Source organism: Dipteris shenzhenensis, chromosome 25, assembly GCF_047967505.1.
Source record: "Dipteris shenzhenensis isolate YYH24624 ecotype China chromosome 25, Dip_SZ_1.0, whole genome shotgun sequence".
NCBI classification, from domain to species: domain Eukaryota; kingdom Viridiplantae; phylum Streptophyta; class Polypodiopsida; order Gleicheniales; family Dipteridaceae; genus Dipteris; species Dipteris shenzhenensis.
Window position 1 is genome coordinate 48861695 of NC_141620.1, and position 72089 is coordinate 48933783.

Here is a 72089-nt window from a genome sequence, read left to right on the forward strand (position 1 = left end):
TGAAGTAATGCTCTGAAAGAGTCTACCCGAAGCTGCAAGGAATTGATACGTTGCTACTGTGTGAGCGTTCCAAAATCGTGACAAGGGAGGTGGTTGATGACCGAGGTTTTTCCTATCGACACCAAGAAGGCGAACAAGGATAGCTCAAGTAGAGATGTGCTAGAGAAAATTTTGAGTGCTAGGGGTCGTTCAATAAAGCTAGAAAAGACAAAGAGGGGAGAGGGAGGAAAAGGGGGATTGATTGGCGCTTTGAAGCCTACCGGGTAGTGCTAACAAATATGGGTTCAAGCTTTCAATTGAGCTGCAATAATTTACATTCTAGAAGAAAGAACAAGCCTACACGCAGAAAGAAAATTCTAGAATATCTCACCCGCCTACGAGAATCTCTCTGGCTTGGCAAAAAAACCATGCTTCTTTCCATCTTTGTCTTTTTGCTCGTTAAATGGTAGATACTTTGTTGCATGGGTTATTTATTGATGCAAGTTCACAATTGGGTGTCTCCTTACACTTTTTTTCAAAAGTGTCCCCTCTACTCCTGAAAATTGTGTGTGTGTGTGTGTGTGTGTGTGTGTGTGTGTGTGTGTGTGTGTATGTGTGTGTGTGTGTGTGTGTGTGTTTTTCTTATCTCGAGGTGAGCTTGTTTTTTCTTCTAGATTGCAAACTATTGCAAGTCAATTGAAAGCTTGAACCCATATTTGTTAGCACTATCCTGTAGGCACACTTTTTTTCAAAAGTGTCCCCTCTAGTTATTTTAGGCCACGTTTTGCCACTCATACTCCTTTCTATTCTCTCTCTCTCTCTCTCTCTCTCTCTCTCTCTCTCTCTCTTTCCAAATCAACTCATGAGCAGCTTGCTGAATAGAATATCAACGCTTCATAAGAATTTGAAATGAGGAAGGTGCAAACATTGACAATTAAACACGACAAGCAAGCAATCAAAGAATGTTAATGGCACTCTCTTCTTATATTTCTTCATTGTTGGCATGATCATATTGCCTGCATGATCATATTTCTCACATAGCACAAATAGGGCCCCGCAACAAGAAAAACTTGCTTATTAATTAATTTGTGGGGGGGCCGCGATGGTCGATTAATGTGATTAAGGTAATCGCAATGTGCAAGAGGGTCGTGGCTTCTTCGAGAAGCCTTTGACTTTGAGAAGCTTCCTGTCTTGGATATAAAAGGAGGGGGGGGTAGACGCAGGGGCTTGTGAAGGCCTTTCCAATCCAAGGAGGACGAGAAGGGGGAGAGAGGAGTGGGAAGGAGGAAGGAGGGAGGGGAGGAGGAAGGAGGAGGCAGGAAGGAGGGAGCAGAGGAAGGAGGATGAAGGAGGTGAAAAGAAGTGAGCGGGAGGAAGCGAGACGAGGGAAGGAGTGAGCAGGAGGCAACGGAGGAGGAAGGAGGCAGTGGAGGAGCAAGCAGAGGCAAGGGAGGCAACGTGACAAGGGGAGGAGGGGGAGAGATGAGATATATTAAGGGGATGAGATACGGGAGGGGAGAGGAGGGGAAATTAATAAAAGGGAAAAGGGAGTGTTTCGATAAACAAAGAAAAGAAGAATGAGGGTTTACATGAATAATTAAGAAACAGAGGTATATTAAGGGGTAAACCTAAATAAGAGAAGAATAAGTAAAGAAGGGGGATAACATGAGAAGAAAAAAGAATAAAAAGGGAAGGGTTAGAAGTGGAGATTAAGAAAAAGGACTAAAATTAAGAGAATTAAGAGATGAGAATGAAAAAAAGGAAAATTAAAAGACTAATGTAAAAAATGACTAGCATAGGTGAGGCGAAAGAAAGAGGGGAGAGAAATGGAAAAAGGGGGGCCGGGGGGAGTGTTAAATCAAAAGGAAAAAATTAATCAAGAAAGGACTTGAGAGTCCATGGCGGCCGCGAAGTTCATGCGAAAGTACAAAAGACAAGAGCACCTTCAAAGGGGGAAGCCGTGTCGCCTGTGCGAATGCAATGCGAGGTGCCGACCAGAGCGGAGCAAACTAGAGAGAACGAGAGCTGTCACAATTAAGGTAAATAGAAGGTATGTTGATTGGGAGAATGATGGGCGGAGGTAGACAACAGCAGCAAAGCCGCGTCTGCCAACAGTGGAGAATTTCTGGGCGTTGAGGTGGAGAGTCTTGAAGCATTGAAGGCTAGAGGACTGGCAGAGCTGCAAGGAGATAGCGAGCGCAGGGTTTTAGACAAGCGAGAGCGTAAGGACAACACCGGAGTAGCTGGCAACAACAGGTCGTACATAGAGACCCCCCGAATGGTGGAGGCCGCACAAGCAAAGAGGAGGTGCAGGCTGTGTGCAACAGCACTGTTGCGGGTGAATTAAGGTGGCAAAGTAGGAGCAAGCGTAGCAAGGAGGGATGCGCAAGTACGATGAGTGTGAAGGGAGAGTCGGGTAGGTGAGAGGTCCAAGGGGTAGGGGGAGTGGAAGCGTGCAAAGCGAGGCATAGAGACCGCTGCAAGGAAGTGGGAGAGGCACAAAATGCGAGAAGATACGTGTGCAAAGCGATGTGTGCATGCGTACGTGCGTGCGTGCACGTGTGTGTGTGTGTGTGTGTTTGTGTGTGTGTGTGAGACATCTTCTAATGCTTGTAGAAGCACCCTTGCAACCACAACTGTTTGTAACAGGCCGAGGCATCTTATTATAATAGAAGTACTTGGTTTGCATATTGGCTTATTACTTGGTTTTCTCAAGATACTTGTATTTACTTGTGCTCACTAAATCACTCGTCTTCATATGGTTTCGCCCACGCCTGCACAAACCCATATTAGGATGTTCAATATCCTGCATCCAAGTATGGAATAGTTTCCTATATACCAAGTACACCTCGGAGTGCAAGAGGGCAACTTCCACACGCCAAGCACTAACTCTCAACAAGCACTACGCACATACCAAGCACTGGGTACCAGGTTCACTGGTCAACCGAGCGGTGAGAGGAAAAGGCTGTCAACAGAGCCATTCATGGTCACCCAACTGGACTTCAAAACCCATATATTGGGGGTTTTTTAGGACAATTGCTGCCCATGCATAGCGCATAGGGACGAACAAAGGCCAACAAGCAAGGCAACAATAGGCCTGAGAAGTGGTCAACTCAGTGGACCATCTCACATAGGTTGCCAAGCCCATGTTGATGGGCCCAAAGTGGATGAATGGACTAATGTGGAGATGACTCCACTTTAAGAGCACAGCAAGCCTGGCCAGAGCTGGCCATTTGATAGCCCACCTGCCGGTCTATTGGGATACCCATTGAGCTGCTATAAGGTTGCCACTTGGGGCTAGGCAGGGGATAATAATAGCTGCTGCCACTAAACTTCAAGCACCCCAGTGTTTTGAATTGCACGATAGTCACCGTCTTTGGGACTGCCTTCTATGCATTAGGGTTGAGTAATTTTTAGCCTTACTATGCTACTTTGGAACATCTCATTGTGATATCCATGTACACTTCCACATTAGGCCGCGTCTTGGTGATTTCTCACGACATTGTCACTATACGATTTCAATACCGTTTGACCTGACACTAATTTAAAACTCCTGCCGTTGGTCCAACCAATAGGAGCTGCAACTATTCCTCTCGTACTAATACCACAAAAATTCAATGTTAAATGAAATAAAAAGAGCTGGAACATGTGGCAATTAAGCTACTACTAATGCCAAAAGTGTTGAAAAATGCGTGCAAAAAAGAGAGAAGAGAGACACATTCAGGGCAAAGAGCTTTTGAACCTTTCAGAATAGCACATACAATCACAGATCATAAACATCTAGAATTCCATCTTCTGGCGACCAGGGAGGAAAACATTCAAAGAATAGTCCTCGTATCCACATAAATTACACAGAATGCTAGAGACAGATCGTGGTATCCAATTCTCTGTCCCTGGTTAAATCACGAACACCCGCTACAAATCTCCTTACATTCACAGGATGTGAACAGATTACACCAGATTGAGAGACGTATGTGCCTATGTCCTCATCGTGTACTATACACATCTTGATATCACTCCTTTAGAGCATGCACTCATTGAATCCTTTATTCAAGGCTTCCTTGTCCAAGTTTTTACCAATAAATATAAGCTTGTTTACTCTCTTCTCATCAGGTCCCCAGGGCCTGTCTGTACCACCCTCATACAAGGCATGCACAGCCTACACATCACGAGAAAATTGAGTGAATATATGTCAGGTATGCTCTCTCTCTCTCTCTCTCTCTCTCTCTCTCTAAAAAGAAAGAGAAATATCCCAACCTCTCAGGGCTATCTTACCTGGAAAACAAACCGTTCATCAATACCCTCAACCGACAACACACCTTTGCAGCGATAGATATCTTCATTGCGTTCAGCAAGCAGTGTACCCAACCAAAAATTTATCTACACAACAATAAAGCAAAAAAACAAGTGAGAATACTTTGTGCAAGTACAAATCATCAGAACTGAGTTCCATCTACAGCAAATGAACATACAAGGAATTCAACAGGGGCACAATTTTATTACAGGATTCGAGAGATTTGATTATGAATACAAGGCACACGTATACCTTTTCCAAATCTAAAGTCCCCTCACCAACAATGCTAACCGAGGACACACCAGGGTCATGAGTATGACTATGGACATGGCTATGTTCGCGTCCCCCGTGATGGCTGTGTTCATGTTCTATGTGATGGCCATGCTCTGCACAGCAAGCCCACAAATTTGAAATTCGTTTCTACTACCCCAAAACGGCGTAAAAACTGCTGTTACAAGATACGGACTAACCATCATGCTTGCAGTTTGAATCACACTCATGGTCGTGTTCGTGATGTTGATGCTTATGATCCTCGGCTGGCTTCTCTTCCATAATCTCCTTTTCAACCCTTCAATCAAAAATGTGCTGCAAGATTTTCAGCAATAGAAATACTTTTTATTGCTAACATCAGTACATAAAAACGTAAAAACAACCTAAGTTCTTTCCAAACTTAAGACTAACCTCTCTAGGTCAAAGCCTCCTATGCCAAGAACGTAGTCAATATCCACTGCACTATACTTAGAGTATTGAACCCTGGCCATCTGATTGATACTCTGCAAACAAGACCACAGTGTAAGCAAATTTAAAAAGGTGGTGTGAAAGTCTGTCTTCATATAGAACTCAGTAGCCAGAATATTCAAAATATATTAGATGTGATCATTACCAAAATTACTGTCATACCAATAGCTGACACGGCAAGAAAAGACCTGACTCACCTTAATGCGTTTACCTAGAGCTTCTAAGTCCTTTTCGCTGACAAGATCAACCTGAAACAGAAATGCAATGAGAAATCGGTCACATCAGATAGCACCTCCTTTCAAGAGCAAACAACTTGAAAGTTTTGAGGATCTCAAAACCCCACAAAGTTTTTTTCAGAAGCTACATGCAACCAAGCAACAGGAGAGGAATGCATTGTGGGGAGACACGATACAATTTGTTAAAGGCCTATACGAAAGAGAAGGGGAGGAAAAGGTTAGTCATGATTTCTATGTCAAGGAAGCACACAACGCAATAACGCAAGAAGATGTGGAGAGTGGGCTGAAAAAGCTAGCAAATGGAAAGGCTCCAGATACCCAAGGCTTGGTAGCTCAAATGCTTAAATGGGGTGGAGCAAAGACAAAGAGGATGCTTGCCTTGATCATGAACAAGGCCCTAGAAGAAGCACAGAATGGCAACTAAGTAGGATTGTGCCAATCCACAAGTAAAGGGATAGCAAGATGGCAAAACACCACACGACCATCATGGTGAGTAGCCTGATGGCCAAACTATACGGAACCATTCTTGCACAAAAAATCAGTAAGTGGGCAGAGGCACAAGGGGTTAGGGCACCATCACAAGCAGGTTTCCATCCCAAGCACTCGGCAGTAGATCATCTAATAACCATAAGAGCAGCAACTGAGGGAGCAAAGAACAGGAAAGGGGCCATTTATTGCTGCTTGTCAGACGTCAAGAAAGCATTTGCCACGAGAAGGTACTCGCTGAACTCGCACAGCCACTTGTAGACAGAACAAGTTCCAAAGAAAAGGTCATCATGAGCAGCGATTTGGGGGTCAAGCAGGGATCCCCCCTATCACCAACTTTCTTTGATCTCTTCATAGACGAGTTGGAAGATTGGGTAACAGAAAACGGCAAAGGAGTCCAGGTGGCTGGCTATGCACTATTATTGCTCATTTATGCGGATGGCATGGTCTTCTTTGCAAAAGATGCGTGATATGCAAGCACACTTGGATGCCTTATATAACTTCTGCACATATTCAAAAACGCAGTTGTACAAATCCACTGTACGAATTCGCCATATACTCACAACTCGCAGATTGTTCATTGTACATGGTGTTTGTCTCCTTCCGTATTTGCAAGCACATTCAATCAATACATTGGGGCATTTGGAATATTGTACCTTGGTGGCATTGCAGATTTTTGGACTTCTACAGCTTTCAAACGAATTCACAAAAATCTAGGGCTTTTATCAATTACAGGTATCTGTAAAATTTGGGGTTTTACCTCGAATCCGCTTTTTGCATATAATTAAGTTGACATTTCAAGAAATTCCATAAATTTAGAGTTTTGCAGGTTCTTTTACAGACACTTTGGGGGTTAAGTTACTGTTACAGACACTGCAGGACAAGCAGTTGGTGGTAGGAGAACTTTTTCTTGGTCGCCATGAAGCGTAAACGCGTGGAGGAGAGTAAGACTAACCACAAGAGTGGTGGGTGTGAATCCAAAAGCGAGGGCACACCACAACCCTCAAGAGTATATTAGGATAGGCATTAGAGTGGAACCGGTTCAGAGTGAACCGTGTTCACACTGTAACCTGTAATAAAAAAGTGTATATGAGGTGGCACAGGGCCTTAACCCCAACAACCTCCCACCTGAAGGCAATGTGCCTCAAAACAAAAAAGAAATTACAGCAAGTACATATAGAATGTACAAGGCCAAAACATGATATAGGGCCTATCCAACACCCATCAGTGTCCTGCAATGTGCAAACCGCTCTGCTGGCAAGGTCTTAGTGAAAAGATCCGCAGGGTTATCATCAGTATGGATTTTGACAAGTTCTAACAACTTGTCATGCAATACCTCACGAATAAAGTGGTACTTAACATCAATGTGCTTGGTCTTCTGATGAAAGACCGGATTCTTTGCCAACATAATAGCACTCTGGCTATCACAATGCAAAGAAGGAATATCCCCTGAAAAACCCAAGTCTCCCACCAGACATGAAAGCCATATGGCCTCCTTGCAAGCCTCAGTGGCTGCAATATACTCTGCCTCCGTGGTAGACAATGATGTGCATCTCTGTAACTTGGATATCCATGAAATAGCACCACCTGTGAAAGTAAACACGTAGCCCGTGGTGGACTTACGATTGTCTGCATGCCCTGCATAATTTGAATCTGTGTATCCATGCACTTGTGCATCTTGCTTGCCAAAACATATGCACACATCTTGAGACCCCTTAAGGTATCTCAATATACCCTTAATTGCCTCCCAATGCCTCTTACCGGGGTTAGCCATATATCTACTGACCACTCCCACTGCAAAAGCAATATCTGGTCTAGTAGCAACCATGGCATACATCAGACTGCCACATGCAGAAGCATAAGGAACCTTGGCCATATTAGCCCTTTCATCATTTGACTGAGGGCTGTCCTTTTGGCTGAGTTTCAAATATGGAGGCAAGGGTGTGCTCAAAGCCTTCCCCTTATCCATATTGAACCTCTCCAGAACTTTGCCAATGTACTCTTTTTGAGAAAGATAGAGTAAACCCTTTGACCTGTTCCTCACAATCCGCATACCAAGAATGTGATTTGCATCATCAAGATCCTTCATGTCGAAGGTTTTGTGCAGTTTTGCCTTCAAGGCATTCATGTAAATAGATGACTTCCCAGCAATAAGCATATCATCCACATAAAGAATGAGTATAAGAAGACTACCATCTCTTGTCTTCTTAGTGTAGAGACAATGATCATGATCAGACCGTCTGAATCCTTGTGCTTTCATGAAAGCATCAAACTTGTGATACCACTCTCTGGGTGCCTGCTTGAGCCCATAGAGACTCTTCTGCAATTTGCATACAAGCCCTTCTTTTCCCTTGACTTGATATCCCTCTGGTTGCTGCATATAAATATCCTCGTGAAGGTCTCCATGAAGGAAGGCCGTCTTCACGTCCATTTGGACAAGATCCATGTCCTGACAAGCAACCAAAGCTAAAACAGTCCTCAATGTAGTCATCTTGACTACAGGAGAAAACATTTCATCAAAGTCAACTCCCTTTTCCTGCTTGAACCCCTTAGCAACTAATCTTGCTTTGTACTTGGGCTTAGCATCCCCTGGAGTGATCTTCAACCTATAAACCCATTTGCATGGTAGGACTTTCTGGCCTGCAGGCAGCTGCACTAGATTCCATGTGTGATTCTTCTCAAGAGATTGCATTTCTGAAACCATGGCTTTCTACCAATTCTTTGCGTCCTCCCTCTTCATGGCTTCTTTAAAGCACGAGGGCTCACCACAATCTGTCACCATGATGTAATCATCGAGTGCATTCACCCCTGGAACAAACCTGTCAAGCATCCGGGACACCTGGTGCTCTGCCTAACCCAACCATCTTGATTAGGTGGCTAATTTACTTGCTGTTCCTGCATATTTTGGGGCTGTACAGCCTGCTCTAGAAGCACATCTTGCTGAATCTCAGGCTGAATTTGTGGTTCTTCCTATGGAGGATAATATGGAGCATTAAAAGCCGGAGGTGGCTGCTGATTTTGACCATTTTGGACAGCATTTTGATTGGCATTTTGTGGTTGTGCTGAAGGTCCTTCCTCCTCAAAAATGACTCTTCTCACTCCAATGGTATTGATAGGCTGTTTTTGCATCCTATCTTCTCGAAAAATCACATCATTGCTCCTCACAATCTTGTGAGATTCAGGGTCCCACAACCTGTAGCCCATCTCTCCATTGTCACCATACCCAAGAAAGATACACTTGCGTGACTTTGGGTCTAATTTGCTGCGTATTTCCCTTCTGATATGCATAAAGGCCTGGCAGCCAAACACCCTGAGATGTTTGTAAGAGGGTGGCTTTCCAGACCACACCTCCTCAGGTACCTTCAAATCCAAGGCCCGGTTGGGTGACCTATTGATGAGATGTACTGCTGTCTTAACAGCTTCTGCCCAAAAACCATGGGTCAATCCTGCTTGTGAGAGCATGCTAAGAGTCCTCTTTTGAATGGTCCTATTCGCCCTTTCAACCACGCCATTTTGTGGAGGATTGTAGGGAGCGGGCAACTCCCTCTTTATCCCCTTCTCATCACAAAATGTAGTAAATTCCCTTGAGAGGTATTCCCCTCCATTATCAGACCTGAGGCATTTGAGCTTCTTTCCTGTCTGATTCTCAACAAGTGCCAACCAAGTCTTGAAGACTTTGAACACATCACTCTTATGCTTGATGGGATAGACCCATATCTTCCTTGATGCATCATCAATAAAGGTGACAAAATACTTGGCACCGCCCAAAGAAACATTGGGCATTTCACATACATCTATATGTACCAAAGTTAGGACTTCTTGCTTAACATTTCCAGCCTTTTTATGGGCTGATTGCTTATGTTTGCCATAAATACAATGATCACATGCTGAAAAATCAGAAAAATTAAGTCTCGGCAAGTAACCCAAAGAAGACAATACTTTCATTCCTTTCTGGCTTATATGGCCCAACCGGCTATGCCACAATGAAGTGTGTGGCTGCTCGGTCACATGGATTACATTAGCATCAATACCCTCAACATACAATGTATACAAGGTGCCTAATTTGCAGCCCTTGGCCACAACCATATTTCCCTTAAGCACCTTCCACATAGAATGACCAAATTGGGTGAGATACCCTGCATCATCAAGCTGCCCAGTGGATATCAAGCTCTTCCTGAGCTGTGGCACATGTCTCACATTGTACAATACAAATTCAGAACCATTTGGGAATTTTAGATGCACATCCCCAATACCAACAACGTCACAGGCATAATCATTCCCAAGTTTCACGCATCCTTTCTTCCCTGCATCATACGAAGCAAACCACTGCTCATGAGGAGTAACATGATAGGATGCACCTGAGTCTAATAGCCAATCCTGTGCATATGAGCCATCATTGGCCACAAAAAAAGAACTATCACCAGAGGAGGCAACAAGTATGACATCGTCATTATCTTCATCACTGCTAATCACTGCATTGAGCTCCTCAAGTTTAGCCTTGCCCTTGGTGTCTTTGGCATCTCTTTTCGCATCTTTGTCCTCTTCTTTTCTTTCCTTATCCTTGCCTTTGTTTTTCAGCTGAAAACAGTCCCTTTTAATATGCCCCTTCTTATGGCAGTAGTGGCATTCAAGGTCCTTCCAAGGACGGGACTGACTGCGAGATTTCCCTTTATTTTGGTTTTCCCCTCTATTTTGCTGCCTACCTCTGCCCACAGCCAATGCACTTGCATTCTTTATTTTCACTGCTATTCTTACGCCTCACCTCTTCCTGCAGAAGAGCGCTTTCCACATCTTGGCATGACAATCCTGTGAAAGCATGGGCTGAATTGCTTATGGCTGTAGCAAAAGTATCCCAACTGTCAGGGAGGGTACTCAAGAGAAAAATGGCCTTCACCTCATCATCAAAATTCATTTTCTGATTTGTGAGTTGGCTGAATATAGAGTGAAACTCATTGAGGTGAAGTGAGAGGGCTGTCCCCTCTTTCATGCTTAGTTTCATAAGCCTCTTCAACCAAAACACTTTACTAGCTGCACTCTGACTCTCGAAAAGGGACTCAAGTTTTTTCCATATGCTGTAAGCGGTGGCTTCATTCTCTACATTGAAGTAGATCTTCTTTGAGATGGTCAAAAGAATGGTACTCTTGGCCTTCTCATTCATGGTTTCCCACTGAAGGTCACTAACTTCATCGGGCTTGATCCCTTTATACTTGATAGGCATATTTTGATCTTTCTGGACCAACACATTATATATTTGGTTCTTCCAATAAGAGAAATTTGCATTCCCCTCCAACTTCTCGATGTTCCAATAGTTGCCTTCGTTGCTTGAAGACATAATGATAAGCTGAAGTAGAAGCAAATAAATACACCTAAGGCACAGAGAGCCTCAAAGTCACGTGCTGTGACTTAATGCAATGTTGTCCACTCTCCAAAACTGTAAAAAAAACAGTTTAAAAAAAACTCCAAAAAAAAATCCCCAAATCTCTTCCAAAATTGGCCTGCACTTGTACAAAACTGTCACAAAGCTAAACTCAGAACTGAACTGAGTTATCACACTCTCCAAGAGTGTACAAATGTGCTGTCCACAATAAGAGGCATTTACCCCAAAAAAAAAAAAGGACCTCATTGCAAAATCTCGTCTTTTGTCACTGCATTTGACACATAGACATGTAAATCCCCTTCTAAAACTGTTTACAACGGCCAATAACACCAATTTGAGCAAAAGCCCTTTGTTTTGGTGTCTATTGAAGAGAAATTTCGTCAAATAGGCACCCACAAGTGCGTACAAGCACTCTAGCGTCAAAAGCCCCAAATTTCTTGCATGCAATTTCTCCAAATTCGGAGAATGCACCACGATGTGCACCCAATCCTCAAGTTTCTGCCCAGAATATCCAGTGGTTCTCCCAATTCCAGCTGACCAATGCCGGGCCAAAAGAAAGCGCGGGGTTCATCGAACCTCCGTCGAATGGGCCAGCCATGAGATAGTTTGTTCCATAGTTGAAGCGAGAGGAGCAATGCTGTAGACGTTCTCTTTAGACATGAGAGCCCAATCCAGCAGCGAATCCGATCCTGCTCCAGGAAGAGCAAGGATCTATTCACTCGTGTAGTAGCGACTGTAAACGGCAACGCTGTCAAAGGTAAGGTAGAACGTAAATGCGGGCAGGTCGAGGTCTGAGCCGTTGCAGGGCATCACAGGAAGCAACAGTGTGGTAACTTGCAAGGAGCAAGAGGGTAGGAGCAACTGAGGCAAAGCATGCGCAAAGCTTGCTTCATGGGGGTGCGCAAAGCCTGCTTCACAAGCTATAGGAGAAGACGAAAGACTCTCTCTGACTTTCTCCAGAATCCGCTTGCTTCATGAGAGTGCGCAAAGCTTGCTTCGAGCTATAGGACGAGAGACTCTCTGACTTTCTCCACAGTCTAAGCTTGCAAATGCTCTTCCAAGCACGATGGAATACTATACAGACTTCGCTACTGCAGCTGCTATTACGAGCCTGGCAGCAAAGGCTATGCTCCAAAGCAACGCATGCCGAAGCTCTACGTTCTGAGTAGGCAAAGACTATAGACACTCTCTCAACAAAGACCACACTCTCCGAATTTGCTATGATACCAGTTGAAGCGTAGACGCGTGGAGGAGAGTAAGACTAACCACAAGAGTGGTGGGTGTGAATCCAGAAGCGAGGGCACACCACAACCCTCAAGAGTATATTAGGATAGGCATTAGAGTGGAACCGGTTCAGAGTGAATCGTGTTCACACTGTAACCTGTAATAAAAAAGTGTATATGAGGTGGCACAGGGCCTTAACCCCAACAGGCCACTCCATGTGCGGCTGAGATTAGATATGTGGACGCCAATGTGACTGTCAGAATGTCCGCCATTGAGGATTGGTCAGAAGAGGAGTCAAGATCATTTGTGAAAGTGATTGACAATTACGAGTGCCTCGATTCATCTGGGTGCTTGGCTAGTGTTACTGAAGTAGAGGGGGAATCTTCAACAGGACCTGCGGACGGTGGCTGTGACTTAGACGGGGACAATAATAAACCACAGTTGGTGGAGCTTGACGGTCCAAGTAAACTGGATTTATCTGGGATATGATGTCTCAGTATGTTATTTGGGTGCAGACCTAGCCAGACGGAGGATGGATTGAAACAAACCCTAAGAGCTTGGTGCCTGGAGGACTTCAAGCTGTTCACCTATCATGAGGGGGACAGTTGAAGAATGCTGGTACTTGGAGAACGGTTCATAACTGAAGGTGGTGCTGCCATCAGGTGCTACCAAAGATGGACTTGTGTACTAGACCGGTGTGCGAAAGTAGAACCAGACCCGGTGGAGCAGGAGACACTGGTTGAAAATTCGGGAGAAGACTATGACGACGCCAAAGTGTTCCAGAGGATTATGACACGGGAGCTATTGGAGCATCTTCATCAACGGATTGGGATCAGGCCAATGTGGGTCGGTGAGAGGGTGTTGGAAGAGGACTCGTCACCTCCCCACTTCTGAGCCCCCATAAGAGGAGTGCATCGGGGGGGTGGACCATAGAGTAGTAGTAGGCATGGGGCTGCCACATGGGCAGCACATGAGCAGTCATGTGGGCAGCAAACAGAAAGGACAAGTTCCTGGCAAAGGAGACCCATCATGGTGATGGAAAGGTCACTCCCCATCTATGAGCCCCCAAATGAGGAGAGCATGGGGGGCGGAGACCTAGGGCAGGATATGCCCAAGGAAAAGAGAGGGAGGGGGCTGCCACATGAGCAGCACCTCACAATAACTATACATGACTATACGAAGCTAATGGAGCTGGCAGATATGGCACGGACATGGCAGGGGCAGCAAGAACCTAGTCGGCCACTGGAGGGAACTTGTAGGGCTGGTTGGAGCCAGCAAACTAGTCGAGCAATAGGGCAGACAAAGGGACTGGGCTCCCTGAATGAATGGATGTCTGAAGGCCTAGCTTTATAGAACCCAGGTTGAAAAGGCTAAACACAAAAAATTGTTTGATTGCAAAGTTACAAAAAAGGACCTTAATGAAGGGGATTGGGCACTCCTTTATAATACCGGGGCATGGGTCCTTACCACATAGTTTAGGTCAGTGGGGAGGCTGTAGGCCATTCTATGGGCTATCCATAGGTGCCACTTGTTCCTTGGTATGTGCCTTGTAGGACTAGTTACAATCAGTTAGGACTGTTGGTACAGTTAGTTCATGTACCACCTAGCTTAGTTAGGACACTTAGTCCAGTCAGGGCATTTAACCCTAGGGTTTTGTCATATTGGCTCCCTCTTGAGCCTCCATTCATTGTAGCAGCATTTTCAATACAACAGCTCGTTTTTGGCTTTCTCCCACTCATTTCTGAGCTTCCATTGCTTGCCATAGCCAACAATGGTATCACAGCAGGTCAGGGTTCCACCCCTCGGCCATTTCCAGCCACCCCGGTGCTGTTGGAGGCCTGTTTCTCTTTCATTTCGGCTCAATTTCCTGCTGGTCAGCTCATTTCCCAAGGCCCCTTCCACACATGTGATCATTCCGGGCTTCTACAGGCATTTCCATCGCAGGAAAACACTTTTTTGGAGCAGCTGCTGCACATGAGACTGTTTTGCCGTGCATTAAATGCTTTGCTGCTTCTGTACGGACCTGTTTCACCCAGACATGTGACTGTACAGAGCATTTACAGACTGTACAGACCTGTTTCACCCACACGTGTGACCTGTATGGCTGATTCCGGGGCTGTACGGACCGTTTATTGCTGCTGCCTTGCTGTACAGACCTGTCTCGAGATCTGTGCCAGCGTTCTGAAGCGTCTGCTGAGCTGACTTGCTCATTTGGTGACCTGCTGCTGCATTTTGGACTGCCTACATCCACCGACTTGAGGTTTGGAGTTTGTTTCTCTCATACAAGAACCTCTCGTGCAGCTCTCTTGCTCTCATTTGCTGGTTTTTCACTTCGGGTTGAGAGCTTCTTACCTCGGGTTGCTGCTGCACTCATTTTGAGGTCTTCTCCTTGTAGGAGCACATACTCTTGCTGTAATTCCATTTTCCAGCCGTTGTTTGGCATCCTTCATTGGCCATTTGCATCTCTCCTTTAAGGCAGATCATTTGTGCTCGCATTTAGAGCTCTTTCTTTGCTGCATTTTTGGGTCTACATCAATTGCAGGTACCCCTTGTGACAGCTACACATTTGCAATGAAAAGCTTTGAAGCTTGTGCAGAAATTTGGGAGAGTGCCCTTCTCTCATTTGCTTTGTCAGATTGGTGTCTTTGCCTTGCATTTTTGGCACTATGGCTAGCAACAATGATGATCTTTTTGGGATGCTCGGGGCTGATGACAAGCTTGATGGCACCAATTACCTCACGTGGTCATACATGATGGGGCATGTTTTGGTTGCCAAGAATCTATGCCACATTGTTTCAGGTTCTGAGGCCAGACCTACACGTAATGCAGCTACTACTGCTCCACCTTATGCCTTTGGTACTACTTCAGGTGATGGGTCTTCACATGATGGGTCTAATGCTTCTTCTAGAGCAACTGCATCTACTACTACAAGTACTTTGCCTCCTACACGAGCAAATTCAGTGGGATGGTCGTGATGCCAAAGCACATGCCTTGATTGCTCTTTCAATCAAAAGGGTTATTATCCCTCATATCCGGTCTTGGAAGACAGCTAAGCAAGCATGGGATCAGCTTGCATCCTTATATCAGGTGCGGAATGAGGCAAGGGTTTCCTATCTCCGCAAGCAGTTGAAGGACTTGAAGCTTGAAGAGGGTGGTAACATGGATGCCTACCTTACTAATGTGAAGGATTTGAAAGAGCAACTCGCCAATATTTATGAGATTATGCCTAATTCTCAGCTTGTTTCTAATACCCTTGATGGGTTGCTTGATTCTTATCAAGGCTTTGCTACTACATTGCGGTTGGTTACAAGTGGCAATGCCAACCATTATTCTTTTGACCAGCTGGTTGCTCTTCTCCTTCAGGAGGAGCAGAGTTGTGCCAATCGCAATGCTTCTATAGCTAGTGATCAAGCCTTAGCTACCCAACATAAACACTAAGGCAAAGGAAAGGTTTCAGCTGGTAAACCCCCTCATTCACATGTTGATCATTCTCATGGTGCCTCTTTGTTATGCTCTAGCCGAGATAGCATGACCTCGGAAAGATCGGTGGGCATTTTCCCTTAGATGACCAACTTTTGTAATATTTTTTGTGCATAAATAAAATGGTCAAGGGAAGTAAATGCCAAGGTCCTAGGTGAGGGTGTATTGGCATCGACTAGGTGGTTCTGAGTGCTAAGGCCTAGGTGCACCTAAATGTGTAAAAATGCCAAGGGGCAAATGTTTTAATTGTGCCCCAAGAGAGGGGTAAATGGTGTACCAAGCTAAAGGTCTGAAATGATGACATGTGGCAGGAGGGAGTCATCTAGGGAACTGAGGGCTTGTGGATAAGCATGAAGGAAATAAAGTTACGTATCTTTTGTACATGTGATCCATGAGATAGGCTGGGAGGATATTCAGTATGCCAATGCCTTTGAATTTGAGTCCGTGAATATTCACAACGAAGGAGAGATTAGTTACAGTCCGTTTCATTATGTTATGCTCTAGCCGAGATAGCATGACCTCGGAAAGATCGGTGGGCATTTTCCCTTAGATGACCGACTTTTGTAAAAATCCTACCCACCAAAGTAGGTGTTGTATGGGACATTTCTTGCGTAGATCGCGCTCTAGATTCACCAGGATTTACCCTGGAATGTTGTCCCTCTGTCTCCATTCTTTTAAAAGGGAAAATAGAAAATTTTTATTTATTTTATTTATTTTTTTTCCCAAACTTCTTTCCATACGTCAAAACCCCAAAAGTATATCACACTTCGAATTCCCCTTTTGCTATATAGGAATAATAGACTGCAACTAAAAAGTTGTATAGAAGGGAAAAAAAAATGCTCCCTGGTGCACCTGATAACATCCTTTCAAAGCCCGCAGCAACGGGGTATACGGCGATGAGCCCGAGTTGATTAAAATTAAAGGGCAAGTAGCCAATCATGATGTGATTGTGTTGTTTGACTCAGCGTCAACACACAATGTAATTAACTCGAAGCTTATTAAGAGGCTCAAGTTGAAAACTAGTCCGTCTAACTATGCTTATACGGTCAGGATGGCGGACAGAAGTTCAACTGAAGTATGGGACCAAAGGGTTACCCAGTTGGAACTTCGAATTCAGGACTATGTTGAGAAGCTTGAACTAACCAGACTTGCTCACGCAGATATAGCCCTAGGCATGGCTTGGCATTTTTGAAAAAATCCAGCCATTGATTGGAAAAAGCATATTTACCAGTTCAAGATGAACGGAGTAGAATATGTCTTGCGAGGTGAAAAGGATTTACCTCGAGGACCATTGATTTCAGCCATGGAAATTCGGAAGACTCCGAAAGAGTTTCTGTGTCTGTGTGTAGCATCAATAGAGTCGATTGATGATGCGTCGACTAGCACTGAGGCTACCCAAGATGGGGAAATGGCCGAGTTGGCTAAAGAGATATCGGAGAAGTTCTCTAATTGTTTTAGGAATAAGTTACCTTATGGGTTACCTCCAGAGCGGAATGTTCAACATAAAATTGAGCTTATCCCACGGGCAGAACCTGTAAATAGACCTCCCTATAGATTAAGCTTTACAGAAGAAGCTGAGGTGCGAAGACAACTGGAAGAATATCTCAAGCTGGGGCAGATTCAACCCAGTTTTTCACCTTTTGCTTCGCCAGTGATATTAAAGAGGAAGAAAGATGATACTTGTCACCTCTGTATAGATTACAGAGCATTGAATAATATCACTATTAAGCACAGGTATCCGATGGCTCGAATCGATGATTTGCTAGATGCATTACATGGGGCCGTAATTTTCAGTAAGATAGATCTTAAGTGTGGCTACCATCAGATCCGTATTAGAGCCGAGGATGTGCATAAAACCGCTTTTAGAAGCAGGTTTGGTCATTATGAGTTTTTGGTAATGCCCTTTGGACTTACCAATGCTCCAGCTACATTCGTCATGCTTATGAACGATTTACTACGTCCGTATTTCGGAAAGTTTGTAGTACATTTTATTGACGATATTCTAGTATTCAGTAAAAGTATTACTGAGCATCGTGAACACTTTTTTTTTTTTTGCGCAAAAAGTAGTGCTAGTTATATTACTTGAAAACGAGAGTACAAGAGGGCCTAAAGGCCAGCGGGCTGCAATCACAAAATGGATACAACCGGAGAAGCCAAAATACTAATTACAAGCCTCTCAGGGCATAATCTTCGGAGAGTGGACAAACAGCCACGATGGGGGGGAGTAATGCCACTGAAGACTCTGAGCAGAGTGCTGGAAGAACAGCTCTCGATGGTCCAAGTCGCAAAGGAAGCACCGTCTCTTCTCCTTCCCTGCTCGGGACTCCCCCTGAATCTGATCCCACTGACCCTTGAGCGTGTGAATGATCGTGCTCCAAATGTCTGCTAGGGTCTGGGTAGCAGAAGAAGCCTGATCTCCTAAGGTCTGCGCGCATCTGGAAGTCCAGATATGCCAGCCTGCAATGCTCCCTATGATCTCCCAAACTGGGTGCCGAGTCATCGCTCCTGCATCTGTCTCTTTCAGATGCCAAGGGAAGCTGTCCATGTATGCCCACGTGGCTTGCGTGATGAGGAAGACTGGATCCTGCCTAGAGAACTCATAAGCCAAGTGATGTCCCATCTCGGTGCTGCACCAGCAAACGGCTCCCCAAGTGACCGGTCCTAGCTCGGGTGCAGCCCTCGCTCCCATGACTCCCTTCCAAACTGTCTGAGCATGCGAGCAGCTCCAAAGGCAGTGCTTCAGGGACGACTCCTCCTGAAAACACATCTAGCAGTGCCCCTCCTGCCCCATCTGCCTCAGCCAGCTGCCAACTGGTAGCCCCTTGTGTGCCACCATCCAAAGAAAGTAAGAGATCTTCCTCGACCGCCAGCTTGCCCAAAGGGTCTTCCAGAATATGCGAAGAAAGACCAGAGATATCCCTTGGGCATACCAACTATGTGCCTGTGTGGGTAGCCCGCGCTGGAGAGCCCCAAGAGCACGCCTACCAGTACGCGCACTGTAAGAGAAGAAGGGGGTAGGGTTCTCTGAGGTCTCCAATGGTGGCCAGCGCCACTCCCCTGGGTCCCACTCCACTTCTGTCAAGGAACGGCCCTCCCATATCCAGAGTCTCCAGTCCTGGTCCTGCATAATCAGGGGGTCTATATGCCACGTTTTCCCTTGCAGCCCTATGATGCGAAGGCGCTGCCAAGGAAGCGGGGTCGATCACGGCCTCTCTGCTCTAGAGGCGGCTATCATCGGCGACGGAGAAGAAGTGGATCAAGGAGTTCGAGAAAAGGCCTGCAACCACGAAAGGAATGCCACGGGGTGTGAACTATCCTAGCCACCTCTCATCTCTCGGGAAGAGCTGTCTAATGATCATGGGAATCCTCAACCTGCAGGAATGGCAGCATCGATCTCCGCTCGCCGAGCCTGGATCCCACGTGCCGTACCTACTGTTGCTGCCAGCTCGCCTGGGCTCAATTGGCTGTAGACGTCCCTCCAAACCCGGAGCGAGCGCGCGGGCCCACGTGCCCAAAGCACCCAAGGGATATGGGATCTCTCTCCAAGCTGGCGACCTGTATCATCTGTCACCTGGCTGCTCCAGATCAGGGGTTGTCTGTCTATCTTCTCTCGGCAGCTAGGGGGAACCTAGGAGAGGCTGTGTCGCAACTTCCTCCAGACCGAGACGAGGCTACGGAGGAAGGGGGAACGGGGCTGAGTCAATGGGGCAGAAGTAACCCTCCTGGGGTCAGACCGCGGATGACTAACTTGCCAAGTAGTGCGCCTGACTCTGCAGTTCTGGATCTATGATGCCAAGGCCGCCCTCTGTCTGGGGGAGAATGACCGTCTGCCAGGCGACCCGGGCTCTGGTGGTGCCAGAACTCTCTGAGCCAGACCAAAGGAAGTTCCGCACCAGTCTTCTCAGCTGGGCTATACACGATCTCGAGAAACACCAGCAAGAGGCCACGTACCAAGCAGCGGCAAGGACCTGGTTGACCACAAGGGCCCTGCCTGCCAAGGATAGCCGAGCCGTGCTCCAGAAGACTAGCTTCCGTCATATGGAGGCTAGGACCGGTAAGAACTGCTGAGCCGGCGTGATGTCCAGGCCTACCTGGAATCCCAGGTAACGTGTCGTCTGTCCTCTAGGGATCCAGCGAAACCCCAGAAAAATACCCCACTGTGAGCTGGCTCCCGGATCCGTAAGAAAACCAACTGACTTATGCCAATTGATTTTCGCCCCAGCGGCTAGGCAAAAAACCTCTAAGGACAGTCTCACTCGCTCCAGTGACTCGATATCATCCTGCACATATAGGGATGTGTCGTCTGCATACTCGAAATCCAAAAGTTCTGCATCGTCTCGAATAGGGAGGCGCATCCCGTGAAGACCAGTGGTACGGGCTCGTAGGAAGTGAGTCATGGCCTCCGCAAAAAATAGGAAGAGGTAGGGCGCAAGCGGGCAGCCCTGACGCACCGAGCGCTCGAGGGTGAATCTCTCCTCCATCCTGCCGCTGATGATAACCCGGCTCGAGGCCGACCTGTAGAGGCTAGCAATACCTCTGATCCACTCGTTCGGAAAACCGAACCGAGAGAGTGTACCTTCCAAGAAGGACCAGTCTACCCTGTCGTACGCCTTCTCAAAGTCAAGAAGGAGTATGGCAAGGTGCTTGCCACTGTGCTGGGCCCACTCCGTCGCCTCTGAGAAAGTGAAAATGTTGTCCAAAATGCTGCGATCTTGGACAAAACCAGTCTGGGTGTCATGGATCAAGTCATGTAGCAGGGGGCGGATGCGGCTACTGATCATCTTGGCGAGGATTTTGTAGACAATCGGGAGAAGGGTGATAGGCCGCCACTGTCTGATCTCCTGACGGTCCCCCCCTTTGGGAATGAGGCAAATCAAGCCTGTCGCAAGGCTCTCTGGCATCTGTCCGCTGGAGAAGATATGCTGGAAGGCTGCGAGCAAGGGCTAGTGGACCTGCTCCCAAAAGGTGGTGAAGAAAGCTCTAGAGAGCCCATTCTCACCTCGACATTTCTGCCCATCAATAGCGCTCACCGCATCCTGCATCTCTGCCACGGTGAAAGGGACGAGAAGGGAATCACTCATGCTAGGCTGCACGAGCAACGGTGTATACCTCCACACCTCCTCCCTGCATAGGCGGCCACGAGGCTCTGGGGGCTCCTGCTGGAACAGGGATCTGTAGAAATCTATCGCCAAGTCCCGAACCTCGTATGGATCTGTCTTGACACTACCATCCTGCGCTCTAAGAGATCGGAGCTGTTCCCCTGCTGCTGACCTCTGGCCATGAGTCCTGAAGAACTCTCTGCACATCCTGTCGCCTTTCCTAGCCCAATAGGACTTGGAAGCATGAAACGAGAACTCGAGCGTCGCTGGGTGATCTCCTCTATCATGGCTTGGGCTCGAACCTCCTGCCGTCTGAGCTCCTCAGAGCCTGGAGAAGACTGTTGCATCCGCTGTATCGAGGCGAGATCTCGTCTGAGACCCCTCTCCTTCACCCACCATTGCTGCCTGACCTGAATCGCCTCCTGCTGACAGATGAGACTAGACTCGGCAAGCGCCTGAGCTACCTGTGCTGCCATATCCCCCATGGGGTCCCAATCCTAATCCCACAGGTCCACTATCCTGCTGCGAACCGCTGCTCTTGAGTAGATGGAGTCTGGGATCCGGCATGAGCATGGAGGTGAGGAGTGAGAGGCTGAGTCCAGGAGTGGATGACTGGGGCATGGTCAAAGAGTGTCGTCCTTGGAACCACTCCTGACTCTCCACCTCTGCCAAGCGCCCAATCGCTGACATAGAAACGGTCCAGCCACTCCAGAAAGTCTGCCTCCCTCCCTCCTGTAACCCCAAGAGAAGTTCAAACTCCCTATCCATCTGCGAAGGGAAGGCTCTCTCCAGCTTTCTCAACCTCCCACTGCGAACAAGAAGGAGTCCCAATCTGCCTGCTCCGCCTGAGCTATACCGAGGAACTATGGGCCCCGTCCCTGCTGATCCTCTAAGGTCTCAAGGTTATTGAAGTCCCCTTCTACAATCCAAGAATCCACCTCTGGCAATAAGTCTGTCAAAGAGCTTCAAAAAGCGGCTCTCCGTCTGAGGTCGGTCGGGACATAGATATTGAGGATGCCGATACGAGATTCCTCAATATTCAAGCCTACCCAAAGCGCTCGTCCTGGGATCAGGGTGCCAAAACCACACACATACTGAACTAGAGAAGCGTCGATGGAGGTACAGACACCCCCGCTCCTCCCCTGGTCGCCAATCGAAGGTTTCCAGTAGGTGTGGGAGCGTCTTGTGAGGACCTTCCCACAATTACTGGTCTGAGAAGCCGAAAGCTTGTGTTCCTGCAATAGGAGCACATCTACCCTTCCCACCAAGGCTGGCTGGAGCTCCTGTCTGAGCACCATCTTCCTGGGGCTGCGGGTTCCTGATGAGTGGAACCCGTTGACGTTCCAAGAAATAATGTGTATACTCATGAAGAGGGGAGATGGGCCACAAACAGCTGTCTGCTTGCGGTCGATGTCAAGGTGGTCGGAGGATGTCCAGTGTGCAGACGAAGGCACTTATGTGAGGGTTTCGAAGGAAAGGCCGGATCATCGGACCCATCCTCTAAAACCTTCAACAGAGGGGAGAGGCCCTTCGTCCCATGGTGGTAAGCTCTCTCTAACCAGCTCGACGCCTCTGCTAGGGAAATACTGTAGAAGTTCGCTACCTCTGAGATCCTCCACAGGCGGAGCCCTTCTGCGTAGACCCACTCCAGAGGCGGCCGAATAATGACCAAAAGGCAGAATCGTTTGGCGCTGTGGCGCCATCTCAGACGAACGTCACCCTCCTTCCACTGCTGCTCAAGAAGCTCCGCTGCTCTGCTACCGATCTAGTCTTACACCTGCTCCTGGGACTGATCTCGAATCGTCTCCCAAACATTTTCATTCATCCATTGCTCATTCCCGTCACTGGTGATAGTGAAGGAATAGCTAGGACCATCGTGGGGGGCAAGGACGGACACCTTACCCTCTGCCCCCTTACGGAGGAAGAAGATGCTGATGTCTAGGCATGCAAGGAAGGAGCCAATACCCACTGCATCCAAATAATCCCAAGGTCCCGCTCGGTAAAACTCCAAAGGTAGAGCTCTAGGAGCAGCCCTTGGGTGTGGGGACGAGGATGAGGAGTCTGAACCAGAGAGAGGGGTGCTGGCTGTCGAACAAGCTGGAGGGATACTCGCCTTCTGCCGGGCCAGGAGGGATAGGCGCGCGGGAGGTCTGTGATGGCTTCGGGGCTGCAGGTGGCGCAGGCGAAGAGGGGGGTTCCCTCTGGATCATGCTCGAGGAAGAGGCGGGAGCGGAAACCACCGGTGCTGGGGGGGATCCTGGAGGGGGTGGAGGTCGGGGGACCGAGGAGGAGGGGGGGGGGAGGGAGGGCGGGGTGAAGGATGAGGGGGAGGCTGGCTGATCTTCTCCTTCCCTTTCTCCTTCCCCTTACCGGGCTGCTCCTGATTGGTGACCACAGGGGGGGCTCTTGCTGTAGATGGGAAGGCTTTTTTGGTCCTACTTTGTTTCCTTTCCGTTTTCTTTTGACCTCAGTCCAGCCTTCCCCTTCGGGAAGGGGTGTCGATGCCTGGCGGGGGGGATCCTGAGTTGCCTGGATGGGGGCCTTCTGAGGTTCTATCCTCGTGAAGTGAGGGCAGGAGCGCGCCTGATGCCCGAAGCCGTGGCATCTCAGACACTGATCTGGGCGACCAGTGACCATAATGCACTGCGTCACCACACCTGTGTCTGTCTCGATCTCGAACTCCGAGGGGATACTCTGCGGATCTAGGACTGCCACTTTGACACGTGGCACCCCTTGGGCTGCCGCCGCATCAACGTAGGTGTCCTGCATGGGCCAGCCAAAGTGCGCCCCCAGGTCCTTGATGATCGGGCGAAGCTCGGTTGCAAGGCCTCGGAAAATGAGGGTAACTGGATGGCGAGGAATGTGGAAGTGGGCGTCCGCTACACTGAAACCCCTATACCATGGGACCATAAGGATGATCTTCCCACCCACAGAAGTAGGGAATCGCCTGACCATATCGCTCGCAGCCTGTGCTGAGGGGAGCTTCAGCCAGAAGATACCACGTCCCATGAGTGCAACCTCCTCAATGTGGCTGTCCTCAAGGTAGAGGGTGGACTGCAACCAGTCCCTGATGTCTGCTCGTGAAGGGGAGTAGCCAATGACTCTCCCATAAACGGATGTCTGGGAGAAGTCCGTGGCGGCCTGCTTCACCAAGGAGACCTGATGCTCTGTCAGTGTTATGCGGTAGGCTGATGGAGGGGGGGGTCCGTCTGGGCCACCGGTTCCGGGCTCTTGGCCGCCATACCGCACCGACAAACTGCGAACGCTCCAAAGGCGGGGGAAAGATAAGGAAACAGCAGAGACAAAGGAGGGGGAGAGTGGTACGGAGGCGAGGGAGGAAAGAGGGAGGGATGGAGAGGTACGGGGAAGCGGGGGGGGGAGAGGTGGTGAAGAGGGAGCGGGTGGCGGAGGGAAGGAAGGAGGAGAGGGGCGGAGGGAGAGGTAGCGCAGCTCAGGGCGGGGAAGAGGAGGGGGGAAAGGGAGGGGGTGTGGGGGGGGAAAGAAAGGGGGTGTGGCAGCGCCGCACGAGAGGGGGCGGGGAGGAGAGGCGAGAAAGGAGGGGGAGGGGAGGGGGCAGTGTTGGCCGCAGCGGGGGGGGAGGAGGGGACGGGGGGTGGTAGCGCAACGCGAGGGGGGGGAGGTGGGAAGAGAGCAGAGAGGGAGAAGGAAGGAGCGGAGGGGGGGGGACGGCGGGCGGAGAGGGAGGAGAGGGAAAAGGAGGGGTGCGGCGGGAGGCGACGGCGATTGAGGAGGGGGAGGGGAGGGGCCGTGCAACGCGAGGGAGGGGTAGACGGGAGCGGGGGAGGGGGGGCGTTCGCAGGAGCAGGGATAAGACGGTGGAAGCTAGCATCATGAACACTTAAGAGTAGTGTTCACTACTTTGAGGAAAGCCAGTCTTTATGTAAATAAGAAGAAAACTATACTGTGTATGGTTAGGCTTGAATATTTAGGATTCATAATTACTCCAGAGGGGGTAGAAATGGATCCAAAGAAAGTGGCTGCGATACTGACTTGGCCAATCCCTCAGAGTTTGACCGCTTTGCAATCATTCTTGGGATTTGTCCAATTTTATTGAAGGCATATCAAAGGATATTCCGAAATAGTATCGCCATTGACTGATCTGACCTCAGATAAAGTACCTTTTATATGGGGACAAAATCAACAAGAAAGTTTTAACACCATAAAACAAGCTGTGGTCACAGGACCGGTGTTAAAAATAGTTGATCCCCAGAAACCGTTGTTCCTGGAAACCGATGCAAGTGGCATTGCGGTAGAAGCAGTTCTCCTCCAAGAGGGAAGTCCAGTAGCCTTTGAAAGCAAGAAGCTTTCTCCCTCTCAAAGAAATTGACCAACTCATGAATTAGAGTTGTATGTCATTGTCCATGCTTTGAAAACATGGCGACATTATTTGTATGGATCACAGTTTTATGTGGATGTTGATCATGATACTCTGAAACATTTTTGTAAACAACCTGACTTGAGACGCCGCCAAGCTAGGTGGGCAGAACTCATGCAGGAGTTTAATTTGACGATTCGGTACCGAAGAGGAAAAGATAACAAAGTTGATGATGCGTTATCACGCATTATGCATAACATGAGTTTCACGGTATTAGAGAGTGCTCTAATGGCCGAGATTAGAGAAACTCAAAAAGGTGGACGAGTTTGTCCAAAGCCTTTGGCCTAAGGCTCATGTGTTAAAACCCAGGGAAAATGAAAATGATGACCGAGCATCCAAAAAAGGCCAACGTATGCAAGATACGCCATAAGAGATGTTATGCTGAAAAGAAATGGCAAGGTAGTAGTACCTAATCAGAATGATCTCAGGTAGAGAGTCATTCGACAGTGCCATGATAGCCCATGTGCGGGACATCTAGGAGTCGAGAAGACATATGATATCGTGAAGTGAGATTTCTTTTGGCCAAAGATGAAAAAGCATGTTCATGAATATGTGACACATTGTTTTTCGTGTCAGGTAAGTAAGGCAGAACGGGTGAAGCCACCCGGCCTTTTACAGCCCTTGGGGATACCACTAAGTAAGTGGGAGAGCATTTCCATGGACTTTATTGTAGGGCTGCCTACGACACAAGGTGGATATGATTCTATCCTTGTGGTGGTTCATCGTCTCACCAAGATGGCTCACTTCATTCCAACTAGAGAATCTGTTAGTGCCCCGCAAGTGGCGGATTTGTTTATTAGACATATATTTCGTCTGCATGGATTACCCAAATCCATAGTGTCAGACAGAGATGTCAAATTTACCGGTCATTTTTAGACTGCGGTATTTGAGACACTAAGGATTGAGTTGGGAATGAGTAGTGGGGATCATCCAGAAACGGATGGTCAGACGGAAAGAATCAACCAAATTTTAGAGGATATGCTTAGAGCATATGTGTCATTGAGGCAACATACATGGGACAAGTGCTTAGAGCATATGTGTCATTGAGGCAACATACATGGGATAAGTGGTTGCCATTGTTGGAGTTTGCCTACAATGATAGAAAACATTCCTCTACAGGGTTCAGTCCGTTTGAGCTGAACTATGGTTATAGACCAGCGTATCCAACTATAGTTGGAGTACCTCAGAAAGTGCCTAGTGCCGCGAACTTTGTGGTTCAGATGCGGGAGATGCTAGCACTTGCGAGAGCTAACATCCGCCAAGCTATGGATAGAGCTAAGGCGTATGCGGATGAAAACCGATCCGTTAGAGAATTTAAGGAAGGAGAAAAAGTTTTTCTCTGAGTTCCTTCGCACTAAGTCTTTGACTACAGGAGAGTGTGCTAAGTTATCACCTCGATATTGTGGGCCATGGTTAATTCTAAAAAGAATAGGCAAGGTAGCCTATAAATTAGAATTACCACAGGGATGTAAAGTGCACCCAGTGTTTCATGTTTCTCGTTTAAAGAAATTTTTGCATACAGGTGACTCACTAATCGAAGGTGTGGTTTTGTTTCAGGAGATGGAGGATAATGCAAGACGCAAACCAACAAGAATCCTGGACCGAGGAACAATGCAAGTGCGCAATCGGAAGATACCCGCAAGTTGGTTGCATTGCATGGTCCACCTCTATTGGAAGCTACCTGGGAATCCGTATACCAGTTACGGAGAGTGTTCCCAAATTTCATCATCGAGGACGCTGATGCTTGAAGAGGGAAGGAATGTTATGCTCTAGCCGAGATAGCATGACCTCGGAAAGATCGGTGGACATTTTCCCTTAGATGACCGACTTTTGTAATATTTTATGTGCGTAAATAAAATGGTCAAGGGAAGTAAATGCCAAGGTCCTAGGTGAGGGTGTATTGGCATCGACTAGGTGGTTCTGAGTGCTAAGGCCTAGGTGCACCTAAATATGTAAAAATGCCAAGTGCCCCAAGAGAGGGGTAAATGGTGTACCAAGCTAAAGGTCTAAAATGATGACATGTGGCAAGAGGGAACCATCTAGGGAACTAAGGGCTTGTGGATAAGCATGAAGGAAATAAAGTTACGTATCTTTTGTATATGTAATCCATGAGATAGGCTGGGAGGATATTCAGTATGCCAACACCTTTGAATTTGAGTCCGTGAATATTCACAACGAAGGAGAGATAGGCTGGGAGGATATTCAGTATGCCAACGCCTTTGAATTTGAGTCCGTCAATGACACAAAGCTTTTCCCAAGGAGGCATCCAACCCAATCACTGTCATTCTTCCTTCAAAATTTTGCACCCAACGACATAGTGCTTGTGATGCATACTTGGCACCTTTATCTAAATACCAACGAAAACCAATGGTCGTCGATTGGTTGCCACTCGTAGTGCAGGATATGATGGCAAATCAACTCTCTTTTCCCTAGTGCCGGATTGTCACAGCCTGAGGAGGCTATGAGCCTCACCCTTGATACCAACGCAATCTTCAAGAGATTCCTCCCTGCGCTGTAATTCTTCACACAATCACACTTATGCTGGCTGGCGATTGATTACCTCTGCAAAACTGAGCGCTCTCTCTTGCTTTTGCTCTTTCTCTCAATCTCTCTCACTCCCTCTCTCTGCACAGCATTAGGGCCCTGAACCCAAGTAGGTTGGACCCCCCCAAAGGTATTTTATTTCAGTAAAAGAGAGTACAAGAGTTCTCAGCTCACAGGCTGCTGTTACAAAACGTGAATAATTCAGATTACAAACGAGATCTAGTCTCAATAGTTGGCAACATGCCAACTGTATAATTCTTAGCCTACTAAACCCATGTCTATGGGCAGAGTCTACTCTATTGGGGTCTTGCTTTGGACCACCGGGGTCAACCCACTTTGATTGTAATTAAAGGGCTTTGACCGAAGTCAAGGCACTTTTAGTTATAATCAAATCTCTCCGACCGGAATCGGAATAACTTGGTTGACCAAAGTTAATCTTCCTTGGCCGAAGCCAAGCCTCGTTGACCGAAGTTATCGCTCTCTGACGGTAGTCAGGTCTATGGTTCTCTGGCTAAACGTAGTTAATCCTCTTGGTGTAAACCAAGTCTCCCTAACCAAGGTTAGGTTAAGTATCTTTGACCGAAGACAATACTTTGACCAATTAGAAAAATAACTCTTTGACCATAATTAAATAAATAGAGAACTCTATAATTATGATCAAATAAATGGTCAGCTGGAACTTTGACTTGAATTTGGTGACACATCATATGCTCCTAGAACTTCAAATGCTCACCTTGCAACATCAGCCACGCACTGCAACCTAGACAGACGAGGTACAAGCCACTATTTACTAACAGCATCTCTTGGCCAGGGAGTACTATTCACAGGCTGTATGTGGAACCAATAAACGAAGGATCGTAGGTTGGACAGATTGAAATATGGACAAGGAAAATTAGATGAACAAATTCATGTGAGAGCCAATGATAAATTACCATGAATGTTAAGCAGAGTTAAACTAAATGTCTTGTTTCTGTCACCACACTAGGAAAAATTAAGTAATGAAAATGATTTAATTCCACTACTCTTCAAGGCAACTATTCAAAATTTGAGGCAATTTTTTTTGGGACGGGTGGATTGTAACAAGAGTGCACAAGTGCCAGTAGGCACTAACTCCTAGTATAATGGTAAAGCAAATGCTTTTGGATGTGAAAGAGAGAAAAATGATTTTCTAAAAGGGTGTTGAGCTATTGAAAGGCAACTTTTTAGAGGATGATTTCCATAAATGGCACACACGACTTAATTAATTTTTTTAAGATAAAACGTGGAAATCACGAAGGAGTTTCAATCCTTAGCTATAGCACTACCTCCAAGGAGGTAGTGCTAACAACGGGGGTGGGTTAGGTACCTTGTATCTAGGGCTGCTAGTATGCTGCCACGCGGCAGTCTAGGGGAGTTATCGCATAAGCAATGTTGTATAACAGCCTGCCCTAGTTCTATGTACGGCATGGCTTCGCAATTGTACTCAGCTTATGATTTATACACTGTTATAATGCTGCCGAAATGGGATTCCACAGCCAGGGCTTCTAGCTCCAAGCTGAATGGATCTAACTCTACCTGTCCTTATGCAGCCCCTCACAAGCACATGCTGTAAGTCCAGCCCCTGACTTACATTCTCTCTCCCTCTCTCCTAATCTACAAAGGTACTTACTTGTACTTTTCAACACTGTACTTCATGCATACTTCAGCAACACAATTTATATTACTAAATGAATACAATCTAGCCTACTTCCTATTTGAAGGTGTTCATTCTTGCTCCAAAAGATTAGGGATAGCCTTAGTTAGGAGCAGTCCAGTTGCAGCGACAACTCTCACAGCTGGATAACAAACGAGGCCACTATCTCATTGTTGCTTCAGGAAGAAACTAAAATGAATTGTACGATGGGAAGGACGAGGACGATGAGGAGAAGGCCACTTTGCAAAGAGAGATTATATGCAAGAGAAATCAGCCTGATCTATTGTCCTACAGATAACAATGTTGCAGATCTTCTCACCACTGCATATCCTTTGCCCCAGGCACATTCCTTGCATTAGGCCCTTAGCCTTAGATCCACCTAGTCTAGTGCTATCAACCCTCACCTAGGACCTTGACATTAATTCCCTCCCGATCATTTACATGAAGCGCAAACAAATAATTACAGACATAGATCCTTTAAGGGAAATGTCGACTGATTCTTCCGAGGTCATGCTACCTCGGCTAGAGCGTAACATTCCTTCCCTCTTCAGACATCAGCGTCCTCGATGATAAAGTCTGGGAACACTCTCCGCAACTGGTACACGGATTCCCAGGTAGCTTCGAATAGAGGCTGACCATGCCATGCAACCAACACTGTGGGTATCTTCCGATTTCGTATTTGCATTGTTCCTCGGTCAAGGATTCTTGTTGGTTTGCGCCTCGCATTATCCTCTATCTCCTGAAACAAAACCACACCTTCGATTAGTGAGTCACCTGTATGTAAAAATTTCTTTAAGCGCGAAACATGAAAAACCGGGTGCACCTTACACCCCTGTGGCAGTTCTAACTTATAGGCTACCTTGCCTATTCTATTTAGAATTAACCACGGCCCACAGTATCGAGGTGATAACTTAGCGCACACTCCTGAAGTCAAGGACTTCGAGTGCGAAGGAACTCTAAGAAAAACTTTTTCTCCTTCCTTAAATACTCTTATAGACCGGTTTTCATCCGCATATACCTTGGCTCTATCCATAGCCTGGCGGATATTAGCTCTCGCAAGTGCTAGCATCTCCCGCATCTGAACCACAAAGTTCGCGGCACTAGGCACTTTCTGAGGTACTCCAACTATAGTTGGATTTACTGGTCTATAACCATAGTTCAGCTCAAACGGACTGAACCCGGTAGAGGAATGTTTTCTATCATTGTAGGCAAACTCTAACAGTGGTTACCACTTGTCCCACATATGTTGCCTCAATGACACATATGCCCTCAGCATATCCTCTAAAGTCTGGTTGACTCTCTCCGTCTGACCATCCGTCACATGATGATCCCCACTACTCATTCCCAACTCAGTCCTTAGTGTCTCAAATACCGCGGTCCAAAAATGACCGGTAAATCTGACATCTCTGTCTGACACTATGGATCTAGGCAATACATGCAGACGAAATATATGTCTAATGAACAAATCCGCCACTTACGGGGCAGTAACAGACTCTCTAGTCGGAATGAAGTGAGCCATCTTGGTTAGACGATCAACCACCACAAGGATAGAATCATACCCTCCTTGTGTCGTAGGCAGCCCTACAATAAAGTCCATGGAAATGCTCTCCCACCTACTTAGTGGTATCTCGAAGGACTGTAAAAGTCCGGGTGGCTTCACCCGCTCGGCCTTGCTTACCTGACACGAGAAACACCGTGTCACATATTCATGAATATGCTTTTTCATCTTTGGCCAAAAGAAATCTCGTTTCACGAGATCATATGTCTTCTCGACTCCTGGGTGTCCCGCACACGGGCTATCATGGCACTGTCGAATGACTCTCTGCCTGAGATCATTCTGACTAGGTACTACAACCTTGCCATTTCTTTTTAGCATACCATCTCTAATGGTATACCTTGCATATGTTTGGCCTTTTCAGGATGCCAGGTCATCCTTTTCATTTTCCCCGGGTTTTAACACATGAGCCTTAGGCCATAAGCTCTGGACAAACTCGTCCACTCTTTAAGTTTCTCTAATCTCGGTCATTAGAGCACTCTCTAATACCGTGAAACTCAGGTTGTGCATAATGCGAGACAACGCATCAGCCACCTTATTATCCTTTCCTCTTCGGTACCGAATCGTTAAATTAAACTCCTGCATAAGCTCTGCCCACCTAGCTTGGTGGCCCCTCAAGTCAGGCTATTTACAAAAATGTTTCAGAGTATCATGATCCACATCCACATAAAACTCTGAACCATATAAATAATGCCTCAATGTTTTCAAAGCATGGATAACAGCATACAACTCCAATTCATGAGTTGGCCAATTCCTTTGAGAGGGAGAAAGCTTCTTGCTTTCAAAGGCTACTGGCCTTCCCTCTTGAAGAAGAACTGCTCCTACCGCAATGCCACTTGCATCGGTTTCCAAGAACAACGGTTTCTGGGGATCAACTATTTTTAACACCGGTCCTGTGACCACAGCTTGCTTTATGGTGTTAAAACTTTCTTGTTGATTCTGTCCCCATATAAAAGGTACTTTATCTGAGGTCAGATCAGTCAATGGCGATACTATTTCGGAATATCCTTTGATATGCCTTCTATAAAACTGAACAAATCCCAAGAATGATCGCAACGCGGTCAGACTCTAAGGGATTGGCCAAGTTAGTATCGCAGCCACTTTCTTTGGATCCATTTCTACCCCCTCTGGAGTAATTATGAATCCTAAATATTCAAGCCTAACCATACACAGTATAGTTTTCTTTTTATTTACATAAAGACTGGCTTTCCTCAAAGTAGTGAACACTACTCTTAAGTGTTCACGATGCTCAGTAATACTTTTACTGAATATCAGGATATCGTCAATAAAATATACTACGAACTTTCCGATATACGGACGTAGTAAATCGTTCATAAGCATGACGAATGTCGCTGGAGCATTGATAAGTCCAAAGGGCATTACCAAAAACTCATAATGACCAAACCTGCTTCTGAAAGCGGTTTCATGCACATCCTCGGCTCTAATCCGGATCTGATGGTAGCCACACTTAAGATCTATCTTGCTGAAAACCACAGCTCCATGTAATGCATCTAGCAAATCATCAATCCGAGCCATCGGATACCTGTGCTTAACAGTGATATTATTCAATGCTCTGTAATCTATACAAAGGTGAAACGTATCATCCTTTTTCTTCTGCCCCAACTTGGTTGAATCTGCCCCAACTTGAGGTATTCTTCCAGTTGTCTACGCACCTCCGCCTCTTCAGTAAAACTCATTCTATAGGGAGGTCTATTTATAGGTTCTGCCCCCGGAATCAGTTCAATCTTATGCTGAACATTCCGCACTGGAGGTAACCCATAAGATAGTTCATCCCTAAAACATTCAGAGAACTCCTCTGTTATAAGATTAGCCAGCTTGGCCATCTCACCACTTTGCGTAACATCAGTGCTAGCCGAAGAATCATCAACCGGCTCTACCGATGCTGTGCAAAGGAATAAAACTCTCCTTGAGCTTTTCGGATTTCCATCACGGAAACCAACGGTCCCTGAGGTATATCTTTCTCACCTCGCAAGACATAAAGCACATCATTCATCTTGAATTGATATACGTGCTTTTTTCAATCAATGGCTGGATTCTTCCTAGAGTAGAATGCCACGCCATACCCAGGGCTATATCTGCATGAGCAAGCTTGGTCATTTCAAAATCAAGCTTCTCAGCATAGTCCTGAATCCGAAGCTCCAACTGTGTAACCCTTTGGTCCCATACTTCAGTTAAACTTCCATTTGCCATCCTGACTGTATACGCATAGTCAGATGGACTTGTTTTTAATTTCAGCCTCTTCACGAGCTTGGAGTTAATCACATTGTGAGTTGACGCCGAGTCAAACAACACAATGACATCATGATTGGCCACTTGCCCTTTCATTTTAATTAACTCCGTATCATTAAAGGCTGTACACCCCATTGCTGCGGGCTTAGATAGGATGTTATCAGGTGCACTCGTTACTAGCTTAGCAACAGACACACATAACAAACAAGGTACTAACCTCTGAGAAGATCCCGCTAGCTGAATCTACATCTCTTCCGCTCTGGGACTTCCCTCCATCTCCACGTCGCATTCTGAGATCACCATCTCAGCCATCCGACGATCTTTGTTACATGGACAATCCTTCCACTGATGAGGCCGAAGGCAACCAAAACATAAGCCTTCTCTCCTCGCTTTTTCGCTTTGTTCTGGGTTTAAGGGAGACTTAGACCAAGCCCGGGCTGCCATTTGGGTTACTTTCCTTTTCACTCCAATGGTGGTACTTGATTTAGGAGTTTCAGCTGGTTTCACCTGCTTGGCTTGACCACTCGGCTGAGAACCACTCCCTCTACTAATCCATTTCTTCTTAAACCCAGATTTCTTCGGATACCCATTACTGGGTTCCGACCTGTGCAAACCCACTTGGCCTGCTGCCCTTGACATCCTCATAGTTCAGGGCTATAGCTATTGCATCATCTAACGTGTTCGCGTACTTAGCCCGAACTTCCATTTTTATTCGATCATTCAATCCAAATATGAAATCTTTCACTTGGATTGATTGAGGCAAGGATTCGTCAACCTTCATTACACTCTCGAAACTTATCAGTGTATTCTACCACCGATAAATTTCTCTGACGAAGGTTCCTATATTGATCCCAAGCTCGGGATGCTTCATCAGGAGGTAAGAAGTATTTCCTGAACTCTCTTTTAAACCCCTCCCAGGTAGTGGATGCTATACCATCTTTTTGTTGTTTAATCCACCACCGATCCGCTGCCTCACTAAACATGTGGGTGGCCTCGCGGATCTTCTTGATGTCATTTCTAATTTCACAAATGGCGAATGCCTCGTCCCATTTGTGTAACCAGGTCTCAATGACATCGGAACTACGGTCGTTCATCCGACCAGAATACTTTTCCGGTCTGTAATTGGCAATATTTGGCACTTTAGCCTTCCTAGGCTCAACCGTATGGACACTAGACTCCGGTTCCATTGGAGCCTTTCCTTTCTCCTCTTGAGAAGGTCTGGCAGACATGCTGTGTATCGCTCTCCTAAGTTCAAACTGCCCTGCATTGGCCTGTAACTGCTGCGCTAACAACTGTTGCAAGGCATCCTCCAGCAATGCAATCCTGCCAGATAAAGTATGAGCTACTGGGCGCGACACCTGCTGGGTCGGCCGGACTCCTGACTCACCAGGGTCTCTCCTGGAAGCTCCTTCTTGGGCTCTGATAACAAATGTCACACATTATACAACTATCTATTCCTACTACAGATCACGGGAGCAGCACCATGGATATCCTCCCAGCCAACCTTGCTGAAGCTTAACGAGCAGACAGAGAATTCCGATCCAAAAACATACGTGAAAATTTACCTTCTCTTCTCTCTCTAGCTTCAACAAGCCCCATCTCCCTAGATGAATCTAGATGCCACATGTCATCATCATAGGGCCTTCCTAATGCAACATTTCATCCCTCTCTTGGGATGCATTAAAATCCTTTGCCCCTAGGCACATTCCTTGCATTAGGCCCTTAGCCTTAGATCCACCTAGTCTGGTGCTATCAACCCTCACCTAGGACCTTGACATTAATTCCCTCCCGATCATTTACATGAAGCGCAAACAAATAATTACAAACATAGATCCTTTAAGGGAAATGTCGACTGATTCTTCTGAGGTCATGCTACCTCGGCTAGAGCATAACATCAATGATGCACATGCGGTGACATGCCAATACAACCCACCTCAATGTCCACACGTTGGACTATTGCATTGGTCCAACGCCGAGAAGCTTGAGAGAATCGCTGGTTCTTCTTCCTCCTCTTTATGACCATCATCCATAATAGCAGGTACTTCTGGTGGTGCTTCACACTCTCCTGACTGACACATAATCCCCTTAGGTGTCTGTGTGACTTGCAAATGCACACATTGCATTAGATGACCAAGTTGCTGGAGAAAGATCACATCCAACTTAGTCGCAGTCCATTCAATGCTCATCTCCCTATCAAATCAAAGAACAAAATTATGTGACTATGCATACATTATAGAGCTATGAATAAGCTCACTATCGAGGACCGGTATCCCTTGCCTCAATCTTGTGATCAGCTTCTCTATACCCAGGAGAGAGACACACATGCATGCATGCATGCATATCTGTTTTAAGCCTTCTGTTCACATATGAGCGCAAACAATAGCAAAAAGCAATTAACTCATCTTCCTTTCTCAGAGTAGAAAATCATTGCTACCCTTTTTAAGTACAAGTCCACTTGTCAGGCTATGGCAGCACGCAATGCCATACACGGACTGCTCTTTAGTGATGAGATAGAATTTCATAATTGTGTTATGCCAGACATTTAATTTAATGCAGAACATTCACAGCCATTTCCATAAGAGGACATTTCACAAAGCTATTTATTTCAACATCTTCCTTGGTGAAGGCAACAAAGCAAGGAAGTGTGCATCCTTGAAGTCACCTTTAGTCATTCTGTCAAAGCCCCTACACCTCTTCAGAGGCTTTGTGAGAAAAGTCAGACATTCAAGCATCTTGATACCAATAGATTCAACTTGCACCCTTTGGAGGAATCATTAGATACAGTCTAACCTCTGGCACAACCCGAATCACCAATGCAGAGATAACAGAACTTGCCTTTGGGAAAATAAACATGGACCCCAACCTCAGACGATCATATGCTCCTAGAAGTTGAAACGCTCCTAGAAGTTGAAACGCTCACCTTGCAACATCAGCCACCCACTGCAACATGGACACGACAGACCTAGTACAAGCCGCTATTTACTAGCGGCATCTCTTGGCCAGGGAGCACTGTTCACAGGCTTTACGTGGGACCAACAAAAGAAGGATCATAAGTTGGATAGATTGAAATATGGACAAGGAAAAATAGATGAACAGATTCCTGTGAAAACCAGTGATACATTAGCATGAATGTTAAGAAGAGTTAAACTAAATGTCTTGTTTCTGTCACCACACTTAGGGAAAAATAGAGCAAAAAGCCGTCTAATGCAGCCTATTTCAGCTCACTAACAGTGCTTCATCAAACTTCTACAGTCTTGTGACCTACTTGAATTTATTATCACTATCTACACAACACAAAATACAGCTTTGAAGTAGGTCTTCTGACCTACTTCAATTTATTATCACTATCTACAAAAAACAAATAACAGCCTTTCTTTGAGGATACAAAATATAAAACACCCATGGCCTAGACAAAAAACCTGTATGAGGCAAAAAGCCAATAATACCTTATTAAGGAGGATGCGATCAGCATAGGCAATCTGCTGCACTGCCTCATTAACAACTCCATCCGGCTTCACTTCATCAAGATGAAGAGGAGCATGCTTTGCATCCACTAATGTTAGTACACCATCAAGTCGAACATGGTCCGCAAGCTCCTCTTCCATATAGAAAGTTTGAATGATCGGAGATGGGTCTGCAAGACCTGCAACAACCCAGAGCCAATACGTGATAAGATGACCTTAGCATAGCGCTGAGAGAACTCCTCAGCCATTTGATGGCAAAAGAACAAAAAATTATCTACTTCAGTGCGTGTCCTTAGACTCATTTTTGAATGGCAATTGGAAAGCCAAAAAGAGGTTCCATAAAAGGATTAAAACTATGCCTTCAATTACTGGGAATATATTCAAATCATCATTTAAATTCAAGCCAGAAAGTACAGCATTTTCCATTATGATAACCAAAAGATTAAAACCATCAACTTGTAGCAAGGAAAGCTTTTGTCAAATCCATTGACGTCATCAATGATTAGTCACGAGATCATTATTGATGAAGACACCAAGCGGCAAAGCCCACAAAAGCAAGCGTACACCTTGAGAAACAGATGTGTGAGGGGCCCAAACCCACCCCCTAGCCACTTGGACCATGAAAATACCCCTAGAAACAGTGTGAGCAAGGGATGCCCCAAAAGCATAAAGTATGCAGACCTAGGCGTTACAGTAAGGATGTGAAACCTTAACCACACCACAAACTCAGCTTCCGTAATAGAACAAGCTGCTAGGGTCGATTCGCACTTTGGAAACAGGCCTGGAACCGGCTGAAAACTTCAATCGCAGCAAGATGAATGAATCACAGCACTCTAGAGTAAATCGCAGATAGGGATAGTCCTCGTCTGAAAGCTGGAAACTCCAGACAGCGTGTTAGAGGGTTAAATAAAGCATTGGTGCCTTATTATTTTTTTTTGAAGAAAAGACCCCTATATGTAGAAGGTAGCCTTGGTGGCCAGTCAACGATGAAGCTGATGGGAGAATCACTATAGAGAGAGAAGATGCGAGAGGGAGGGAGAGAAATTTGAAAGAAAGAAATTTTATTAGAGTCTTCCGAAGACTGATGGGTCTATGAGACTGAAAGAAAACCTGATACAAATCACAGTAAGGGTGGAGCTACTGAAACGAGCATCATCACCCATGGTGAATCCTAAGTCTGATCATACATAATCAAATACATCTAGATGTAACAATGAAAAGAAAAGAACTGGAGCGGAGCGGAATCCTCCGTATGTCATGTCGCCTTGGCTGGTGCATAGCCGGTGATGGGACGCTGGTGCCTGTCGAGGGATGCCATGCATCTCGGTCTCCTAGACGAGGTTCGACCCAAGACCAGAGCCACCGTGACTCCCATGGGACATATCCCCGGTCTAAACAATGATGGGAGGTCCCCCAGAGTGATCTGTGTGTCCCCTCGATGTCTCGTGTGTCTTGCTGCGATCGTCGAGTCGGGGTCTCTATCACGTCTGCGGCTAGAGACTGGACGATCAATGTCACTTGATGGGAAGAACTCTGTGATCCTGCTCTGAGAGGTGTCTGATGATGTGGCCAAGCCCCGTCGCCTGAGTAAGTACTCTCTATGTCGGACTCCCTCGTGAATGAAGGCCGCGAGGCATCTCTAATCTGGGTAGGCGAGGAATCTGGAAAGGAGCCTGGAGCCGTCTCTGAAGAGGTAGTGGTAGCGACCTCGGATCTCGTCGTACACTGGGCACCTGAAAATAAAATGCTCCTCCGACTCAATTTCCTGACAGTCGCACAATATGCATAAGCGATGCTCCCTAGGAATCCCCTCTGCTCTACCGCTCTCTATGCGAAGGCGGTGTGATGATACCCGAAACTATCCGATGGAGATCCGTAGTGAGTGAGGCATATGAAGCTCAGTGTACCCCGGTGGTGTGATGAATCCCTCCTCCGAAATGCAAAGACAGTAATCTCTGTAGAAACTCAGCTTCACTGGAAGCTCCCTCAGCTCCAACCAGGTCCTAAAGGTATGTAGCTGTAGGAGATCCTCTCGAATGACCTGGTTGGTATGTGGCCCAATCGGGATGGTGGGTGGGAGTACCGGAGGGACATCTAAACTGTACTGAAAAGGAGGTATCCTATCGATGTGGAACCCTAGTCTCACAAACCATCTGTGAGTCTATGCATACCCATGGAGGAATCGAGAGCAGGACCATGGCAACCTCGGTCTCCTTGATGTGCAGTCCCCATGTGATCTAACCCGATGTAGATATGTGATGGTCTAAAAGGCTACATCTAGCTGGAGTGGAGAAGCACCAAACTCGACCTGAATGATGTGATGTGGTACAGACGGTTTCCCCCGGATCATCCGTGAGAGCATGAGGATCTGCAAGCGCTCCACCCGTGTCCACTCTATCTCTGACATGTCAGGCCCCCAACAAGGACTGCCATACATACCGGCTGGTCAGACCAAGGAGTCGAAGAGAAGAGCCTTAGTCCGAGGGTCCTGGAAGTGGGAGTGAAAGCATTGTCTCTCTTGCTGAGCCAGTGAGGCGTATCCCCTGCTCAGTCTGGCCTGCATCGCTAGTCTCATTGTGAAGATCGGGCCGGAGAAGATGATCCCCAAGTAAGTGTATGAGGATACGATCTCAACTAGTGACCCACCCAAAGTAAAAGTTGTGAAGATAGTGGGAGAGATGGAAGGAGTCTCACTTGCGGCTTTCTCACATGCACAATGGGGGAATACACACAAAGGTGGAGGCTGAAGACAGTTTTCCTCTTCTTAGTTGTGAAAGCCAAGAGAACTCTAGTACAAAGAAATAGAAGAACCCTATATGTGGGTCTCAAACCAAACTCAACTAAGGTGGCATACTAACTGAGCCACAAACTAGAGTAGATAAGGATAGCTGTCATCCAGCTATTATTCGTGGGCGGTGTACCAACCGCGTCTGCAGCTAACAAGTCGGTGACATAAATGCACAATGATCACTCTCCCTGAGAGTCTGTAACAGCCAGTTTGGGACTGTTTTTGCTGCATGTATGTCTGCAATTTCTTGCTGAACCACCTGTTCCACTGCCTGTGGAGGTGGCAAGACATCCTGTGGCTGAATTGGAGCATCGGGAGGTGGCTATAAATTCTGATTTGCATCAGAAATATCAGCAGGGGAACCCAAGGCAATGGGTAGCAACCCCTCAACATCCTCTGAAGAAGAAGGCATATGAAATTCAGCCTGAGTGTGAGCTGAATTTTCTGCAAATATCACATCTCTACTAACAATGATCTTGCGTGTAGCAAGATTGTAGAGACGGTACCCCTTGCTTTCTCCACTGTACCCAACAAATATGCACTTAATTGCCTTATCTGACAACTTATGCCGAAATTCAACTGGCACATGAGCATATGCAAGGCATCCAAAGACACAAAAATGATCCACTCAAGGCTTTCTCCCATTCCAGACTTCATAGGGAGTTTCTGTTTTCAAAGCCTTAGTGGGAGACCGATTTAAGATGTAGTTGGCACACATTAGACCTTCAAGCCAGAATTTGTGAGGCATGTGTTTGCTTTTCAGCATACATCTGTCCATCTCCATAAGAGTTCTATTTTTCCTCTCAGCTTTGCCATTTTGCTGAGGGGTCAGCCTCACTGTGAGCTGATGCACAATACCCTTGCCTTTCAGAAAAGCATCAAAATCTGCAGACAAGTATTCCCCACCTCTATCTGTGCACAATGTCTATATCTTGAGTCCAGATTCATTTTCAACCATGGCACTTCTGATTTGCGCTTCAGCCCAAAGACCCAAGTGAAATTGGAGTAATCATCAATAAAAGTAACAAAGTAGAGATGACCACCCAATGATGGAGTCCTCATGGGACCACAGACATCACTGTGTATAAGCTGTAATTTTCGAACAGCTTTAACTAAACCATCCTTTTTGAAGGGGAATCTGTGCATCTTGCCTAAAATGCACCCTTCACAGGCATGTGGAGGAGGTATGTCGAGAGGTGGCAATGCATCAACCATAGAGTGCTTCTGAAGTGTCATCAAGCTGTTGTAATGCATGTGGCCATATCTGGCATGCCATAACTCTGCATTCTGCATGGCAGCAGTAAGAGTAGAAACTGCAAGAGCATGGGCTGCTCTTTTCTCAAAAAGATCAACCGCGCAGCAGAGTACCAGATAATCTCAAGGTATAATCATTTTCTCTGTCTCGGACAGCACATTTGTCATCCTCAAAGATGACCTGAAATCCAGCCCTGTTTAGAGTGGACACTGAAAGGAGATTCTTGGTGATACCAGGCACATACAAGACATCTGAAAGTCTTAAAACTGAGCCATCAATGGCGGTAAGCTCAACTTCTCCTGTACCACGTACTGAATATGACAAGTTATTGGCACAAGTGACTTTCTTACCAACGGGAGGTGGATGCAAGGAAGTGAAGAGACACTTCCTAGAAGTGATATGCTTGGAAGCACCGCTGTCAAAATACCAAGTATTCAGTGTTTCATTGACACTGAAAGCTGATGCATCCGTGGAAGGATCATAACTGCAAGTCAAAAAGGCATATGTATCATCATTACAAGTGGCTGTACTATCCCGAGCATCTAAAGCAGCCAGCCTAGAATCTGAAATGCAAGATAAAAAGGCATAATCCTGTCCAACAAAGTTGGCTGCAGCATCCCCATTGTCAGATGCATGAGGAGCTGAATCTGAAACAGCCATACCGGAGCTGTTTTTCTTCTCTTTTGCAAGCCTTTTCCTGCATTCTGCAATGTGATGACCTAGCTTTTTGCAGTAATGACAAAAACCCTTCTTCTTGGGCTTACTTGCATCATTCTTAGCCTTTTGTGAAGGCTGTCCTGACCCACTGGAAGGCTGATTTACTGATGTATTTGCTTGTCCCTTTCCTTTTGACTTGAACTTTAAGAGCATAGCTTGTTCACCTGCACATGAAGCCAAGTTTTTCCTAGTCTGCTCTTCCTGAAGCAAAAGTCCTATCAACTCATGAAAAGTGAGAGGATTTGCACCCCCCCTCAATGATAAGTTCAGCGAGGTATGAAAACTGAGATAAGTCTCAGGAAGAGAATTCAGAGTGGTGGTAATCATCTCTGAATCAGGAATAATCTCATCAATGTTCAATAATTGCTCTCTGAGATCCTGTAGCTTTGTGAGGTGGACTGACATGGAGTCACCCTCTTCCATATGTGTATTACTTAACTCTCTTTTCAAGAAAGATACCCTTGCATCATTCCGGGCTGCATACATGCTTTCTAAGATATCCCACGCTGCCTTCGAGGTCTTACACGACCGGATATGCGGAATGATAAATCTTTTCACTGAAAGAGAGATGCATGACAAAGCTAAGACATCCCGTGAATCCCATCTCTTTTGTCCTGGAGTGGTGGCTACAGCTGCACCAACAACCTGTCCTGCAACTGCACCCTGTGCACGACCTCTTCCACCTCCTTGCTGGGAAGGGGTATTAGGTGCCATACCTGCTGGTCGGATCTCATCCCCATTCACATAATCCCATAAATTGCGAGAAATCAGAATATTGCGTTCCATAAAACTCCATAGGGAGTAGTCGGTACCATCCAACTTGTCTTCCTATGAAAGACCACCGAACAGGAAATCATTCTGATTTTGTTGGGCCATATCTGAGAAAGATTTTAGCAGATACAAAACTGAATTCCCTTACTGGGAATGAAATGCACAACTCCCAAAAAACACAGCCAAGCACTGGCTGTAAATGCAACTCAGATTTCTGCACTTGCACTGTCAGAAATCTGTCCAAGCATCAAAAACTCTCCAGAATCTACCAAAAGTGCTGCAAAACACTTCAAGAAAGGCAGTGTGAAATCTCCAAAATTGCTTCTCCAACACAAAAGCCCCAAAATAGACCTGAAATTGCAACCAGAAAGAGGCAAATTGAACAAAAGCCCCAAATGTTGCACAAATTTTGCTCTGATTGCAAAAGCCCCAAATTTTACTGCAAAATTGTAGTGTGAATGCAAAAGCCCCAAATTTCTTCAACACTTGCAGATTTACTGCAATGTTTATCCAAAAAATCCAACTGTGCTCCCACAAAGCTGAGCCAAACAATGGCTATATGCAAAGAATGTGCCTGCAAATGAACCTTGCTAGTAGAACCCTGCTCAAAAGTCATGCATTGAAAACGACTGATGCACGAAGCAAGAAGGCCCTGCTGGTACGGTGACTGTACGACAGAGTACGGATGACCGTACTGTACGGTCGACGCATGTTGTACGGCGCCACACGTGCAGGTTATACGGACGAAGGTTGGCGACGATGTACGAAATCTGGTGCAAGAGCCGTACGGTCTATACAGCGAAGATACCACCAACGAAACAAATAGTACGCACGTACATACGGGGCTGCAAGCTGTACGGCGACGAGCTGTACAGCCGTACGGTGCTGCACATACTATTTCGAGCTGTACGAAATGTACGGCGATCGTACAGACGACTATTGCGTAGGAATTGCAGTACGGCACAGGTACGTACGGCGCCTGTGTACGGAGCTGTACGGCTGCTGGCTGTACGAGGATGGAGCTCGAAGCTTGAGCTGGAGCTGCGAGACGTCGAGAGCTTGGGAGCTGAAGATGAGAGCTAGTCCGGGGGCAGGAGGAGATGGTCCAAGAGCTTAGTCTGCTCTCATACCAAATGTAAGAATGGGAGAGAGAAAGCAAATGAGAGCAAGAAGCAGGAGAGAGTAGTAGTCACTAACCATAGTTTGTGGACTAACTGCGGTTAGGGGAAAAAACCTCTTAAAGAGGAAAAAGTGCCCCTAACTAGCTTATTAAATTACATTGGTCACTGCTGCATTATATCTATAATTCTAACACTCGGTGCTTTCTATCAATTCAGACAACGGATTTTGCAAAGGCGTTTGAATGAAATAATTGCGAGTTGCCAAACACATATACTTGAACTTAAGAGTCTGTAATTAAGCTGGAATTAAGACTTATACAGCTTAAACACAAAGTGACATCATTGGAAATTGCAATATGATTGAGGGGCCAAGACGGCCCCCCCCCCGCTTATCCAGGCTCACTTTATTCTTGAAAATGGAGATACAAGATCAAGGTGCAATGCACCTTCCAAACTGATGAACTCAGTGAAAGCCTAGGACCTAGATACAAGACTCAAGAGCATATGTACAAGGTAGACAACAAAAAAGGAGGACTCCAAGCTCAGGTTTCAACACTTGGCTAGCCCAATCCACAAGGAAGAAGCCTGCAACAATCACCACTTACATCCAACATTAGAGGCAAGCACTAGTTTCTAGAAAGATAGTAGAAACAACATGAAATAGTGCTGTAAATGAGATAAACTTGACAATACAGACTCCCTTCGTGACTGGACCCTTTTGTAGATGAAGTCCTTGATGCCTCTGAAGCTACCTTGGGTGAGGAGAGTGTGGAAATGGGACTGGAATGAAAACAGCTTAGAAAAAACAGCCTGTAGGCTAGAGAGAGAAAGCCTTTATGGAGTGATAGCTGTAGAGAGAGAGTGCCAATGCTGATCCCAAGGGAGGGGATGTAAGAGAGGAGTTGCTGTTGTTCCAGAGGTGCAGAGAAAGGCAGATTTCTGCAAGGGAAAGGGGCTGGAACAGTAGAGAGAGAAATTCTGTAGTAGAGAGGGAAAGACTGCAGCAGGAGAGAGAAAGGGGCTGTGGCTGCTCCAGCTCCAGGCTAGGAGAAGGAGAGAGGATGATGCTGCTGTTCCAGAAGAGTTGAGAGGGGGCAGATTTCTGGAGAGGTGGGGCTGGAACTGTAGAGAGAGTGTGTGCTGCTGTAGAGAGAGAAAGTGCTGCTGAGGTGAGAGAATGGCCTGGGGTGAAGCTGGCTGCCCAAAGGTTACTGGAACCAAATCTATCTACAAAGCTAAGTATAAGTCAAACGGTACCCACTCGATCAGATCTTTTCATTTTCTTCTCCCAAACAAGACTATAGAGACACTCTCAAATGTCCTTGAAACTTGGGCTACATAAATCTAAACCTTAGGGTAGAATTAGAATGTTTCCAATTTGAAGGTGAAACCTAAATCACTCTTAAGAAACACCTTTTCGATTCATTACTATTCCTCTTGGAAACTAAACTCCCCAAAACTTTGCTCCAATCCCTCACAAAAAAGCTCAGCTAATGTATGATGATTACGCTACACATAACCTCCACGACCATCCCACCTTTTAGATGTCTGTTATCTACTCCCGCTTTGTTCTTTGAGCATGTGAACTGATGTTTTTACAAGAACTTCATATTGCTGTGCAGCTGTTTGTCGCACCTTACGCAGCCACAAAAGATCAGTGGACCTGCTGTTTACACCAGCTCAGTCAGCAATCTTTCTCTCTTTAATGAATCAGTAAAAAGGGATTAAAAGTCACTAATTTCTATTTACATTATCAGTTTTCTTGCCGTATTGGGCAGGTGAGACTTTTGGCAATGTCTTAGAAGCATGAAAACAGGCTAAGAAATTATTCGTACAATTTTAAATACTGGGGTATCCTCTAAACATCTACTTCGAACTTAGCAACTAACTTAACCTACCTAAATAAACCACTTATCAGACACACAAACCTCCATTAAGGGTAGTGCCATAGAGGGGGTGAGAGGGCCAAAACCCATTGTTTCACAGAGAAAAAGACATAAGACAAAAGAATCAGGAACCCACTCCATTATTAAACTAAATCGAGGTTGAAGCAAACGGACACCAAACAGCTTAAGCTTGGACTGGAAGCACTGCACTACACAAAAGTGCTCAAAAATCATACAGAAGGAACACGGTTGGCGATTCTTGACTGTAACCCACAGCATAATATGTTAATGTTCTTCCCTTCTCATACAGAGAACAACCCTGTGCCCCCAACCAAGCCTTTCCAAAAAGCAATTATGCATGATTTGAGACACCTGATAATCAGGACAGAAATAAATTTATAATCAAGGTAAAACCCACATATGACTTCAAGCATGCAACAGATTAGGAATGTAACACATCAAAATTCAACTAATGATTCCAAAAGTTAAATACCTGTTGTTTCAATCAGTATATGGTCAAACATGTCTCTTCTATTACGCACCAATTCAGATATCATCCGCACAAGATCACCTCTTACTGTGCAACAAAGACATCCATTATTGAGCATCATTATATCCTCTGATCCTGACTTCTGAGCAGCGACCAAGGATCCATCTATATCCACTTCGCCATACTGCAAAAATGTGTGGACATAATAAGACTACAGGCCAAGACGTATTTGGCAAAAGAACATATCTCTATAGTTTATCTAAAGCTCTACAAAAGCCAACATGATGAAAAATTAGACAACAAAGGGTAAAAGCGCATGAGCGCAAGTCTGACACCTACTATGAAACCACCCCATGTATCCTTGATTGTCATCTTTATACTCAAAAATAACACATTCTTAGATACTTTTCAAGTAATGTGAAGCTGCTAAAAAAGCATACTCAAAATCAAGACCTCTCAACAATTTTGACATTAAAAACACACAACTTCAAGGCAAAAGACCCCCCGGGCTTTCCAAACTCTCTTTCTTTATCTTGGAGATACAAAGCCACAATGCTATAGACGAGTTTCCATAGGCACATGAATATACTTGGACAGTTGGACTTGTCTCTGATCTTGGAGATGCCTTTATCAAACACATCTAGCCTCCAAGGTCTCCTAACAACTCTAGGAGTCTGAGTCATCCAAGTTGATGGTGCCTAGGATGCCGCGCCATCAACTTGCTGCTGCGCAGGTTCCTTGCCAGGTAGGTGTGCTGCCTTTTTCCTTCCCCTACCCCCTATGGTCTTCTGCCCCCTTGTCCCCTCAAATCGGGGGCTCACAGGTGGGGCGGTGACCTTCTAACACCCCCTCTCAATGACACAATTGTGGGCCAATCCCCATGCATCGAATGAGGTATTCCATCTGCTCTCTATGAAGCGCCTTCGTGAAGACATCTGAGATGTTGTCGTTGGTCGGGTAGTATATCAACTCTATGACTTCTTCGTCGATGAGTTCTCGAACAAAGTGGTAATGGACCTCGATGTGCTTCGTCCGTGCGTGAAACACGGGGTTGTTTGCGATCGCTATGCAACTCTAGTTGTCGCACATAACCGCAGTCGCATCTTCTTGGGCCACATTCATGTCCTCCAAGATCCACCTGAGCCACAATGCTTCACATGCCGCTGTACAGGCAGCCCCGTACTCCGTCTCTGTAGATGAAAGGGCGACAATAGGTTGTTTCTTACTCAGCCATGACACAACTCCTGATGAGAGTAAGAACAATATCTAGAGGTCGATCTCCACGTATCAATGTCACCTGCCCAATCCCTATCACAGCAACCTCCCAACTCCATGCCTCTGGTATAAGTGATGCCGTAGGTGCACGTAATGAGCCTTCTTGGGTGTGGCAGAGAATTGACAGAGCAATCCAACTGCAAAGGAAATGTCTGGTCGGGTATTGGTGAGGTAAAGCAAACTCCCCACCAAGTGTCGATATAGTGATGAATCAACCGGCTGAGATGGTTCAGAAAAGTTTCCATGGGTGTCACTGCTGCTTTGCAATTTTCCGTCTCAAAGCGTTTGAGCAGTTCCCTGCAATACTTCTCCTGGAGATACTGCTCTTTCCCTACTTCACCTCAATCCCAAGAAAATAGTGAAGTATGCCTAAGTCAGTCATCTCGAACTCCTCCATAAGAAGTCTCTTAACTTGAGCAATCTTCTTCGTATGATCCCCAGTAATGATGAGGTCATCCACATATAGGATCAATACCAGCCGCAAATCCCCCTTTGTGTCGAGATAGAGATTTGCCTCTGATGAACTCCGCTGAAGCCCGATCTTCTAAAGAAAACATCTATCCGCTAGTACCGAGCTCTAGGGGCTTGTTTCAGCCCGTATAAGGCCTTCTTCAGTTTGCCGACTTTTGATGGGGATCTTGGAATCTGAAATCCTGGTGGCTGCGCCACATATACCTCCTCCTCCAGGTTACCATTCAAAAATGCATACTTGACGTCCATCTAAAAAATAGGCCAACTGTGATGAGCAGCCAAGGCAATGACTATCCAAATAGTCACCATCCTAGCTATGGGGGCAAAGGTCTCGTCGAAGTCAAGTCCTTCTAATTGTGCATAGCCTTTCACCACCAATCTTGCTTTGTACTTGTCCAAGCTCCCCTCTGACTTGAACTTAAGCTTGTACACCCATTTAGTCCCGATGACCTTTCGCTTGGTTGGTTTGGGCACTAAATCCCCAATGTTATTTTTCAAAATGGCATCCATCTCTGCCTTCATGGCTTCTTGTCATTCTGGTATATCCTTCCTTCCTGGAAGGAATGCGGCTCCGCAAGTTAAGCTACCAAAGCGTAGTTCAAGGAGGGAATCTTCATGTTTCTTTGAGACCGCCGCGCTCCGAAACTGCTCTCGGGAATGTCCGTGACCCGTGGGTCTGCTAACGTCTTCAAATATCATTGAGGTAGCTTCTTCTCAAATGAAGGTGCTTTTGATGGAGTTGACTTGGGAGCTGGCTCTGGAATGGCATGTTCCTCCTCCTCCTCCTCCTCCTCGGGGCTCGGTCTCTTCAAAGATCACATCCCTGCTGATAAGGATCTTCTTCTTGTCCGGGTCAAATAGGCGATAGGCTTTGGACTCTTCGTTGTATCCCACAAAGATATAGCGCCGGCTATGGGGATCCAGCTTTGTCCGCTCATCTTTATGTACATGCACAAATGCTTTACAACCGAGAACTCTTGGATAAGATATGATGGGCTTCTTACCATAATAAGCTTCGTATGGAGTCTTGCCATCAATAGCCTTGGTCTTGGTTCTGTTGAGGATGTGAACGGCATTGTTCATAGCTTCACCCCAATAGGCTTTTGAGAGATTCCTCCCTAGCAACATGGTCAACCCTATCTCTGTGAGTCTTGCCATCAATAGCCTTGGTCTTGGTTCTGTTGAGGATGTGAACGGCAGTGTTCATAGCTTCACCCCAATAGGCTTTTGAGAGATTCCTCCCTAGCAACATGGTCAACCCTATCTCTGTGACGGTCCTGTGCTTCCTCTCAGCAACTCCATCCTGCTGAGATGTGCGAGCTGTAGTGAGATGTCACTTAATTCTATGCTTCTTGCAAAATCCATTGAACTCGGTAGAAGTGAACTCTCCCCCTCTATCGGTGCGGAAGGCTTTGATTACCTCCCCGCTCTCCTTCTCTACCTGGGCCTTCCAGTCTTTGAATTTCTTGAAAGCCTGCAACTTCTTGGCCAAGCAAAACACCCACGTCATGCGACTGAAATCATCCACTAGTAAGGGAGAATAACGCAAACCTGCGAATGAATTCGTAGACATTGGGCCGCAGATGTCAGTGTGAACCACCTCGAGCGGCTTCTTGGCCCGTGATGAGGTCTCTTGTGGAAACTTGTCCCTGTGTTGCTTGCCTTCCACGCGAGCCCTACAGACACGATCATTGCCTGCAATCGGTGGTAGTCCATCCACCATCTTTGTCTTTTGCATCTCGGAGAGAGTGCCATAGTTGACGTGACCGAACCACTCATACCATAATCTGGATCTGCCATGGTCCCCGTGCACGAACAAAGCGTTGAGCCGATATAGCCCATGCTCCTCGACACCTTGAGCCACCACCTGTCCGTTTGCCTTGGATGTAACAGTGACCTTGCCGTTGTCAAATAAGACCGACATATTGTGCTTGTCCATCTGACTGACAGACAATAGGTTCTTGCACAAATTTGGTACATACAGTACACTGGAAATCAACTCCTCGTTTCCTGCAATCGTAATGAACGGAATACTACCGACACCCTTCACAAGGCATGATTGGTTATCCCAAACAATGACCTTGGAATCGGGATGCGTATCTTCCATGGTTTTGAACCACTCCTTTTTGTTGGACATGTGCTTTGAAGCTCCACTATCCACGTACCAACCTTCCTCTCCTTCACTGACTGCATAAGCAGATCAGTACTTAGTGATGATGAAGAGAGCGCCGGTCGTGATGTTTGTCGATTCGGTCTTTGACTCCTCCTTGGACTTGGACGACTCCTTCTTGAGGTACGCCTTCTTCTTGCGGCACTCTTTAGCAGAATGACCAAGCTTCTCACAGCAGTAGTACTTCATCTGCCTCTTTTTCTCTGCATCCTCGGTCTTGCTTTTGTTCTTGGAGTCTTTGAACTTACCCTTGCCGAGCTTGTCCCTCGCCACGAGAGCCTTCTCGTCCAATTGTGTAAATAATTTTCTCCCAAGCTTCTTCCTGCAATAGTAAAGGCCCAAGCTCCTCGAAGGTGAGAGGCTTGGTCCTCTGTCCTACAGTGACCGTAGTCACGAACTCTTAAAGCTTGGAGGTAGCTTGTGTAAGATCAACATTGCCAGTTGACTTGAATCTACCTTCTGACCAACTGCATCTGCTAGCTGGTCCCTTACCATCTTGACTTTTGTCAGATGATCATGAACATTGTCTGCCTCAATCATATTCAGATTGTACAGTTGGTGTTAGAGCATCAGAATTCAAGATGTATTGTCCGTTTCATACAAATCCTTCAGGATGGCCCACGCCTCTACAGACATTTCGGCTATCTGGATGTGCGGAAGAACAGAGTCCGCCGTGGTCCCAATGATTAATGCTAGGGACTCGGCATCTCTCTCTTCCCAATTCTCAAGCTCTTCACCATCCACTAGAATGAGAATCTTCCCCTTGTTGTCCAACGAATCTTTCGGTTTTGCCTCCACCCCCGTTGTTAGCTTCCACAACTTCCGAGCCACAAGATGGCTCCGGATTTTCATTTTCCAGATGGGGTAGTTCGACCCGTCTAGCTTCCCTGACTCTCCAAAGTTCGGGATTGTGAGTGAGAGGAATTTGGAGGAGTAGGAAGAAAGAGAAGGGGCTGAAGAGGCAACAGTAGAATCTTTGTCCTCCATCCTTGCTGTAATAAAGAACAGTAAACTGAATTTACAGCGGAGGACTTGACCACACAGCAAACCTGAGTGTCGATTGGAGTCGCCTTTTTGCAGAGGTACTCCGATATAGAGCTGTGAACCTAGCTCTGATACCATGTTGGAAATAGAGGATAGAATCACTCACACCTCACTTCCTATCTAGCTCATACAACACTCAGAAAAACTGAAAGAGAGATAGGACAGAAACTCAGATTTATTCCTCCACCAAAGTGGGCAAACAAAAGCTCAAGGATGAGCGTGTACAAACAGCTCTGAGATGCTGTCAAATGCTGAGCCTCTTCCCGCACTTGCCTGTGTGCAAGGCTGTCTGTGCAGGTGATGAGGAATGAGGGGGGAATGGGGGCTTTTTATAGGAGGGGCTAGGCCCCCTCAAACTGGCCGACCAGGGAGTCCGCTCCCTGCCCTATGCACCGACCTGCAAGGCCCCCAACCGACCAAGCTGGGTCGGCCTTTGCTGGCTGATCTGGCCGGCTTGGGCCAGGCCTATATAAGGGCCCATGTGCCCGCTGCAGTCCCCGACGACGCCCGTATGCTGGTCCAAGAGGCACCTAGGATGCTGCACCATCAACTTGCTGCTGCGCGGGTTCCCTGCCAGGTAGGTGTGCTGCCTTTTTCCTTCCCCTATCCCCTATGGTCTTCTGCCCCCTTGTCCCCTCAAATCAGGGGCTCACAGGTGGGGCAGTGACCTTCTAACATGATTGCCTCCAAGGAGGTCCACATCTGATCTCCGTAAAGAGATCCCTTTCATAGTGCAGGGCTTGTTGCTAGCCTAGCAAGCTCTTCCACCTGGATTCCCTGACTGGTCTAACCCATTGGAGCTCAGACCACATCTCTTCCATCTTTAAGAATTTCTTTGACAGCCCATGTTGGCCTTGTATGTTAATAAACCCCCCCCTCTTTTTTGTCAATGCTATATGATGCCACCAGACCAGAGCACTCTGTCTCCTCCCCATAGAAAAGAATCAAGATCACATATCCTGATAAAGTGGTTGAGACCCGCAAGAAAGAAAATAGATGGCCAGAGGATAGATCCGGTTATTGAGGACCATCTTCCTCCCAGCCAAGTTAGCTTGATAGTGTTTTCACTTCTCCACATTCTTCTGAAATTTCTCTAAAAACCAGTTTCATTGAAATTCTAAAACCCATTGGAATTCCAAGCAATTTGAATACTGTTCCATTCTGCTGATTTTTGCATGTAAGCACAGGAACAATTTTTCTTACGAGAGCTGTCAAGAAACTCAAGTATCTTGGCTAAGATAGCATGCGCAGAGCTCATAGAATACTCTGCCCAACAGATAGGTATTCTTACGTCAAGGCCCCACAATGCTCTAATAAAACAAGGGAGGTTCACGAGGCTGTGATGCCTTCCACAAATGCATTGGTAGAATTTGATGCACACACAATAAATTGTTGTAATGGAAATGCCAATCACTGCCAATCCGGGCATCGTGGTAGACTACAACCCAACTACTGTGAGCTCTTTTCATAAGAGACCGAGCCATGTTGTCACTACAAAATCTTGCAACACAATGTCTGACTTTCCCACGCATAGAAGATGCGGACTTATGTCCATTTACTACAGTAAATTCAGTAGCTTCAGGAGAGTATGGCAACCCTATATACTCAACTCTAACAAATCCAAAAATCAACATCCGGAGCCAATTCGGCACATGACAACAACACAACCAGAAGCAACGGATAACATGTTCCACCTGGAAGTACAGAGCCTGAACTCATTTTCGCTTTCGGTGAGGTTCAAAAACTAGAAAACTAGAAATTGAAACTTCTAAAAGCCTATCTAGTCAAACAAACTGCCAGATTCTCAATTAGTGGCTCAACAAAAATGTGTTTGTACTTTACAGTATACTCTCGTTCTGAATATGCCATCCCTGAGCAATTTATGCCTACCAATGCAATTTTCAAGATCATACTCAATTACAACAATTGGTGCAAAGAGGCCCCTTGTTTGCCTATATCTCTCAGTTCAATGCATTGATTCTTGAGACGGATTGAGACATGAACTTTGATCTGGCACTTCAAAAGAATGCTACCTGGGTCTATAAGGAGTACATTCCGACAGCAATTTGGCCAGGTAAGATGGGAGGCTGCCTAGATGGAGGAATTAGACAACCTAGAGATAACCACGATAAGGTCTTCATAAATTAACGGCAAATTGTGAGAACCGAAATGGGGTCGACACATAGGACTTAAGAGTAGCGTTCGTTCCACAAAATGGTAAACCGTTCCAACTTATAATCCAACAAGTACAAAACTCTAACGTAAGGGTATCTTTCTGGAGCATCTTCTGAACCCTAGCAACACCATAATGAGAAAAGGGATTCAAAACGCACCTCATTCTCAATGATTGCCAGCCTTTTGCCATGCTGAGCTTTCAGAACATAGTTTAGAAGGGTAGTCTGCAGTTATAGAACACCAATTAGTCAGCTAAAGGCGGTTGCAAACCCAATATTGAAACATGATTTATTAAACGGCCTCCATAAATTCTGCTAAGTATACGCAGTCAACTCCCGTAATATTGACCCGGTAAAGACAAACACAAAGTATACAGAAAAGCATTCATTGGGTGTCAAGTTATGACATCTTAGACCACGGAAATACTACATCCCGAAGTCCATCATCGATAGAAACATAGCAATAAGAGCAGTGTGAATTGTTTCGCATGGATGCGAGCTGTTTCAGTGCCCTAACACGGGACGAAGTATCAAATTAAACTCCTGGAGCTTATTGGGCAAGAACAGGGAGATATCCACCTTGCCAGAGCCAAGGAAACCAGTGATGACGGTGACGGGAACTCGGTTATCAGCTGTGGAAGACTGGGAGATAGGATCGGCCTGTCGGGTGGCAGTACTAGAAGCGACACAAAATCTGCGAGGAGAGAAGGAAAAAGGGGTAATCCTTGAGGAAAGGGAGATGGGGAGGTGAGGGCGGAAGGCTCTATTGAAAGCTGAAAGCTTGGTGGAAGGGGGAAGCAGAGAGGTGGATGTGGGGAAGTCGTGAAAGGACTTGAGGGAGGTTGCCATTGAAGCACAAGCCATCATGGCGATGATAGATACACTTTGGACAACAAACAACCGAGTACAAGTACTCGTGAGCAATGCCTTCAGTTTTGCATCTTAGAGTGCATTTTGTTCTCCTAATCCCTCTCTCAATGTATATTGTTAGTACTAGTAACCTCACCCATCTACGAGTCTCAACATTGGGATCCTTAGGTTCCTTGAAGTTCAAGGAGTAAAATTGCAGGTTTTAATTTACAAATCTTTGTATTTGAATGATTTTTACAAAATTATCAAATTGGTTCTTTAGCATTGCCTTTAGTGATGTTTTAGTAACATAGTCTCTCTCTCTCATATCACACATATGCAAGGCAAATAAATCAAGTTAAAGAATTACATTTACCAAACCAAAAGACTTTTGCAACTCATTAGTTAGAGTACTTACGTGTAAGAGAACAGATGAGGTGTAAGAATTGATATATATATATATATATATATATATATATTCTCCATTTTTCCCGCGAAAGAAAGCATTCCATCCTACACGCTCTTCATAATCGAAAAAGCACACAGAGATCCTTTGAGGTCCATTGGCCCCCGCAACTCACCGAGTAAGGATACGATAGTATCTGAGGTGCATGTACCCCCCAAAGACATGATCTTGGACTTGGAGCTCCAACAAAAAACTCGAATCAGAAACGAATCTATAAGAAAAAATAATATTAATCTTACACACTAATCCGTAGCCAAAATCAATCTCACTTATTGCAAAAAAAATAAAGCCACAAAAAGTATAGTTTATTCACCCAAGATAAGATGCAAACTCTAGCAAGTCAATTAACAACTGTGGTATCACCAGAGCTGACCAATACCTGGGACCTGTATATTTCCAAATGTCAACAAATATATATTATTAAATAGGTCAGGTTAGCATTTAGCTATTAAACAAACATGCACCTTTGATATTCGCCGCTAAGTCGGTGGTGAATGTGAATGATTCATCCATCTTACCATATTGCAATAAAGATACACAGTGTTGAAGTATATACAGAGGAGAAAACCACTAGAATCGCCAAACCATAATATTTAGAGAATATACTGTTCACTTTATAATACGATAAAGATAATATGAATGGAATTTGGTCACCAAAGAAAGCTTGAAGAGGGTTTGAAAGACAAAGAGCATACTTTAGCTTGTTATTGTTGCCAATTGCAAAACTTCCTTGTATACAACGTTGGCGGTAGAAACCATTTCTCCACCATCAGCATTGGCCTCACACACATCACCTTGAAGGAATACCTTAACATAATTTGATGATTGGACACATGAGAAAGCCACATACAACTGCCCATGACTAAACACTGGTGTCGCCACATATAAGCTAAGAATAGACATCGTTTGACCTTGTGATTTGTTTATTGTCCTAGCAAATGCGAGGCGAACAGGAAATTGCCTCCTCCTCATTTCAAATGGAAGTTTCAAGCTACTAGGAAGGAAAGTAATCCTTGGAATGAACACTCTATCTCCAGCATTGGCACCAGTCGTAATTTCAACTTCTAACACCTTCATGTGGAATTCTTTGCATATCAATCGAGTCCCATTGCAGAGTCCTTGTCGAGGATTTAGATTTCGTATAACAAAATGATTGGAGCATTCATCTTTAGAACCAATTGATAAGGTGGGTATCCACCTCCAAGATCAAGGTTGTTCGAATACTATATTGCATAATAGAAAGGATCTTCACCAGAGTCAATCATTGAATTTGCACTTAGATGCTCTTTTTCATCCCCCAGCATTGCCCTCAGTGCAGCATTATTGATTGCATTGGCCTCAAGGTTTTAAGGTGCTAGAATAGCGCGGTCTTGAAAATATGGTGCATAATCCACAACCCTTGCAAATCCTTGATACACCCATTGAATAAGGCCTTCCATGGACTTTGTATCTAAAAGCATTTTCGATGGAATTATGATGACATCACCTTCTTTTGTGCATCTATTTATCCCATTTCCAATTACCAAAACCCATTGTATGAATTCATGCTCTGTTGAAATATCACCATTTTGGAGAACTCGCATATTTTGTCTCCATAATTTTGAGTGGCATAACATAGCATTAACAATCTCCTCTCGTCGTGCCTTTGGAACCACTGGCAATATCTATCCAAAATCTCCTCCTAACAATACCACCTTTCCACCAAAGAGCTTATCGTTTGACATGATATCTTGCAATGTTCAATCCAATGCTTCAAATGCAAACCGATGCGTCATTGGTGTCTCATCCCATATTATCAACTTAGCCAACTTCAAAACATCTACAACTTGACTGTTGACCTTTACATTGCAAGTGCTAGTGGCATGCAAATCCAAAGGTATCTTGAATCGCGAGTGTGTTGTGCATCCATTGGTCAAGAATCAAGACAGCAAACAATTATAGAGAAAGGTCTTTCCCGATCCTCTCGGACCATCAAGAAAGAAAACCTCACCAACATCTACATATATCCTTGCCAAAATCTGATCAAATGCAACCCACTGACAATGATTCAGGGCACTTTCCATCCGTTGGCCAATCTGTGCCTCTTTCTCAGCATTGAACGTTCTTTCTTCTTCCAATAAACCATTTGTAGTTGACAAATATGATCTGTCGGGTATAGGCAATCCATCAAACTCTGCCAACCTTCATCCATGCTGATGAAGAATGTGATCCAAGTGTACAAATGCCTTATTTATTGCCATTGCATGTCGGTCGATTACATTCCCCAAAATGCATGAAAGAAATCATCTAAAAAAATTGGAGGAGAATCTTTCCCACAAAAAGGCCAGGAGACATTGGCTCACAAAAAACCAAAAGTGTGACAAAGAGGTGTCTCAATTGTACACTATTCTGATAAAACACAGCCTCTTGCATACACACAAACCATTCATCATCACTTTCCAACAAACCTCTAGCCATGCATGCTGCCTAGAAAGTCCAAAAAACTTGCCCATCAAAAATGTGTAGCTCATCAAAAGACTTGCAACCCTTGCAAACATTAAGCAACATACGCATGAAGTAGAGTGTAGCTCATCAAAAGACTTGCAACCCTTGCAAACATTAAGCAACATACGCATGAAGTAGACCTCTCCAACAGACGGAGAAATATTATACATTCGGCCGAGATATTGCCCTGCTTTCTTCTAGTCCACTTTTTACCACCTTTGTTCTAGACTAACTCGCTTGGAAATTCACCATAGAGTAAATTATTTGAGTCATTGTGTAATTGATTATAAGTGAACCATTCTGTGAGAGTAGTCATTCTGTTCTGGTCTCTATCCACTATGTTTTGCACATCATCATCATCCCAAAATATAACGTTATTCATCATTAGCAGATGAACTTGCAACCTTTGGACATCTGGTTTTTCATTGTGCATAGCATACTCATAAATTCGCCAGCATGCTTCTGATGCTGACACATATTGTGCATCTAAGTAGCTACTAATCTCATCAATGCCACAATCGATTGGGTTGTGCATTTGTCCTTGTCCTTCCACATGATTTATCTGCATCCTAATGGTTGCTCTATCATGGCCCTTGTATACGTATTTATACAAATACTTGACTACAGTAATTGTTGAGCAAATTAACATTAATATGTGCCTTGTATTTCATGGAGAGGAAAGGATTAAAAGGCACAATCCAACGATTATCTACTGTCAACGATTATCTATTGTAGCCCCTTTTCAATTGAATCTTTCTACCATCACGCATGTAAATAGGATAACCATCATTGCCCACCACAGTTGATTGAGAGAACACATGTGGGTAATGGCGGCTACATTTGCCATCAATCATGCAAGCAACAGCGGCATTGAGTGCACCACGGGGTCCATGAACATAACACTACATAACAATCTCATGCAGCTCAGGAAAAAGTGTACTATCGGGTAGCTCTGCGCATACCAATCGATCATAGTGACCAATATCCCAGAATTGAAAGCACCTTCCAAAATCAAGAGTATATGCAAACGCGGCAAGCCTCTCATTTGAAATTCAACCACACATACGTATCCAACTACTTTTCCAAACAAATCATGCTTCGTAATTGACTACATCATATCCTTGTGCTTTTGATAAAACACACGGGTTGTCAAATCTGGCCGATCTTGTGTAGTTTGTCCTGGCAGCAGTAAACCTTCAGATATTTCAGGCCAGTTCGGATTGCAAGTAAATGTGATGAATAAATCAGGTTTTTCCTTTTTCCTTACAATTGCCATTGCATCTTGGTATAACTGACACATATATCGTGGCCCTCCAATGAAAGAAAATGGCAACACAACTGTACAGCCTACAGCATGGCCCATTACACTGTGTGCCCCATCAGCTACATTGACCATATCCATCAATCCCTGGTAAACCTTTGCAAGTAAAGAAGCTTGATTGTTGTGTATCTAGACGAACCCGGACTCTTCTATACTATTGTATGCATCAACAATGTATTGTTGCAACAATCTCCCTCGCGTAGAAGACATGCATTTGTATCAGGCCTCACCTGCAAGCGATATGCATAGTACTCTCTCTGCATAACACTTTTTTGACGTATCTCATGCAGTGACATGTCATTAGGAGCATCACTATACAGGATGTATATATGTCAGCCATCCTCCCCTCAAGGAAACAATAGAACATACATGAGTGGCATGTATGATCGATGCAAATTAGATATTCTTTTGATATTCCCATTGCGGGTTAAAATTTGAATGTCCCGAATCCCAAAATCAAAGTCATCCCCTTGCCCTGGCATGATAGCTGCAACCTCGCTAGCTGTGGGAGCTAGGTTGCGATGGGAAACGCTCACGAATTCTGCAAGTCCTTGAAAAACATAGCAACACTCTTCGAAAATACGCACAAACTCTCAAAACTCACAAACGGAAGAGATAGAACAAGCGTGCTGCGTACAATCTCCCCCCATAAGTGTGGTGCTCTCCTTCCACCTCCTATGTATTTATGTATATTTCCCCAAAAAACTTCTGAGCAAAGATCATACAAAAGCCTCTGTGCTTTCCTCCATGCACCCTTTTACAAAAAGCCCATCCACCTTTTAGAATAGCTGGCTTTTTCTTAAAATAAAGCTTTTCCTAACTTTAATTTATACACTCAGCCAAGCCACTAATAATCCAAAATTCAAATATGTACATAAACTTTTGTAATTTCAAAAATTAGGCATAAGCCTTATTCATCCCCGCATCATTGGAGTTGCGCCACACGCCCAAAATATGGCGGGTCATGCTTGCCAGATGCCATCGCCCGATCAATTACTCTTCCCTTGGATTCACACGATCAATAGTAATGAAATATTTCAAGCATAAGATAACCTTGGAATTAATCACCACAATCAATCAACCTTTAAGTATTATAGCAATGCGAAATCAATAAATCACAAATGAATAGTGCACACATGTGATACATACCATCTCATGGTGCACCTAATGCTACACATGAATAAAATCGTATGGATGGTGCACACATGCTACACATACCGTCATCACGTAAGTGGTGCACACAATGCTACACACTCATATAGCCGCAGCCATATATCCAGCCATGTAGGAGCACACATGCATCACTACGGAATAGGGAGCACACATGCATCAGCTGTGCGACAAAAATGTTGGATCTCACTAAACTAAATACTGAAGGATTAAATTAATGGGATAATTCCAATTCTCGCAACATCCCTCTTGCTTGAAATCGCAATTGCCCTCAATTGTGCGACAAAAAAGTAGTCAATAAATCAGGGTACTGGTGAAAATATCGCTCGGGCATCCACTTAGCATCCTCAATGGAGTGGTTCTTAAATGTAAGAAGATAAATAGGATATGAGTTTCCACATCTCATTTGAGTGATTTGTTGATCAATGATCTAGTCTGGCTCTAAGAGCTGGGTCTCTCCTTAAAGCAACGGTGCATCATCTAAAATAGGTCGAACTGGTGGGTCTCCATGGAAAGGTTTCAAGAGGTGCACTTGAAAAGAATTATGAATTTTCCAATCAGGTGGTAATTTGAGCCGATAGGCATTGTCATTAATGTGCTCCAAAACTTTAAAGGGACCATAGGATTTAGGAGCAAACTTAACTACAGGGTGTGTCTCAATACTCTTAAGTCTATGCTTCTCAATACGTAACATGACTAGGTCACCTTTAGCAAATACAACTTTCTTTCTACCCTTGTTTGCACGTGCAGTATACACAGCTTGAGCATGCTCGATATTCTTTTTGACAGTAGCCAAAATGCTAGAGAAATCTTCAGTAAATCGATCATCAGCCTCTACTTGGTGCCTAAGGCGGGTCAATGGAGTAGGAATGGTCTTTCCATAGACAATTTGGAATGGAGATTTGCCTGTAGCACAGTGCTTAGTGTTATTATAGGCAAATTGTAATATGTGTATAAATTTGTCCCATTTGCCCGGTTGACCAGACATGTAAGCACGTAACATGTCACAAATAGTATTTTGAGTGACCTTGGCCATTAGACTCAGGATGAAAAGCAGTGGAAAAATCTAACTTCGTAACAAGATTGTCAAAGAGTGCGGTCCAGAAGTTACTACAAAATTTACTATCCCAGTCCGACACGATTACTTTTGGAGCCATGGTGTATAAAGATGTGCTTGAGGAACAAATGAGTAGCCTGAACTACGGTCAAGGTCTTCTTACAAGGAATAAAGTAAGCCTACTTGCTAAATCTATCAATGATAGTCCAAATCATATCAAAACCTGAGCTAGTTGTAGGAATCTAGTAATAAAGTCCATCAAAATCTGCTCCCATGGGCCATCAGGAATTGGTAAAGGCATAAGTAAACTTTGATATTTGCCCTTGTAGCTATTGACTTTTTGACAAATAAGACATTGTGCAACAAAAGTTGCAACATCAACTTTAAGCTTAGGCCATAAAAAATCTTGAATTACAGTCTGATACGTAGCAACGATGCCTCTATGTCCCATGTAGGGTGGCTGATGTACCTCTTCTAGTACCAAGCGTTGAAATGGTGCAATGACACACAAGCACTTTTCGTAGAATAGATAGTCATTATGAATGGAATACGAGGCCATAGGGGAACTATTTGCTTACTTGATCTTATGCCAAATTTTTGAAAAGTCTCAATCAGTAGGATAGTCCACCTTCATAGGCTCGAAAGGGTCTCCCTCAATGACTGAGATGTTATTTATGCTAGGTCGACAGCTCAGTGCATCAGCAACTACATTGTCTTTGCCTGGTTGATATTCGATCATCGGTTTAAAGCTATCAATAAAGGTAGCCCATTTAATGTGCCAATCTAAGATCACCGGCTGAGAAAGGAGATGTCTAAGACTCTGGTGATCAGTCTTAATGAGTAAGTCGAAACCCATAAGATAGTGTTTCCAGAGTTTAAGTGCATGCAACGGCTAATTCTTTATCATACATGGAATAGTTTAGCTCTGCTGGTTTTAATTTACGTGACTCAAATGCAATTGGATGGTTATCTTGCATGAGCACAGCCCCAAAAACCTATCCACTAGCATCAGTAACCATGACAAAGAAGGGTCTCGTAAAGTCTGGCATGGTCAAAACTGGTGTGTGTGTCGTTGCACCCTTAAGTCATTGAAAAGCTAAAGTGTGCTACTCACCCCAAGAGAAAGCACGAGTCTTATGCAATAGTTCGGTCAATGGATGTGCCTTGTGTGCAAAATTTCTAACAAATTTGTGATAGAAACTACAGAGACCTAGAAAAGATCGTAACGCATGGATATCTTTAGGCTGTGGCCAGTTTACTATCACTTCTACCTTCTTGGGATCTACTCGAATGCCTTCAGCTGAAACAATGTGTCCAAGATATTCAATTTTAGGCTGGAAAAAAGAACTTTTCTCCGGGTTGGCATATAGTTGGTTCTCATGTAAGAGAGAGAAAACAAGATCCAAGTGTTTCTCATGTTCCTCTCGACTCTTGCTATAAATCATGATATCATCAAAGAAAACTACCACAAAGTCCTGATAGGGTAGGAAGATACGATTCATCATCCGACTAAATGTGGTAGATGCATTGGTCAATCCAAAAGGCATAACAAGAAATTCATAGTGACCAGTTTGGGTTCTAAAAGCAGTCTTGAAAATATCGGGCTCGATCACTCTCTTGATGATATCCTGACTTAAGATCGATTTTGCTAAAGATTGTGGATCCTTTCAACTTGTCGAGTAGATCATCAACTCTCGAAATGGGGTATCGATTTTTCATTGTGATTTTATTTAAGGCACGATAATCGATGCACATTCGAAAAGTTCCATTTTTCTTCTTGACAAGAAGAACGGGTGTCCCAAATGGTGAGCTACTAGGTCGAATTAGACCTCTAGCCAAAACATCTTCTATTTGCGATTGAATCTCTTGCTGCTCAGTAGGATTGTGTCTATATGGTGATTTACACGGTGGTGCGCTACCTGGAATAAGGTCAATCTTATGATCCTCAGGTCTAGATCGAGGTAGGCCAGGGGGTAAGTCTTCCATAAAGCAGTCATCATAGGTAGCTAGAAAAGGATCCAAAGGCTCTTGCTTAGTTTTCTTAGTCTCAGGAGTAGCCTCAATCTTATTGACCATAACTTGATATGTCTTTTCATGTTTGCGCAAAGCTCTTTTAGCTTGGGTATGTGACAATATAGGCCAAGAGGGAAGATTCTTGTCGCATTCTAGAGTCATAGTCTCAGTGCCTTGAGTCAGAGTAATGGTGCGTTCAAGATAATTAGGTTTGGCATTATGATTGATGTGCAAGGCATCGTTAGAATGAGATCATGCTCACACAAAGGAGCGACTAAGAAATCATGGCTCTCAACTAATGGTCCTAAAGTCACCTCAAGATCCTTAACCATTTGCAAACAATTATAATTCGATCCTTGAAAAGCTGATTTGACTTTATATTTTGTTTTGATGGTTGCAAGCCCTAACTTTTCAACTAAACGTTGCGAAATGAAATCATGGGTGCTTCCATCATCAAATAAGACACTATGTTCTTTTTCGTGCAATAGTGCAGTCATATGTAACAAAGAAGTACGAAAATAAGATGCACTTTTACCTGAATGACACTTACGTGAAGGGGTGTAATTGGCATCTTCAATGTCATTGTCCTCATCCTTGCCCTCTTGCTTGAAAGATTTATCATGGGATCCATCATCAATGTAGTTGATCCGTGCGGAGTTGTTGCGCTGACTATTACCGTTGGTACGTCCATTGGTTCTCCCTCCATTGCCTCCGTTGTTGTTGGTAGCATTCTTTGCTTGGGTACCTGTCTTGTGTGTAGCAAGTGGATTCTTTGGACATTCATAAGAGTAGTGTCCCTTCTCTTTGCATTCGTAACATGTGACAAATTTTTTGGTTCTTCGATTAATATGTGACTTAGCAGGTTTCCAATTAGACTTACCATTATATCTACCAACTTTACCTCTTACACCATCCTGCTTGAAGTATGAAGTATGCTTCTTTGCTCGAGGGGTGCAAGTAGCAAAGCTTCTTCCTTGCTTTCTTTCTGACTCTAATGCCAAATCCATAGCATCAGAAGCTGTAGATGGTCGAAGCCTACATACATCAGCATGAATATAGGGTGTAAACCCTCAACAAAAGTATGATATTGCTCCTTTCGGGACACTTTCTCAATAGTTTGCGATTGAAGTAGAGAGGAAAGATATTTCTCGGTGTATGCATCCAACTGCCTCAATCTTTGCCATTGCCTACGAGTATCCTCTTCAAACTGTGTAGGTAGGAAGTGCTTCTTGATTTTATCTTTAAATGCTTCCCATGTCTTTGGAACATGAGTGCTTTTGGCAACCACACTACACCATAATTGTGTACTACTTGTCATGTGACTCGCATCAAGTTTTACATTCTCGATCTCTTCGTACCGTTCTCCCAACAAGTATTGATTGAAAGAACTAATCCATGCAAGTAAAGCTTGTCCATCTCTTTTACCATCATATTTTGGAAAAGAAAAAGTTTTGCAATTAATCTTACCAGACTTCTTCTTATCACGAAGCTTGAGTGCTTTCAAGATGGCCTTTCCCACGTCGTCTTCATCCTTGGACTCATGTGAAGGAGTATTGTCATGGTGTCATCGTAACCCATCGTAATGAAGTCTTCACATGTTGCTTCTTCTTCCTTTGATGTCTCATCTTGCTTCTTCCATGCTCACTATCACTGGTGTCTGATGATTTGTTGCTCTCACTTTTTTCATCATCTCTGTCCTTCATACCCTTCTTTGTGACTTCAGTCATCTCTTTTAACACTCGATTTGCACGTTCTTCGTTGGCTTTATGCGTGTCACACATGTTGCGCATGTACTCAAGTTCTTGCTCAAGGTCTCGTGCATGATGTTTCCATGCATCCAGTGAATCTGATGCATGCATAGGTTCCTCATCCTCAATCGATATAGGTGGCTTCCAAATTGTCATCACTTGGCATAGAGCATCTTCAATCTCTTGACGTTGTTGCTTCTCATGCTGATAGCGTTCTCGCCATTCTTCCTTAGTAAGTGTCATCAGTGTTGAACTTCTTCTTGACTGATGGTGATCATTTTCCACATCCTCATCATGATGTAGATCTTCAGGACAACCTATCTCTGATGGAATACACCTTCCAGACATAGTTAAGTATGTGCACGGTGCAAAGAAGAAATCACTATGAAAGGAAATACACACAAACACAAGACTTATCTCAATTCGGTTTCCATGCTTTGAAAGTGGATATTTGTCGAATAGTATCTTTGTGGGCTCTCGAACTCACACGATTCCAACAAGTGAATCCACGTTGCAAGGTACAAAGCAAAGCTCATGTCCGATAGCACTTGTAGACTACCTCCTGCTCTTGTGAACACTTACTTTTGAGATTCTTCTCTTCCAAAATCCGTTGGGTTACTCCCTTGTTTGCACTTTTGCCTTGAAGGATATCTTTATGACTAGGAACTTCAAAGAATAGATTTCGATTAAACAGTCGAATGATGAGAGGTGTACATGTCAAGTTGTATGAAAGAAGAATGAGAAGGCCAGGCTCAATGAACTCTCTCCCTATTTAAGTGCAATGCAGACACAACCAAGAGCCCATTATGAAGTCTAGCCCCAAAACATTGTACACTGATCCACCTATACTGCAAGTCTGTGGCATGCCCAAACGACTTTGGAATGCTCATGTTCTATCTAAGAACAATGTTGGATGACCTCCTCATAGATAGAAATAGACCCGGAGAAGAGCGAGGAGGAGCAAGTACCTGTCAAGCTCATGATGTAGGTTTCTTTTGGCAGGACATGATGGCGAGTTGTATAGAGCACCAATATCATGATGAAGAGGACCTCGAGCAAAAGGAGTACAAGGTGGAAGAGGCAAGCAAGAAGTTGGTGGTCCGAGTGTGTAATGAGGTCTATGATAGTTCATCAGACTGGCCTAAAGGACTGGGAGATTCTTGCTATAGAGAGGTTGATAAGATATTTGGGAGTTTGAAATTTGCTTAAGCTGCAAAATGTCATTCTATTTTTTATTATCATAGGCATTTCTTGGACTTGTGGACTTTCCTGGACTGCCATCATCCATGATCTATGGTGCTCATAATACCTGATTTTGTGTCGACCTGCTTCCATGTTAATACTTAAATGTTTTAAGAAGCCCAATGGTTGAAATTTGACAGTTAAAGATAACTAGTCTAAAGGGGACTATTTAAGTATAGCACTGTGCAATCAATTTTAGGATAGCACAGCGGTAGTGCAAGATAAGTGGTCGCTAGCATGGTGGTTGGTTATACACTAGGATATTAACAGCTACCAATGTGGTGGTTTGCTTCTATTATTACAAGATGAATGGATTTGTTGATTTGTGGATTCATTATGGGATTTAATAAAACCAGTGATGTGGTTGTTTGGGATATACTAAAAACAAGCATGGGATTTATCGTTTGGGATTTACAAAAACAAGTGATGGTTAGTTTGGGATTTACTAAAAGAAGCGTAGTCTCAAATAAATTTTCTAGGATGGATAAGTGGAATATTGTTTCCTTGCAATGAGACTACAATTTCTTAGCATTATTTTAGTTGTCCTTGTCCACACCGCTCCAACACACCCCAAGATGTGCTAATGCATGTCTAAATCTACTTTGAAGACACTCTTGCCCTTCTTTTGTTGTGGCACAGGTTGCATCTGGAACTTAATAGCTCTTACTAGATGAAAGTACACAAATGTTTGTGGACTCTTATTTAGGAGTTTGTAATTGTGGCCTCTCTTGGATGTTTTTTTGTATCAAAAAGCTCCGACTACTACATCCCACTTCTCATATGTTTTTCCCCAATTATCCTTAGATTCTTCCTCAACCTTGTGCTTAGGTTTTGTGCACTGCAACTAAAAGTATGGGTCATCTTCCTCATTCTCCCTAGAGGTAGTGACAACTACAAAGTTATCCCCCTCTTCCAGATAGTCAGTGAGGTCATCAAAACTCCCCCCAAATTGTGGCGACTCGTTGTTTGTCTCTCCATTGTTTGTCACTACATCTATACGTAGAGGGAAAACTTGAACTTGCTCCAATGTCTTCATAGTTGCAATGTTCTCACAATCATCACGATCCCCTATGATGCACACACTGCAAAAACAAGAAAGCTTTCTTGTTTTAATTGGTTGGTTGTTTGAAAATACCCATATGCTATGCAAGCCTCGAACTCCTTTAGTTTTGTCGCAATCGTGTCGGCTTCCCCTTTGCACTTCATCCACTTTCACTTCGTGGAACACTCTACGTACTACACTATTCTTAAGGATTTGTTTATTGTATGTTGAATGTGCACCTATGGAGAGGTTGTCTCTAAGCCATGTTACAACATCATGGGCATCATTGAGTTTTTCTTGAGGGCATGTTAATTGGTTTTTAAATAGATCTTTCTTAATAACAGCACCACATCCATCATGTTCACCCTTACCATGGCTAGACCCAAAGAGACTCCACATCATGTCTAGACCAGTCAGTGATTTAAACCTTGAGACAAAGTAGAATCCACAGGTTGATTTAAATTGAGAGGCAATACCATTTGACCACACCCAATGTTGTTTAATATTTTTTGCGGTCCTTCTGATTGACATCTTTGACATTGTGCGCCCAAGTTATTTCTCCTTTCTTTCAAGGGACACCAACGTAGCTATGTCACCCTCTTTGCAGTTAGTTGATCTAGGATGTGCACCCCTTTCACTTTATGTAGGCCATTTCTCAGGTTAGAGAGCATCGCCTCCTGGGCATGCATCTCTCGAGCTATTGGTAGGGTTGTTACTCTACAAACTTTATGGTGCAACCTAAAGCTTGTGATGACTCGAGGCTGGTATTCACCTGAATGGCCTGATGTTGCTGCCTCAAATGCTCCCACCAATCATGACACCACAGCTTGTGTTCTTCACTCTAATGGCAATGACCGAACGCATGCATCTTTAACCATTTCCTACTACTACTCTACAAGGAGTTTTCTTTCTTCTCGTTGTTTCTTTCTTTGCAAATGTTGCAAAAGTGTCTTCCGTTTTCATTTCGATACCATGCCATTGCTTTCCTTGACCTGCAATCTGTTGCTTATTCCTTGACTAGGCTTTTTAGCTTTTCTGTCTTATAGCCTCTGTCTACTTCTCTTGCAAGCCATGGCAAGCTCCATGTTGCCATTGATGCCATGGCCACAATTAGTCTATAATAGACCCATACAATCTAGCTGGTGAGGCAAGCAAAGAATAGGAGACAACTTACCTAAAAGAAGACAATGCCAAACCAAAGTCTACACAAGGTCACATCAAGGTGCATGCAGGTTGCAGGGCTTTGTAGAGGGGGGGTAGGTTCCAGGTACTTAATCTTACAAGATTTCATGGGCGGGAGGTTTGAAATTCAAAATTTGCATGAGTACCAAAATTTTGAGGCATCAGTTTTCCCTCCTCCGGCGATACACGTTAGCAGAATTGGATAATACAAAATTTGCATGAGTAGCAAAATTTTCAATCATCAGTTTTCCCTCCTTTGGCAATACACGTCAGCAGAATTGGATATCCCAAACAAGTGCAATGTGGCCTCAAGTGCTTCAAAATAAAAATAGGCCAAAGGGCATGCTATTGGGTTTGATGCTATGTATTATGAAATGCAATGACCTTTGGCAGGCTTATGAGCCATATAAGCAAGTGCATGGAAAAAGAAACAATTCGAAATCGTAAATAGTATTGGATTTATTAAAAGATCTTCATACATGCACAAATTGCACATTTTCAACTTCTTCCATTTTAGGGTGAATGTAGATACCAATACCAACAACTATCAATGTTTTAAGACCACCATCTATTAGTCCCACTAGTTTGGATTCCAAATTTTCAATCCGTTTTGGTTTTCAACAAATCAAAAAAAAGTTACAGAGTGTGCCCTCGACGGGTGTGCATCACTTTAGCACAACATTGGAAGCCCATTAATCAATGCCTAATGTTCTCATTTAGGTGTGTCCTTGGGTTGAGGAGAAGCTCACGTAGTGTACTTTTGAATGATAAATTGTTTGCATGTATGTATAGAGCAAAAATTTTATGCTTTTGAATAAATTGCTATATCCTATATTCTTTAGGATGCATGCAACATAGCACTTGTAATGCTTTTTTGGTCTTGTTTCAAATCCTTATTCCATAATTTTTTGGTCTCATGTTCAATTTGGAATGTGTACTACAACTTGAAGGCAAAGTTTTCCGAATGTCATTGAGAAATGCATAAGTTATGGATCATGTAAGATACATATATATAGAAAATTTCCTAAACCTCACCAAAAATGTCTATACCCAAGCAAACAATGACCCAATGTAGTAGTCATAGCTATCTAGTACAAAAAACATCAAAGAGAGACCACAATTACATTCTATTACATAAGAGTCCATAAAAATTTGTCTACTCTCATCTAGAAAGGGCTATTAGGTTCTAGTTGCAAGGTATCACTCAACAAAAGAAGGCAAAGAGTATCTTAAGAATGGATTTAGACATGCATTTGCATGTAATGGGGTGTCTTGGAGTAGAGGATGACTAATACAATACAAGAAATGTATTCTATTTGTGTGGTTGTAGCTAACCAAGAAAAATGTATTCCACTAATCCTTGTAAAATGAAAAATGTGTTTATAGTCACCTTGTACAACCATTGCACTTGTTTTTAGTAAATCACAAACCTATCATGTTTGTTTTAGTAAATCCCAAACAATGTAGTGCTTGTTTTAGTAACTCCAAATGATGCAAAATGTATTCCACTTACCTTTTACAACCACCAAGTTGTTTCCTAAATGAATGAATTGTATGCCAATCACCTTGTAATAATCAAAGAAGACTACCTATTGGTGGTAGTTGGTGACCACTTATCACGTACTACCACCATGCTGGTTGCAATACTAAAATAGCTTGTATAAAGGAAACTAGTGAGACCACTTATTCTGTATTACCACTGTACTAGGTGCAATCCTAAAACAACCATTGTGCTAGTTATGATACTAAAATAGCTTGTTTGAATAAAGGAAACTTGTATTTGAATGGCTACAAACTTTTGACTACTCTGAAAATAATGAAATAATGGTTTCCTTATTAACTAAATAGATACAGTGCTTGGAGGTCTTTTACCTCCTTGATGGGAGGATCAGCCTTTCTTAATTCTTTACTTTAGGGGGCTAGTTCCACATTTTACTTTCGACTTTGAGCTCGCTTCATCACATCACTTTGGGCTACATCCTCTTCCTGATGGGAGGATTGACCCTGATGAGAGGATTGTCCCTTCTTCCCAAGGATCGAGCATGGGCTTCTTCCCTTCAATATCATTTCTTTTAGGGGGCTAGTTCTTCCCTTCAAGGCCCTTTATTTTTGCACATCTAGCCCAAATGGTGAATGCTCTTGTAGCATCTATTTTCTCACCATCAATAGCTGTAACAAGCAAGTACAATTGATGTTTCCATGAACTATGCAGTGGTATATTACAATCTTTTCATTTCAAGGTTTCATCCAAAAACACCCCAAAGTAAAAAAACCCCGAGTCTCTAACACAACCACAAGCCGAGAAACAAAGAAATTGGGTTGGATGATAAAAAATGCAAGGTCACTTGTATTGCAAAAGTTTGGAATCAACAAGGTCCGTGTCACATGACTTCGACGGTCAGACCTGTTGTGTTACCAAAACACCTACTAGGTCGGGGTGTTTGGACATGTTAACCCCCAAAGGAATGGTTTGTGGAAACCAAGAACTCCATAAGGCCTAAGGAGAAGTCAAATACCTTGAAGGGGAGCTACTTCTATATTAACAAATATATTGACAAAAAAATAGATAACATTATTTTATAGCATATCCAAGGCTAAGAACCCAAATAATGACTCAAAAGATGTTGTCAAGAATGAGTCCTAATGACTCAAAATATGCTTCTTTGGGGTGTTTGGACATGTTAACCCCCAAAGGAATGGTTTGTGGAAACCAAGAACTCCATAAGGCCTAAGGAGAAGTCAAATACCTTGAAGGGGAGCTACTTCTATATTAACAAATATATTGACAAAAAAATAGATAACATTATTTTATAGCATATCCAAGGCTAAGAACCCAAATAATGACTCAAAAGATGTTGTCAAGAATGAGTCCTAATGACTCAAAATATGCTTCTTTGGGTTGTATATCATGGTACATCCCGTCAGGCCACTCAAGAGCATGTCAAGCAGTCAATAACATAGGAAATGCAAATGGAGGGGCCTTATCTAGTAGTCAAGTGGCAAGCCAGCATGCAAAGATAAAAGAGGAATCCTTTGGAATCTATGGGATGTGAATGTTATCAACTACCTCGGCAACTAGAGAAACTCCCACACCCACTGTATAAAAGTTCAGGTGTCTTTCGGAAATCTCTAACTCATCTCACTACTGCTAGCTAACTGAGTTGCCAGTGCAGCAAGTTGCTCACCAGGCAGTAGAGGTTCCTTCTATTATGGTGGCAAAATGGATGGTGAATTTAGCACTACAATTGGAGGTGGTGGCAGAAACTGGGGTAGAGTGGCCCGATTTTGCATGTATATCTATGTAGATACGGAGAGAACCAAATACCACAAGGGTTTTGATATCTATGCGTGTGTTGCCAATTGAGCAAGGCATTGGATGTCTATGTAGGCATCAACAACAATCTACCTAGTAAAGACCAATTGTTGCCAAGCGGTGATGAGGTCCTATTAGAGCTATTGTTTCTCTAGCAATAGGTCACTATTGGTTGTTTGTATCAAGTGGACCATTGTTTCCATTTTGCTATGTTCCTCCTATACTTGTTGCAAAACTATCTTGGAGGAAGGAAGCTATTTTGCTCGCTTTTGTGGTGGAGATGGAGGAAGGGCTGGCTTTGCTAGTTGGACAGAGATGCGACTCATCATCTGATGTCTCTTCTAGAGGATTCAGGTCTACTTGGCTCCTTATCTTTTCTCCTCTTCTACAAGACCATGTTGCTATCCTTGAGAATCTTGATTTTCTACTTTAATTCGTGTTCTTGCTTTATATAGCTCTTAGACTCAAGACTGAAATGCAATTTAGTAGCCACCATGAGTTGGTCCTTGGCACCATCCCAGTTGTGTTGGAGCACCATAATGTGCTCTTGCAGGAGCCTGAGTCGAATTTTCTTCTTTGTCCAATATGATGAGTAGGGGGAAGGCATCTACCCATAGAGGATCTATCAACATGGGGGCTTTTCCCTTTGTGAGGGATAGGGCTACCTGCTTATAACTATTGGCATCTGGTGTACGTGTAGCATCTTGATCCTAGTCAGAGGGCTGGGTGTTTGGCTCGGTGAATGCAATCCACCCTTGTGGATGGTGAGAACAAGTGCTGGCTGGATTTGCATCTAGATATGACTCATCTTGGTTGAAAATGCATCTAGATCTGACTCATTTTAGCTGAAATATGCCATCTGTTTGTTGCAAAGGAAGAAGGTATAAGAGCATGAGGGGGAAGGAGAGAGAGGAGAAGGGATGAGGAGAGAGAGGAGGAGGAGGAGGAGGAGGGAGGAGGGGGAAGAGGAGAAGGGAGGAGGAGGAGGAGGAGGAGGAGGAGGAGGAGAAGGAAGGAGGAGGAGGGAGGAGGAGGAGGAGAAGGGAGGACGAGGAGGGAGAGGATGGGTTGCAAGGTTAGGACATGCTTTTGGACGTGGAGTGCAAGGAAGCATGGACACTTGAGACAATTGCTTGGAATACCAAATTAGAACTCAACACAATGCCCCAAAGAGTGTGGGCTTCATTCCATTATGGGGTCTTTATACAAGTAGGAGAGCTTCTCTCTCTACATGTAGGAATCGTAA

At 44.6% G+C, this 72089-nt stretch overlaps 1 protein-coding gene across 1 annotated transcript; it reads right to left on the bottom strand.

Moving 5' to 3' along the window:
• Nucleotides 1-3706: 3706 nt before the first annotated feature.
• On the bottom strand, nucleotides 3707-53888 carry LOC147885997 (uncharacterized). The gene is made up of 10 exons (XM_087396301.1): nucleotides 53536-53888; nucleotides 53116-53181; nucleotides 45826-46006; nucleotides 36777-36973; nucleotides 5209-5259; nucleotides 4955-5046; nucleotides 4744-4841; nucleotides 4526-4659; nucleotides 4255-4359; nucleotides 3707-4138 (listed from the first exon to the last, which is right to left on the bottom strand). The coding sequence occupies exons 1-10, from the start codon at nucleotides 53821-53823 to the stop codon at nucleotides 4001-4003; spliced, it is 1350 nt and encodes a 449-aa protein (XP_087252427.1). The 5' UTR covers nucleotides 53824-53888; the 3' UTR covers nucleotides 3707-4000.
• Between the last annotated feature and the right edge of the window lie 18201 nt (nucleotides 53889-72089).

What these genes read in the sequence shown, in the direction of transcription:
- LOC147885997 (XM_087396301.1), bottom strand. Translation starts at nt 53,823, where the DNA reads ATGATGGCTTGTGCTTCAATGGCAACCTCCCTCAAGTCCTTTCACGAC. An exon ending in GTTTCCTTGGCTCTGGCAAG is followed by an intron (nt 53,182 to 53,535) that starts GTGGATATCTCC and finishes CTATAACTGCAG; the next exon opens with ACTACCCTTCTAAACTATGT. An exon ending in CTCTAGGTAAACGCATTAAG is followed by an intron (nt 5,047 to 5,208) that starts GTGAGTCAGGTC and finishes TCTTGTTTGCAG; the next exon opens with AGTATCAATCAGATGGCCAG.